Here is a 71,575-nt window from a genome sequence, read left to right as displayed (position 1 = left end):
ATGTGCCTGAGACCCAACTGATTTGGAATTGTCCAATGGGAGTTTCTAAGTATGACATAATCTAGTGACAAATGCACAGATAAGCATCAAAGATAGGAGTTCCACTCCAGACAATGGCTTTGATTAACCGAACTCAAGCAAATATCAACTTCCCTTAGTTTCTTCACCTATAAAATGAAGACATTGAGCTAAGTGGTCCTTAAAGTCTCTTCCAGAATTTTATTTTATTTTATTTTATTTTTTTAAAGATTTTTCTTTCTTTATTCTACAGAGAGAGATCACAAGTAGGCTGAGAGTCAGGCACAGAGAGAGAAAGAAGCAGGCTCCCCACTGTGCAGAGAGCCCGATGCAGGACTCGATCCCAGGACCCTGACATCATGACCAGAGCCGAAGGCAGCAGCTTAACCCACTGAGTCACCCAGGCACCCCAGAATTTTATTTTAAAAATCCGAGAGAGGGGCGCCTGGGTGGTTCAGTGGGTTAAAAAGCCTCTGCCTTCCACTCAGGTCATGATCCCAAGGTCCAGGGATCGAGCCCCACATCGGGCTCTCTGCTCAGCAGGGAGCCTGCTTCCCTTCCTCTCTCTCTCTGCCTGCCTCTTTGCCCACCTGTGATCTCTCTCTGTCAAATAAATAAATAAAATCTTTAAAAAAAAAACACGAATGATGTAAAAATCCGAGAGAAAAAGTGCTAAACACCAGGAAAGAGATATTTATAATTCCATCTTCCACTGAAGATATGACCCCTAGACTGTTCCGAATGTTCTGGAACAAGCAGTGCCTCTTCATATCTAACTGCTACTGTGCCCTGTGCCCCCCTTCCAGAAAAGTGACTATCCAGAGAGGACCCAGCAGCCCCTACAAGTTTCCAAGACTCAGGGTACCTGTCCGAGTGCAGTCCATACCACGCCAACTACCACAGCAGTTATTTGGAAAGAGAAAATTTAATGCAAAGAGTGGTTAGCTAGGTTTGGAAGAATTGAAAGGGCAAAAAGAAAAGTCTAAGCTATCACTGAGGTAACAGGTGCAGGAAGGAGTTCCCACGCCTAGGCCGGGGGAAACAAATGGAAGTGGTTGGAATTAGTAATATCTAGAAACTTGGGAGGAAAGACCTGATGGGACTGGGGTCCAGACTTCGGAGGAAGAGGCACTAGCCTCCTGGCGCTGTTGGCCCATGTCAGGCAGGGAAGAGTCGTGCCACGAGGCTGATTCTACAAATGTTGGGAAAACCGCCAGTTGGATTCACCTGCTGCTATTGGACGAACTTAGCCCCACCATGGTGAAGAAGCAACGTTGCTGGTGTCATGCTGGGAAGCGCCAGAAGCAAAAGGACAGGGTCTTGTCCATGTCCATTTTTCCTCTTCCAGCCTTCCTCTAGCACTACCTACTGGTGCTACCCGGGAAGAGCCAGCAAAGGAGAAAGGTGATTTAGTACAAGAGTGCCCCCTTGGGGCGCCTGGGTGGCTCAGTGGGTTAAAACCTCTGCCTTCGGCTCAGGTCATGATCCCAGAGTCCTGGGATCGAGCCCCACATCAGGCTCTCTGCTCAGCAGGGAGCCTGCTTCCTCCTCTCTCACTGCCTGCCTCTGCCTACTTGTGATCTCTGTCGAATAAGTAAATAAAATCTTTGAAAAAAAAAAAGATACTATATTACTTAACAAAAAGGACTTAAGAAATAAATCTCTTCATTTAAAAAAAAAAAAAAAAAAGAGTGCCCCCTTGTCCACGGGCCGTATGTTCCAAGACACCCCGTGGATGTCTGAAATGGCAGATACCAAACTCTATCTACTGTTTTTTCCCCCTATACATACATACCAATGACAAAATTTAATTTATAAATTAGACACAGTAAGAGACTAACAACAGCTCTTAATAAGATAGAACAATGATAACAATACAGTGTAACAAAAGTAACGTGAATGTTTTCTCGCTTTCTTTCTCAAAATATCATAGTGTATTATGCTCGCCTTTCTTCTTGGGGTGATGGGGGATGATAAAATGCCGACGTGAGGAGATGAGATGAGGCAAATGACAGAGGCCTTGTAGCCTAGCTTGCGACATCTACTGACCTTCTGCTTCCTGAACGTGGTTGACCTGGGGTAACTGAGACCGTGGAGATAAAACCACAGATGGCGGGGAGGGGGGGGTACTCCTGTAAAGAAGAGCACATTTGAAGCTGGGAGATAAGAGTTTAATTACTGACCCACACATTTATTTTGACATTACTAAGAACAACACTGGGTTTGTAATCTGTAAGATACAATGTAGTATTTTTAAGTTCTCTGTTGAGCAATCGAGAGCTTCCTGTGTTTATTTTTAATGGATCTGAGTTCCTACACTTCAAGGTATGTTTTTGAGCCCAGTAGAGTGCTCGCTTCGGCAGCACATATACTAAAATTGAGCCCAGTAGATAAATGCTCCCATGATACCCAGAAGGCATCTGCATATCACATTCCATTACACACTGTCAACTAATGTTTGAGCAGCTATCGTACATCACCTGTTATTCTAGGCACTGGTTTCTTACCCACTGGTGCCCTGGCATGTTGGTGAGTCCTCTAAACCTCTTTTACACGATCCACAAATCCCTTTCCCAACATCCTCTTGCCATTTACATTCATTATCCCGTTGATCCCCCAAACCACACGTGGAAACAGAGATGAATATACCCTCGTCACTGAGTGAACAAAGCACAATTTGGAAAGGCGGTCAGTTTACACACGTATTTGCAATTAGCTGAGCCATTATTTACACCCAAGTCTTCTGATTTAAAATCTGAGACTCTGCGCCCACAATAGGATGTCCTTCATGTGAATAGTTTATCAGGTTGGCTGGAGGCATGGACATTCTGGGGAAGATTCAGAAACGATTTCATAGTCTCCCCAAGCAGGCCAAGATCCCCTATAGCCCTATCCAACCTATCAGTACACCCAACCAGCCCAGCCACCCCACTCAACTGACCACACGTAGCATCTTATCTGAAATCCTACAAGGTGGAAATGCCGGGTGGCCTGACAACTCAGAGGCAAATTAAGGGCAATGGAGAGCTTCACCCTAGCATGCAAAAGAGGAAAAGATGAATGCTCCACTCCTCTCCCTTTTGCTACCCCCAGCCCTCCTACGTTCCCCACACAAATATTCATGGCACCTCACAACAACATCCCCAATTAATAGAAGAGGTTGATGAAGAAAACCAGCCAGTAAGGAAAGCCAGGTGAGCCCCGTGTTCATTAATGAAAACAGACATCATACCCAGGGCACGGAGGTGGTGAGGATGCAGGGTGCTGTAACATGGCTTTGATGTTCACAGATGATTTAATTGCCCTCTATCCCCAATAGCAGACAAACAGATCAATGAGAACCAGCAAAGCTCCTTGAAAAAATGGGGCATGACATTTTATCTCAGAAATTTCAAAGACCCTTTACAAACATTCATTAGGCCCAACCTCATTCCATTGGCAGTGAGTGGAAGACCCAATATTAGCCATTGATTGTACTCTACCTCTATCCCTTCCAGCCCAGCCCCACACAATCGCCTCTCTAGTCACACCTGATCAATGAGCCATTTTGCTTTACTTCTTTACTTTTATTCAGCCCTCAGCAAGATAGCCAGACGAAGTCTTGACAAGGAAGCAGCTATGTTGCTGTATGGTGGCCTTCTCCCTTTCCAGAGAGAGTAGGACGATCACTGGGAGAGCAGATACAGCAAGAAAGAGTGGCAGGGACCGAGGCGAGTCTCTGGTTTCTGTCCTCAGGGCGTTTGGTCATCCCCAAAACCTAAAGAATTGTTGATCTCACCATACCATATATTCTGTTTACCACAGTTAAGTGACTTATTTTGACCACAGCTACACTCTCAGTATCTCATTTTCTGACTAAGAGGTTACCTTTGGAATCAGAAAGATGTGGGTGTTAATCCACTTTTGTTACATAATAGCTAAGTGACCTTCAACAAGATGGATTACTCTTGGAGTCTCAGTTTTCCTCATCTGTAAAATGGGAATGACAATAATAGTATCAGTCTCACAAAGTTGTGAGAACTAAATGAGGAAACTCACCTGAAGCACTTAACATGTGCTCAGCGCAGATTAAATGCTCAATAACTATTAGCCAATATTAAAGTTCACCACAATCCCCTGAAGCAAATATTAGATATCATTAGTCCTTTTTTACAGATGAGGTAAAGGAGGGTTCAGAGAAAAAGTCATTTCCCAAGGTCACCAACAGGAAGTAACAGAACCCAGACTCAGTGGGAGTGTAACTGACCTGGATCCCACACTGGTAACCACCATCATGTATGGAATGGGTCACAGAATACAACTGGGGGGTTTATGGCCTCCATCCCAACCCGGCCATGCTCCAGTCATCCAGACAGAGTGCAAGGATCACTCAGGGCAGAGCAGACACAAGGAAGCAAAAGACTGGAAGATTTGGTTGGTCCATACATGAAGCTCAAACCATCAAATATAAGTATCAAAGCAATGACAAACAAAGAAATGCTTTGGTCTGAGATACTATTGATGCTTTTATTAAAATGGAGAAACTGAGGCTCAGAGGGGTTAGGCGACCTGCATTAAGCCACATAATGAGTAAGTAACAGAGCCAGAACTAAAATCCAGACTTTCTGGCTTTTACCTTCTACATGACATGGCTACAAGCCTATAGACACCAGTACCATTGGCTCTTTCTGGGGCTACATACAGAACATGACCTTGCTTCAACTGAAGGAGAAAAGGAAACATATCAACCTTTACTGAGCACCTCCCATAAAATACCCTGCCTGTATTCATTTAGTCATGACAACAACCCACAGGGGAAAGTTTAATTTTACAGAGAACAAAATAGAAGTTCAGTCTCTAATTCAAGTTAATCGACCAAGGTCACCACTTGGTAAGAAGCAGGGAACTCGAAACTTCACTTTGGCCCACCCCACTTCCCACATCACACTGCCCTTGGGAAAGGCTTGGGAGAGCCCATTTTCTCACGGGCATGGCAAGCTCTGGATATCCTTTAGGCATCTGGATTTTTTTTTCTTCGAGAACTGGGGCAGGATCAGCTCAGGCTGTTGAGGGGAGAACTGTCGTCAAAATCCACATTATTTAAAAAAAATATATATTATACCCACTGGGAAGCTGTGTTCAAAGCTCATCAGGAAGGTACATAAAGACCGGCCCCCTAAAACCAACCTCTTAGACGCTTCAAGAGGAGGGGAGGGGTACCAGGGCTGAGATGACAGCAAGGCCCATAAATTTCATGGAGGAAGATTTGTATCCTCATAGCTTCATCTGGCAAGTGACAATAATGCATAGTAATGGTGCTTACGGCAGAAAGCCATAAACTCAGAGGACTGAGCTTGATTTAATTTCCAAACTAAAGCTATTTTTCTTCTATGACTACAGCTCTTAGTTTGCTCCAAGATTATTGACTCTTTCCTTTCTGGAGGTAGGTTTTGGGCCAAAAACCTCATTGCAGGCTGCACTAAACATTATGCTCTCCAAGATGGGGCTGGAGGGCTTGGGTGGGAGCTACAAAGCAAGCCCCTTCTTGCAGGGGTCCCAAATCCCAGAAACCCCAAGACCCAACAGGATCTTAGTGCAGCCCCCCTCATAAGTCACTTTGGTTACCATCTTCGGAAATTGGTCTCTTGTTGGCGCACAGATGTCTGGGTTTTCTCTGCAGTCTGGGAAAAGTTGGAGCCCATGCTGGGTTAATCAGTGCCTATGAGCCACAATGAGCATTTTTCTCTCCTTCCTTTACACTTGGTGAAATGCTCTGGATTAAACAGGTTATTCACGATACATAAAACTGCCACTTTTCAAGTCAGGTCATGTTAAAGGAATGTCAAAAGAGGGTGGATAAGAGAAAGATTAAAATCACTTTTAGGATGTCTGTAGATTTCGAAAGGATTAAAGGTTTGCTGTGTGGCCAGCCCAGAGGGTGTGCTGTCTCTTATCTGAATGGGGAGCTGAGACGCGGCTCAAATTAAGAGGGCTGTCTCCCCGTGTGTTCGAAGAAGAAAAATACCATTAGTCATAATAATCATGTGTACTTATATAAGACCTTTCATCTCTGCCTCTCAAAGTATTCTAACCACCACTAATTATACCTCCCAACACACCTCTGAGGTAGGTAAAAACTATTATACCCATTTTACAGGTGAATAAAGGACTACCAAGGGAGGAGGAGTGAATTATCTGGGGCCACACATAAACCAGTGGCTGAGCAAGCAATTCCTGCCCTCCAGGTCAGGGTTAGAGCTGCCCGGTTCCTGTCGGCTCTTCTCCCTGAAGAACTGAACTCTGGGAGAGAGTCAACAATGCTATTGGGATGCCACCTCTAGGGGCCAATGGAATCAACCCCTCTTAGTCCAGGCTCTTAAAATAAGTAAAGCATGGGGCGCCTAGGTGGCACAGTGGGCTTCCTGCTCAGCGGGGAGCCTGCTTCCTTCACTCTCTCTCTGCCTGCCTCTCTGCCTGCTTGTGATCTCACTCTTTGTCAAATAAATAGATAAAATATTTTAAATAAATAAATAAATAAAGCAGGGGTGCCTGGGTGGCTCGGTGGGTAAAGTTTCTGCCTTCTGCTCAGGTCATGATCTCAGGGTCCTGAGATCGAGCCCCGAATCGGACTCTCTGCTCAACGGGGAGCCTGCTTCCCTTCCTCTCTCTGCCTGCCTCTCTGCCTACTCATGATCTCTCTCTGTCAAATAAATAAATAAAATCTTTAAAAAAAAAAAAAAGTAGGGGTGCCTGGGTGGCTCAGTGGGTTAACGCCTCTGCCTTCTGCTCAGGTCATGATCCCAGGGTCCTGGGATCAAGCCCCGCATCGGGCTCTCTGCTCAGCAGGGAGCCTGCTTCCTCCTCTCTCTGCCTGCCTCTCTGCCTACTTGTGATCTCTGTCTGTCAAATAAATAAATAAAATCTTTTTAAAAAAAAAGAAAAGCAGCCTATTTATGGAAAGTATAAAGGCAGAGTAGTCTCAGGCTTTGGTCATTGTCCCTTAGGATGGATATGGCTGGTGATCCAAGGGATGTTCAGGACTCAGCTTGGACCATGACTCAGCTGCCTTGGGCCCTGACCAAATTGTTCCTTTCCAGTAGTCACAGAATCGGGTCTCAAAGTCAATCTGAACCATAGACTTTCTGCACAGCGGCTCTTCCTGATGACCAGGGCTCTATCTTCTTGAGGTGCTGAATCCCCCATCGCCCCTCATCTTCCATTCCCCGTTGCCCACACCACAGGAACACATAGTGGGGATAGCTCACCAAGTCTGGGGGACTCGGGAGAGCCCAAAGGAAGGGCGAGAGAATGCCAGCAGAGGGATGGGGAAGGGAAGTATTCTAGTTAGAGGTAACAGCTGCATGAGGCTGAGAGGTGAGAGAAAGCCTAAGTGTGAGGAACACCAAGGCGTTCTTTATGGATGATATGCAGCGTGTGTGAAGGAGGAGTGAGTGGTAAGAGCCAAAATAAGGAATTTTACAGGAGAGCATCAGTAGAGAGTGGTGAGCTGTGGAAAAACCCACTCTTTCTATATTTTTGGAGTGGTTTGCCTTTGGGGAGCCCAAGAGGAGTCCCAAGTGTGGGTGGACGAATACTAGCTCAGCTGGGAAGTGCAAACTTCAAGGCCCCCATGGGGCACCCAAGTGCAGATCGTCAGAGCCTGGACTAGAGATGGCGATTTGGGGTACTCCGAGGCTCCATCTTTCACATTTCTAAGATCTCAACAAAAGGTTTAACAGTCATACTTGTCTTCAGGTTTCCCTGGCACCGCCCTTGATTTGGTCTTTGCTCGAAAGCCAGTTATTAGTTTTAGCACCGTTTGCCATCTGGACAGACTGAGAAAATTCAAAACAATCTAGTCCTGGCTTCCTTTTGCTTCACAGTTCTTCTACCAGGTTATCCCTCTCTTCTCATGTTGCACAACAAGTCACAGGGAGAAATCAGGAGGCATCTTCAACTCTTCACTTGGAAATCCCATCAAGTAGATCACCCACTGCATTCAATATATTGTCTACTGTCTACTTTCACTACAGGAGATGGTGCTACTTATCACTTCTGCCACTCCATAAGGATCGCCTGTCTTCAAGAGTCCAGTAAGATTTTCCTTACTCTTAAGCCCTCGCTTACAACCTCCTCAAAGTCCAAACTTCTGTGAGCCAAAAGCACCTAAAGCTTTCACTTAAGATTCTCTTCAAAACCCTATAGCCTGGAGCACCTCGGTGGTTCAGTGGATTAAAGCCTCTGCTTTTGGCTCAGGTTATGATCTCAGGGTCCTGGGATCAAGCCCCGTGTCAGGCTCTCTGCTTGGTGGGGAGCCTGCTTCCTCCTCTCTCTCTCTCTGCCTGTCTCTCTGCCTACTTGTTATCTCTCTCTCTGTGTCAAATAAAGAAATAAAATCTTAAAAGAAAAAAAGCCCTATAGCCTGCTTCCAAAGACACTCCCAGTTGAGGTTTTTGATATGGTAGTGCCCCACCTCCAAGAACCAAAATCTGTATTAGTTACCTGCTACTTTAGAACAAATTACTCCAGAACTTAGCAACCCAAAACAATGAACATTTATAAATTCATGGTTTCCCATTGTCAGGAATCTGGAAAGCAGTTGAGCTGGGTGGTTCTGTGTAGTACTCTCTAAGATGTTAGTCAAGTTAGTTGACAGCCAAGGCTGCTATCATCTCCAAGATTGTCTGGGGCTGAAAATTTTTCTTCCAAGACCAGTCTCATGGTTGTTGGCACACCTCAGGTCTTCACGAGCTGTTGACTGGCAGCTTCAGTTCCTTGCCTCACGCGTCTCTCCATCAGAAAGCTCACAACATGGCAGCTGGCTTTGCCCAGAGTGAGAGATTAAAGAGAGAGAGGGGAAAGACACCCAAAATAGAAGTCCAAGACTTTTCCAACTTAATCTTAGTGGTGACATTCCATCACTTTTGCCCTATACTGTTGGTCACACAGACCAACAAGTGTGCAGACCAGTAGGCAGGGATCACTGGAGCCATCTTGGAAGTGAACTACCATGGCTGGGAAAAATTAATTCCTCCAGTTTTGCCTCCTTTGTTAGTTCCTAGATTCACATCCCTTCTTCTGGAGCAAAGACTGTGCTAGGCACTGGATACAAGGACCACCAGACCCTGCCCTTCCACAGGTGTTTGTGACTAGACACTGACTTGTCTAGTCAGTGGAGATGAAATATGAACACAAGTAAGAAGAAAGAGAGAATTTACATCTACATTCACACCTCTTATGGACAGGCACTTTGCTAGACACATCAGTGCATTTCATGTCCATGATAATCTGACAAGGTAGACACACCGATGTCCAGTTTCATGGGTAAAGAAACTAAGACCCAGAAAATTTAGGAATTTTGCCCACATTCTCTTCACTAGTAAATACCAGGAATGGGATTTTAATTTAGGCGTTCAAGTTATGGAGGGAGGCATGAGGAAGGAGCCTGCGTAGAAACAGGAAATAGCTAAGCTATCAAGAAAGCACTCAGTCGTTCAAGCACACACTATAAACTATTGGATGAAATGTTGAGACAAGAGGAGAAGCAGCTAATGGTGGAGTTGCAGGTATGAGTGACAGTTACTAGGGAGCCATGAAGGAGATTCTGACCCTTCCGCTCAAGCCCTTGAACCTGGCCTTGCCTTGCCACCCTCTGCTGAAAACCTCCTCACACTTGAGTCCCCAAAGTCACTGACTAGCTTAGCTCCCACCTCAACTGTCATCCTCAGGTTGTCACACATGCCATTTAATAACCCTGGGCACGGACCCAGCCTGAAAACCCACTGGGCCTGCCTGCTTGTTCCCAGAATCCTTCACTCTGGTTGTAGCCATAAATACCACACACCTATTCTGCCCCCAGTGGGACACTCTCTCTCTGCACCCCACAACATACACAGCCCATGAGAAGAGCTGAACCACAAATACAGGGTGGTGTGACATAAGAAACACAGTCACCAGTTTTGGTGGGTCTTCCTGCCCCTGTGCCCAGCAAGGCCCTTCTTTTGGGGTCAAGCAGGGGCCTCCCCTAGCAGTGTAAGTAGTTCTGTCAGAGGAAGTTGCCTGCTTGGGTGTGTTTAATCGGATTCCTTAGTCTTGAGGTACCACAACTGGCTTATGATGTATCAGTCATAGGAAATGAAAAGCCATATTCCCTTCCCCCCCCCAAAAAGGTTTTGTTTTTTTTTAGGGGTCAGTGATTTATCAGTCTTGTATAACACCTAATGCTCATTACATCACGTGCCCTCCTTAATGCCCATCACCCAGTTACCCCTTTCCCCCCACCTTCGACCTTCTAGCAACCCTCAGTTTGTTGCCTATGATTTAGAGTCTCTTATGGTTTGTCTCCCTCTCTGATATCATCTTGTTTTATTTTTTCCTTTCTTCCCCTGTGATCCTCTGTTTTGTTTCTTAAAGTGCACATATGAGCAAGATCATATGATAATTGTCTTCCTCCGGTTGACTTATTTCGATTAGCATAATACCCTCTAGTTCCATCTATATCATTGCAAATGGCAAGATTTCATTTTTTAATGGCTGAGTAATATTCCACTGTATATAGATACCACATCTTCTTTATCCATTCATTTGTCAATGGACATCTGGTCTCTTCCCATAGTTTGGCAGTTGTGGACATTTCTGAAAAGCCATATTTTCTTAGCACATCTCAGTGTAGCAAGAAAATGTTGACCCCACTTCCATCTAGAGGGTTGGTTATTCAATTAACAGCTGTCTCTCCTACTAGACCTCGTCGGTTTGACTCACCACTGTATTCCCAGAACCTCACACACAGTAATAATTAATTACATTTTGAAGAATGGATAAATAAATGAAACCAAAGAATGAAAGAGTTGAGGTGGATAGAATTCACCTTGACCTAAATCTAAGACTAGCTTCACAGGGGAGAATAGTGGAAGACAGATGGGAATCTGAGGAAGTTCAACGGCAGAAGGTAGGAAGCTGAGGGAGTCTCTGCTAGATGTCTCTTACTTTTTCTGTGAGTTGGGAGGTGAGGGATTATCTCCTGAAAGGGAAGGGTGGCAAGAAAGAGGAGAGAGGGGTGAGGAGAGAACTGAAGTTTTGAAACGTATCTAGGGAACGGGACTGAGTGCCCACCAGAGAGTCATGGAGGGTTGGCTAGCAGCAAATGGCTCTAGGGATTCAACCATACACCAATGCCACCAGTGTTGGCATAAGAGGGCAACAGATGCCATCAACTAAGAAAGGGAATGGACAGGGAGGAAGCCTAACTTGGGGAAGAGTTACAGGGGGTCAGAGTTGTACATAGAGGTAGCCATCTCAGGTCAACAGAATTTACCAGACTACGTGCTGGACATTGTATCAAGTACAAAGAAAGATAGGAGAGCCCCTGGTTTGGAGGAGATAGAAAATGCATCAGATATGAGGGAGTCCATGAATGCCTAAATAAAAGCACAGGAGGTCTCATATAGTGGCTCAACTGTAAATGCAAAGAATGACAAGGTCAGAGATGTTTTTTCTTCTCTCTCTCCCTTCTCCTTTCAAACTAAACATCGCAGTTTAGCTCCTTGTCTCTGTCCCCAGCATTTTTTTTCAGCAAGTACAACCCACACTGGGCAGTCTTAGAACACCACCTCGTGGTTCTTCGAGGTATTAAACATTGAGCTTCCAAAGGAAAGTGTTCTAGATTGTTAAGACCAGGAGAAAAATGTATTTATTCTGCAGCATTCATTGCCCCCAAAACATTGCAACAAGCACCAGGAGTATGAACATATGCCCTCAATTTTCTTCCAGTATAATAATAAAAAATTTAACTGAACTGAAAGTCATTCTGAAAGCAAATTTAATGAAAACTACAATCTGTTGGCTGAACTATGGTTCTTTACAGAAGAGAACACAGCATCCACTGTTAAAAAGAAAATCCAAAATCCAGCCCATCCATGTAGACTCTTTTTCTCCTGGGCCTACTCTAACTTCTCTAGCTCTCCCAGTTTTGCTCTGAACAGACACTACAAAATACGACAAAACCCATGTCTTCATGGGGTGCCTGAGTGGCTCAGTCGCTAAGTGTCTGCCTTTGGCTCAGGTCATGGTCCCAGGGTCCTGGGATGGAACCTCGCACCCTCTCCCACTGCCCCTGCTTGTGTTCCCTCTCTCACTGTGCCTTTTTCTGTCAAGTAAATATATAAAATATTAAAAAAAAAAAACAAACCACACATCTTCAAAGTTGTGAACAGGGTAGGCAACTATGGGTGGGGAAAGAGAACCAGACTGAAGCCAACGGGTCCTGAACTTGAGCTGAAGAAAGCCAACCGAACTTGAGTAAAATCTCTTTCATGTCCCTGAGCTTCTATTTCCTCACTAGTTAACTGAAAATAATAATGCCTACTTTTCAGGGTAGTTATATGAATCAAATAAGATAAGAAAGTGGGAAATGCTTTTCAAAGTACTGGTCAAGTTTTGATTATTGCTATTCTTAGTCTGTAGAAGAGTACCTTTCTTAAAGGAAACATGCATCTCTTTGTCCTTGGTGAGCCATCACCAACCCAGGTACATGAGCGAAAGGTGAGGTGAATGCAGAATCCTTATCAAAGACACTTTTCCAGAGCAATTGGGTGGCTCAGTGGGTTAAGCAGCAGACTTGGTTTGGCTCAGGGCATGATCTTGGGGTCGTGGGATCAGGCCCCATGTGGGGCCTCAGTGTTCTGGGATGGAGTCCTGCTTCTAGTTCTGCATTGGGTGGGGAGTCGGCTTGATAGTCTCTCTCTCCATCTCCATCTGTCCCTCCCTTCACACTGTCTCACCAAAAAAAAAAAAAAAAAAAAAAAAATGCCTAGGAATAAATATGACAAAAATTGTGTCAGATATTAATGAGGAAAACTATAAAATTTATTGAGAAACATTAAAGATAACTTAATTAAGAGATATACAACCTTTGTGGATTCGAAGTCTCAATATTGTAAAAGAGTCAATTCTTCCAGATCAATTATAGAGTCAATGCAATTCCAGTCAAAATCCCAACAGATTTTTTAGTAGTATTTGACAAATTCATCCTCAAGGTTGTTTGAAGACACAGAGGGCAAAGAACAGCCAAGATACACTTGAAGAAGAATTATAAAAATGAAGGACTGGCACTATCAAAAAGCAAAAATTATGTCATATTATGTTATGAAGCTATATTTAAATAAGCTATATGAATCTATATTTAATATTTAAATATTAAATATTATATTTAATAATATGTTATTATAATACAATATTTATAATATATATTAATTATATCCATAATATATATTTTATATATAATATATGTAATATGTTAATATGGATTAATATATTACTATTAATACATTAATATAATATATTATTATATATTAATACAGATTAATATATTACATATATTATAGATATAGAAATATATCTAGATACAGATATATCTATATAATATCTATCTATATAACACCCACATATTGTTTTAAATATTATATTTAATACTAATATATTAATGTTATTAATATACTATTTACCATGTATTATAATATAATATATAATCTAATATAATATATATTATCTATAATATATATTAACTACATATCCACAATATATATTATAGATCTATAATCATTATATATTTTTATAATATAGATATTATCTATAATATATTTACATTATAATCTATAATATATTATAGATATTAATGTATAATTTAATATCTATAATATATTATATTAATATATTATGGATATATAATTGATATATATTATAGATAATATATTATATTATATATTATAATGCATGTCATAATACTATATTAATAACATTAATAATATTAATATTAAATATAATATTTAAAACAATACATGGGTCCAGACCAATAAATAGACAAATAAAATAGAGTCCAGAGAGAGAACTCTGTGTTGTATGAGCACTTGATAGAGGCAAGCAAAGAGTAGGGGTTTTTTTGTTTTATTTTGTTTTGTTTTTAAGATTTTATTTATTTATTTGACAGACAGAGATCACAAGTAGGCAGAAAGGCAGGCAGAGAGAGAGGAGGAAGCAGGCTCCCCACCGAGCAGAGAGCCCGATGTGGGGCTTGATCCCAGCACCCTGGGATCATGACCTGAGCCAAAGGCAGAGGCTTTTAACCCACTGAGCCACCAAGGCGCCCCGCAAAGGGTAGTTTTTTAATAAGTGCTGCTGATACAATTAACTACCCATATAAGTAAAACAGAAATCAATTCCAGATATATTCAAGTTTTTAATGTAAAAGGCAAAAAAAAAGAATATATATATACAATTTTTTTTGGCCAACATTTTGCCAAGAGAAAAATATATAAATATCCAATAAACTTTATTACAGGAAAGTACTAATTACAACAATGGTATAACACTACATACTCACCAATAGGCAAACATTTTAAAAGCTGATATTATTAAGCGTTGTTGAGGATATAGAACAAGTAGAATTCTCATCCACTGTTGTTGGGAATGTAAGTGGTACAACCAATTTGGAAAACTATTGGAGGTCATCTGCTCAATTTGAGTATATGTATATTTTTATTCCTAGTTACACGCCCTAGAGAAACACACACATGTATATGCATGAAAATATGTACAAGAAATCCCAGGGGCGCCTGGGTGGCTCAGTGGGTTAAAGTCTCTGCCTTCCGCTCGGGTCGTGATACCAGGGTCCAGGGATTGAGCCCCGCGTCAGGCTCTCTACTCAGCAGGGAGCCTGCTTCCACCTCTCTCTCTCTCTGCCTGCTTGTGATCTCTGCCTGTCAAATAAATAATAAATTAAATCTTTAAAAAAACGAAAAAAAAGGCAAGCCCAGAGGAGGGTTTTCAGGAGCCAAAAACCTGTAGAACATTCAAATACCCATCAAGAATGTAACAGAAAAGTAAATTACAGTAAATTCAAAGAAATCCAGGTCAGAAAACTTTACCCATGAAGGGCCAGAGAGCAAATATTTTAGGTTCTGCAGGTCTCTATCTCGTAATTTTGGTTTTGTTGTATTTTTTTCTTTTATAACTTTATAAATGTGACAAGCATCCTCAGCTCATGGGCCATACAGAAACTGCCACCAGCTGGATTTGGCCTGGGGGCCATAGTCTGTCAATCCCTGATACAGCAGAAAATCATGCAGCATTGAATGAATTACACTTTGAGACCCCATGGGTGAATCTTACAAACACAACACTGAGCTAAAGAAGTGACACAAATACATGCACAGAACACAAATAACTTACACAGACACGCCAGGTAAAATTCACAGAAATAGATTTCCATTTATATACAGGCACAGTGAAACTGTGGGGTTCAGCAATGTATAAATAGGCGTTAAAACCACAAAGAAGAGCACCTGGGTGGCTCAGTCGGTTAAGCATCTGCCTTCAGTTCAGGTCATGATCTCAGGGTCCTGGGATCGAGCCCCGCATCAGGCTCCCTGCTCAGTGGGGAGTCTGCTTCTCCCTCTCCTACTCCCCTCTCACTTCCCTCCCCCAGCTCGTGCTTGTGTTCTCTCTCTCTCAAATGAATAAATAAAATCTTAAAACACACACACACACAAAGAAATGCAAGAAAACAGCTACATACAAGTCAGTATCATGGCTAGCTCTGGATTGGGGAGGGGGTTGTGGCCCTAGAGGGACCCCTGGGGCTCTGGCAATATTCTATGTCTTGACCTGGATGATGGTAACACGTGTGGTTGCCCTATCATTATTTGTTAACCGCACATTTGTGTTTTTTATTTGACAAGCTGTGTGTTTGTTTTATGTCCTTTCTTGTGGGTATTGTGTTTAAATAGATCCTCAGCTGAAGTCAACAGAGACAATAGAGGAAAGAGTTGAAGAGACTCAGGTAGCATGGGAGAGGGTCTAAGGGAAGGTGACAATGCCCCTAAGAATGGGAGAGGTCCCTAAGGAAGGTCCAAACGTGTGGACCTCAAAGACAGAGTAGCTACTGAGCCAACCACTCTGGCTGGAAGCTGCCTTGGACAGTGGAAAGAAGGCTACCAGATGCTTCTGATTCTGCTGGGGGTTGGGACTGAAGAGTCATTGTCCCAGCTTCCACCAGAGCACAGTAGACAGGCTGGGAGGGCCACAAGCAGAAAAAGAAGTCAAGATGAGACAGGATAGGTCTTTACCCTTCAGATACTCCCTTGGGGACACGGGGAAGCAGGCAGGGGAGCCACGTACAAAGGGAAGAAAGCAGATTTTTTTACAAACATATTTTTTTTTAATCTCTATTTTACCGATCAAGAAATTGAGAATCAGGGGCGCCTGGGTGGCTCAGTGGGTTAAGCCTCTGCCTTCGGCTCAGGTCATGATCTCAGGGTCCTGGGATCGAGCCCCGCATCGGGCTCTCTGCTTGGCGGGGAGCCTGCTTCCTCCTCTCTCTCTCTCTGCTTGCCTCTCTGCCCACTTGTGATCTCTCTCTGTCAAATAAATAAATAAAATGTTTAAAAAAAATTGAGAATCAGGGAGGTCAAGAGATATGTCCAAGGTCACAGATTAGTACAGAGTGCAGATGAGATTGGGACCCAGTTGGTCAATGTGTTTGTCAGTGTTCTCCAGAAAAACAGAACAAAGAGGACCTCTGTAGAGGGAGCGTGTGTGATTGAGTTTACGGGAGAATCTCCCACGATGTAGAGACTATTAGGTATTCCGTGGGGCAGACTGTCCCCTGGAAACTGAAGCAGGGTCTCTTGATTCCCATCTGGAGGCAAACCTGCTTCCTTTTCAGAAAACCTCAGACTTTGCTCTTAAGGCCCTCAGCTTATTAGATAAGGCCCACCCCCACACATATTGGAGAGTGATCACCTTTACCTAAAGTCAACCGATTATAAAGGGTAAGCATGTTCCCAGTTATCTCCCCAGCAGCATTTCGATTCATGTCTGAGCCAACAAGTGGGCACCATAATCTAGTCAAGCTGACACAGAAAATTAAGCATCACAGTTGGACATAAGCACCCAGTATCAACTGATTCTAACCTGCATGCAGTGATTAAATGTAGGAAGTGGCTCGGTGGGAGGCATGGGCCACACATTAGTGTCCCCATGGTGCAATGAGGAAATTGGTATTAAATGACCTTCCAGGGACACCGGGGTGGCTCAGCCAGTTCAGTGGCTGCCTTCAGCTCAGGTCATGATCTCAGGGTCCTGGGATTGAGCCCCAGATTGGATCGAGCTCCCTGCTCAGTGGGGAGTCCGCTTTTCCCTCTCCCCCCAACCCCCGGCTCAGGCACATGCACTCTCTCTCTCTCTAATAAATAAATAAAATCTTAAATATATGTATAAATAAATAAATAAATAATGGGCTTTTCTGGTATGAAGGCTGGTCTGGATCCCATCCGCTGACCACAGATGCTCTGCTCTCTCCTCCCTGCTGTATCACTCCTTGAGGCTGCTCCCTCATTTTCTCTCTTCTGGGCTCAGGGGGGCAGCCCAGAAGCTAAGCTCAAGCCTGTCAGACTTGGGCCCTACAGGGCTGTCCTTTTATCCCCTCCTAATGAGAACACCGAACTACCCTTGGAAACTCATTTTTTTTTTAAGATTTTATTCATTTATTTGACAGAGAGAGAGATCACAAGTAGGCAGAGAGGCAGGCAGAGAGAGAGGAGGAAGCAGTCTCCCCGCAGAGCAGAGAGCCCGATGCGGGGCTCGATCCCAGGACCCTGAGATCATGACCCGAGCTGAAGGCAGCGGCTTAATCCACTGAGCCACCCAGGCGCCCCAAAACTCATATTTTTTTTCTAGATTCCTCAACAGAACTATGTTAGGGGTATTTAATGCTAAATAATGTGAATTCCTGTGAGCCATGGCCTCTCTTCTCTTTTGGCCCAACTAACCAGCAGCCATCTTGGGACTCAAAGGTCTAAAGAGAGAAGCCTTCTCTCTCCCTGTCTTTTCACACAACCTGGCGGCCTGCATTTCAAGAATAATCCCATCAGGTTGGAGACTCTCCCTGGACCACCTGGTGGGGCATAGTACTCACCCAATGAGGCTCACTGAGGAAAACAAGCTTCTGATTTTTAAAACTATGCTCAAACCAACTTCTTGTGAAAGTGAGTCCCTTGATTTGAAAAGCTAAGCCAAACCTACTTGTGGGCTTAGACCTAGCCAAGCGTGTTTGGGCAACTGTTGGCCAGGGGCCAATTTTATATCAGGAACAAGTACCATCTTAGGAAATCATTCATTCTAATAGCAAAGTCCCTCAAATTTGGGGAATCAGTGATGATGGAGGGGAGGTGTGAATCCAAATGCTGGGAGAGGTCTTCCTCTCAGAGTGTACGCTCAGAGGTGTAATAAGGGCGGTGTACCAGGAAGCCAATGAACGGTTTGCCTAATAGCTCTATAGGACATCTTCTCTGTGGCTTATGCAGGAAACCCAGAACAGCACCCATGGGACTGAAATGCAGTTTACTCTCTTGGAGTGAAGGCTGCAGCTCTTAAGGGTGTGCAAGAAAAATGGTGTGGGTAAAGCTTGCAGAGATAGGTGGCTAGAAAAGCTTAAGGGATCAGAGGTCACCTCAGATCAGTTCCATTCCCCTCCATGTGCCAGACCCTGAGAAGCACAAATGAACTAGACCTAGCCCTTGCCTTCCCAGAATAGACCGGCTGGTGGGGGAAACAGATAACATCAGCAAGATAGAGGTTGGTATTATGATAGAGACATACCCAGAATGTCACAGAAACATGGAGGGGCACCCCATCTTGCAGAGGGTTTAGGCTTCCTGAAGGAAATGACACATGAGCTGAGCCTTTTTTTTTTTTTTTTAAGGATTTTATTTATTTATTTGACACAGAAAGAGAGATCACAAGTAGGCAAAGAGGGGCAGGCAGAGAGAGAAGGGGAAGCAGGCTCCCTGCTCAGCAAAGAGCCCGATGCGGGACTTAATTACAGGGCCCTGAGATCATGACCTGAGTCCAAGGCAGAGGCTTAACCCACTGAGCCACGCAGGTGCCCCATGAGCTCAGCCTTTAAATACAAACAAGAATCTACTAGTGGAAGAAAGTGAGAAGAGCGTTCAATGTGAGTACAACAGTGTAAGCAAAGGCTCAGAGCATGTACAGGATGGGTCAGTTGGGAAATGACCTGAGAGTTCACAGGCCAGAAAGTAGAAAGACGGGCAGCAAGGAGCTAAGGCTGATGGTAAGGGAAGGGCCAGGCTCTCTATGCCAAATTATTCAATGTGATAGATTGTATCACATAAGCTACTAAGGATGCCCAAGGGGCATCCTGAGAACTTGACCTATTTATTGGTTCCAAATCAGAATAGGTATCGCTGATTTCTTCAAACTATCAGGTTCCAGAGCGAGCCTCCTAATGTGTGAATCCAATGTTATTGCATGAATGAATGAATGAGAGGAGTTATTCAAGGACAAATAGAAAGGTTATCCGGCAGCACCGAGGCTCCAGCTGGGATGACGAATCATGAACTTGTGGGGTTGCCAACCTGCACTGTTGCACCATTTTCTCCAGCAACAAACCAGGTACAGGAGCCAAAAGCCAGTGTAGGAGATGGATACAGAGTCAGAGTTTCACTGTATCAGACCAGAGAGTGAAGGTTGTCAGAGATGTCTGTAAAATTCTTACCTAATAAACAATTTAGGACAGTCAAAGAAGAAAAAAAAAAAAGCACCAGCAGAATTCCTTCTTTCTTTAAGCAAGTTTAACATGGGGTCCTATCACTTGCCACTGGAAAAGCCCCGACTAGTAATGTGCATGGCTCAGGACTCCAGTCTCTGGAGGTTTCTATAGCTTTCAAATGGCAGCAGGAAGGAGGCTATAAGAAAACCATTTAAGATGTCAGATGTCAAGTTGTTCCTGGGAGCAGCAGTAGCATGGGGTAGGTCATGGGAGTGGTCGCTGAAGCAGATGGAATGAAAGGAAGAAGATTGAGCTGAGAGGCTAGGCCATCCTACACATCCTGAAATGACCCAGGTCAGTGGCAGGCGTGAGGTAGAATTCTACCTCAGAGAATGAGGGCTAATTGTTTTCTTTCCCCTCAGAACCTCTCCCATACTCTGTCCCACCTAACCTTGACTGGTTGGTCTGTCCCTGAATTTGCTTGGAAGCCCAACCACTCAGCTAATGGGAACTTTTCACTCTTTGCATCTCTGGAAAAGAAGTCAGAGAAAATACAATGTGCTCACCCGACAGGGAAGAAATCTTGAAGTGCCCCCAAGGGAGGCCTGGAGATGAAGTCTCCAGCCTTCCACTCCCATCCTGCCCCAGAATTGTGTGGCTTGCCGGAAGAGTCTCAGAAACTTCATGTTATCACTTTGTTCTTCTCTCTCCAAAATCTCAAGTAACCATGAGGCACTCGGGAAAAAGATGTGAGCACTGAAGAGCAGTAGATCTGATTTGAATCCCAGCTCTGACCTTGGACAAGTTACTCGATATTTCTGAGCCTCGATTTCCTTCTCTCGAAAATGAGGATAATAATTTCCACCTTAGGGGCACCTGGGTGGCTCAGTGGGTTAAAGCCTCTGCCTTCGGCTCAGGTCATGATCCCAGAGTCCTGGGATGGAGCCCCACATCTGGCTCTCTGCTCCTCCGGGAGCCTGCTTCCTCCTCTCTGTCTGCCTCCCTGCCTACCTGTGATTTTTCTCTCTCTCTGTCAAATAAATAAATAAAATCTTTAAAAAAATAATAATAGGGGCGCCTGGGTGGCTCAGTGGGTTAAGCCACTGCCTTCGGCTCAGGTCATGATCTCCGCGTCCTGGGATCGAGTCCCGCATCGGGCTCTCTGCTCAGCAGGGAGCCTGCTCCCTCTCTCTCTCTCTCTCTCTGCCTGCCTCTCTGTCTACTTGTGATCTCTGTCAAACAAATAAATAAAATCTTTAAAAAAAAAAAAATAATAATAATAATAATTTCCACCTCATAAGGTCGTTGTCAGAGTTAAATGAAATAATTTATATCATGTTACTACGTTAGTGCCAGCACGTAGTTCCCACCTCCACCACCATCAGTCCCTGCCCCCAACCCCAACTGCCTCAGAGGCCCCCTCCATTAGCCATTATTGGCCATGAGGATGGCCACACGGGGCAATGGAATCAGAACTGGATTAGCTGTCAAGAGCCCGCATTCCAGATGTGGATTTAGTCGTTCAGTTGGACACAACACTCAGCCTTTTGGGCCCTCAGTTCTGGCCCTGCCCACCTCACAGAATGGAGGTAATGTGATTTACAAATATTAGCAAAAAAGGACATGAACAAGTTTGTGTTAAAGTACCAGCGAGAGGGGCGCCTGGGTGGCTCAGTGGGTTAAAGCCTCTGCCTTCGGCTCTGGTCATGATCCCAGGGTCCTGGGATCGAGCCCCATGTCCGGCTCTCTGCTCCGCAGGGAGCCTGCTTACTCCTCTCTCTCTGCCTGCCTCTCTGACTAGTTGTGATTTCTCTCTGTCAAATAAATAAAATATTTAAAAAAAAAAAAAAGTACCAGCGAGAACAACAGCACAGAGTGCCACTTTCCTGGAGAGTACTGCATTTTTCTCTGCAGTGAAATGTAATCAGCCATTCATTTAATAAAACTGAACTGGACATCTAGTCTACCATGCGTTCAATCCCTGTGCAAAGGATAATTTCACAAATAACCCTTCTTCCTCCCTAATACTAGATACGTGGGTTGAACATTCCTCATTCCCTCATTCTTTCATTCATTTAATAAATCTCTCTCCAGCCCTGAGATTTGAAATGAACTACAGTATTTATCTCTTATAGGAGATATTTCAGTCTTACTAGTAACTTCGTTGACTGTCATCTCCTGATGACTAGACTGTGAACTTTCTGAGGACCAGTGGGATCCAGGCAAGGGTCAGTGTCCATTGACTGACCAAATGAACCCAAAGGACTGACCATTTCCTAAATAACACAGCTGATATAAGCTGCTTCTCTGACCATGAGCTATACTCACAGGGGCTCCTTGTCACCCTGGTCTGGCCCAGGAGAGGGAACTGGACTCATCACATTTCCATCATCCCAAGCAAACAACTCTTGCCCTCCAGATGACTCAGCAGTCTCTAGTCCCTGGCCTGGCATCAGCCCCCAGGATTCTCTAGTCCCTGGCCTGGCATCAGCCCCCTGGATCGCCCCAGGCAACACCATCTCTATGATGAGCACAGCCTGGCATGTGCCCAACCCTCAATGTTAGCATGCCAATCCCTTTGCAGCCTACAGGCTCAGGGCCATTAGGGCTGTCTGGGGCCTCTGATATTAATGAGGGATGCTCTCAGCACAGCTCAGCTCTGCTTCCTGGGCATCAGTCCATCAGCAGGAGACAAATCTCACTGGCAAGTATACTTCCCTCCAGTCCTGGGCCACACCCAGGCTGCCTGCTAGATGGATGACATGGGAAGGATTTGGCTTCTCTCCCTCCCATTGGCCTCCTCCCTTCTGCCGTCACCCATCTCCATCCTCCCTTCCTTTCCTTGCTCCCTTCACTTTATTTTTGTCCCTTCCCCCACACATACATCTTCTTACTCTTTAGCACTTTTCTTGCTTTCTCATTGTCCCTCTCCTCCTTTGCCCTGTACCTACCTCCCTTCCTCTACTGTCACTTTTCTTCACCTTTGTTAATTTCCAGCTCTCTGCCAGTTTGCCTCTTTCTGTCCTTTTGCTGTCCAGTTTGCCTGTCTCTGTCTCCCTTTCTGGGTTGTCCTCTTGCTCCCCACCTTTCCCACCCCTAAGTCCTCACCTTCAATCTGCAACCATTATGGGATAGGAAAGCAAGGATGGTTCAGGGCACATGAGAAGTCCAGTTCTAAAGGAACATGAGACACATAGAGGGGGCTAATCAGAGGAATCTGGGCAAGTATTTGAATTATCTCTCAGACAAACTTGAAACCAGGATAAAAAGGTGTCATCCCAGCATCCTTCTCAGGTCCCCTCCCTCTTTGAGAGCTCTGTACTCTCACTCAGTAGACCTTGCTTTGTTGCCCACCACTTCGCCTGGTCTACCTCTTCATTCTTCAAAGTGCCATGACCAAGAACCACAGGCACCAAAGGAAAAAATCCTGTAACACTACTTACGTCTATTTAATTCACTTGTTCTCAACAATTATGTAGAAGTTACATATAAAAACTTCATCCTATCAAGTTTATATTGTTGTTAGAAAATTTTATAACAAATAATGAACTTATTTGACTAATAAACCCAGGTAGAGTAAAAGCTTTATGTCTGTGTTATATTCAATATTGATAACTTTATAAAGACATGTCCTCTTTGGGGCACCTGGATGGCTCAGTTGGTTAAGCATCTGCCTTTGGTTCAGGTCACGATCTCAAGGTCTTTAGATCAAGACTTGAGTTGGGTCCCCTGCCCAGCAGGGAATCTGCTTCTCCCTCTGCTCCTCTCCCTGCTCCTGCTCTCTCTCTCTCTCTCAAATAAATAAAATCTTAAAAAAAGGTGGGGGGGATGCCTGGGTGGCTCAGTTGGTTAAGCAGCTGCCTTCGGCTCAGGTCATGATCCCAACGTCCTGGGATCGAGTCCCACATCGGGCTCCTTGCTCTGCGGGGAGCCTGCTTCTTCCTCTGACTCTGCCTGCCACTCTGTCTGCCTGTGATCCCTCTCTCCCTCCCTCTCTCTCTCTCTCTCTGACAAATAAAAAATAAAGTCTTTTAAAAAAAAAGGGGGGGAGTCCTCCCAACCCCCAAAAATAAAATACAAGTTATCACTTTATACCCACAAGACAGATATAAATTTGACTGGATATAATTTGGCAAGGATGGAGAAGCAACCAGAACTTCCACACATTGCTGTTGGGAGTGTAAAATGTTACAACCACTTTGGAAAACTGTCTTTTACTTTTCTCATAAACTCAACATACATCTACTCCATGACCCAGCAATTCCATTCTTTGGTATATACCTGAGAGAAGTGAAACCTATTATCACATAAAAACAAAGCATGAATATCCACAGCAGTTTTATTCATAATAGCCAAGATCTAGAAAATACCCAAATGTCCATCAACAAGAAAATAATCATGGTATAGCCATACAATGGAATATTACTCAGCAGTGAAAAGGAACGTGCAACATAATGATTAATCTTTGACAGGTTATGTTGACTGAAAGAAGCCAAACACAGAAGAATATGATTCCATTGGTATGAAATTCAAAAACAGACAAACTGTTGCAGTTGACCTTGACTGCAGGCTGTGAGTCTCTGAAAACAGATGGCCGTTTTTCCATGCCATTAAAACTAATCTATGGTAGGGGCACCTGGGTAGCTCATTGGTTAAGCATCTGACTCTTGATTTTGGTTCAGGTCATGATCTCAGGGTCATAAGATTGAGCCCCACATCGGGCTCTGTCATCATAAAGATGTATCATGATGTACCTCACCATTTTCCGGTGGCTGGACAGGTACGTCATTTCCAGTTTTTCACTTGATAAGTGACCAATGTCATGACAAACATAAATGGAAAAGTGTAGCTACTGAAGATTTTTTATATTAAATACATAGTTTAAGAGCAGGGATCCTGGAGACCAGACCATCCAAAAGTTTGAATCTCAGTCCCACCACTTATTTTTCACAACCCAGGCAAGTTACTTAATCTTTCTCTGATTCAGGTCACCTAAGTAGCTCAGTTGCTTAAGCATCTCACTTTTGGGGCAACTGGGTGGCTCAGTGGATTAAAGCCTCTGCCTTTGGCTCAGGTCATGATTCCAGGGTCCTGGGATCAAGCCCCACATCAGGCTTTCTGCTCAGCAGGGAGCCTGCTTCCCCCTCTCTCTCTGCCTGCCTCTCTGCCTACTTGTGATCTCTCTCTGTCAAATAAATAAATAAAATCTTAAAAAAAAAAGGCATCTGACTCTTGATTTCAGCTCAAGTCATGATCTCAGGGTCATGAGATCGAGCCCCATGGTGGGCTCCGTGCTGGGTGTGGAGACTGCTTAAGATTCTCTCTCTCACCCTCTCCTTCTGCCCTTCCCCACCTTTCTCTTCTTTTCTAAAAAATAAATAAAAACCTTTCTCTGGGGTGCCTGGATGGCTCAGTGGTTTAAGCCTCTGCCTTCAGCTCAGGTCATGATCTCAGGATCCTGGGATCGAGCCCCATATTGGGCTCCCTGCTCAGCAGGGACCCTGCTCCCCCCCCAACCCCCCGCCTGCCTCTCTGCCTGCTTGTGATCTCTGTCTGTCAAATAAATAAATAAAATCTTTAAACAAACAAACAAACAAACCTTTCTCTGCTTAAATTTCCTCACTGGAAGTGACCGTATTAATCATAACTCCCCTCATTACATTGTTGTGAGTTAAATGGGGCCTTAGATATAAATCACTTAGAACAATTCCTGGCATTTAGTAAGCCCTCAAAACGTGTTAGCTATTACTCACAGTATTGTTTGAGGAAAGACCTACAACTTGGCTTAAACAAGTGAGGTTACAAACAAATGAGAAAAAAATAATTATTGTTGGAAGACTGGAGGAGACCGGAGAAGGTTACCAATTTACTCGAAAAGTCTATGTTTGGTTTGGCAGAGTCTAGACCAGGGATGGCATATTCCATACCTGCCTTATCCCTTGACCTTGGCAGACAGAACTCTTCAGTTACCACACTGTTCCCACAGAGCCAGATAGAACCTTGAAATCCCTTTCATCACTCCAGCTTCCCTTAGTGTTTCAACCGAGTTGAGATAAGGGAGGTCTTTTTGACGTCCGTGTTCTAGAGCCATGGTTCTCAACCCTGGTACACATTGGAGTCCACGAGGTGGTGGTGTAGGCAGACTGCCAAGACAGTCCCAGTGATCCCCACTTCCGGTAGGCAAGCCCTCGTGAATCCTCTGTCCCTGAGTGTGGGCTGGACCTAGTGGCTTGTTTCTAATGAACAGAACATGGCAAAAGTAATGAAATGTCATTTCCATGAATGGGTTATAAAAGACCGTGACTTCCATCTTGTTGGCTGATTCTCTCTCGTGCAGACTTTAATGAAGTAAGCTTCCATGTTGGAAAGTCCCAAATGGCAAAAAACTGAGAGCGACCTCCAGCCAACAGCCAAGAAGGAATAGAGACTCTCCGTGCTTGGGTCTGTAAGGAACCCAGTAAGCTTGGAAACAGATCCTACTATAGCTGGACCTGACAGCAGTCTTCTGAGAGACCCTGGACCAATACCTTGACTACACCAGTGTGGGAAACCTTGAAGCAGAGGATCTACTTAAGTGTCCCTGAGTACAGAAACTGTGAGTTAATAAATATGTGGCGTTTTTTTATTTTTTTTATTTTTTTAAGATTTTATTTATTTATTTGACAGACAGAGATCACAAGTAGGCAGAGAGGCAGGCAGAGAGAGAGGGAGGAAGCAGGCTCCCCGCTGAGCAGAGAGCCCGATGCGGGGCTCGATCCCAGGACCCTGAGATCATGCCTGGAGCCAAAGGCAGAGGCTTTAACCCACCACCCAGGTGACCCTGTGGGTTGTTTTTTTTTTTTTTTAAGATGTTATTTATTTATTTGTGTGTGTGAGAGAGAGAGAGAGAGAGAGAGCATGAGCAGGGGGAGAGGCAGAGAGAGAACCAGACTCTAGCCCGATGTAGCGCTTGATCCTGGGACTCCAGGATCATGACCTGAACTGAAAGCAGCCCAGCGTAGAGCTATGCGACTACAAGGAGCTCAGGCATTGTTCCCCTCCCTCCAGCCCTTCCCTGGATCCGAGGGCCTCTACCAGATTGTCCACTCAGACAACAGGCTATAAACAGGGTTACAAGCTGTAACTCTAAGAATATTCCTAAACACTTATATGATATGTTGGGTCCCCAATGTTGGGTCCCCCCGTAATGGGTCCGTGATTAAAAGAACGAGACTGATACAAAGCAAAGGTCAAGCAAAACTTTATTTTACCCCAAGCATCGAGAATCAAACAGACTGGTCGTGGCTGCCCCTTACAGAGAGGGCGACCCCTCTCTGCCTCACAGACTAACTTTTATAGAGCAAAGGCTATGAGGTTGAGCCTGGCCACACGCAGGTGGCCAATGAGATTGTAACACACAGAGAAAGCTGCACAGTCATGCTAGGTCACACATGGGTGGCGAATTGAACTACAATTCACCCATAGTAGCTATTTGAATTAGCCTATCACCTTAGTCAGAATGGGTGCCCAAAAGGCACCCCAAGGGCAGGGCCCAGCCTCCTTGGTAGCTAGGGAGACAGTATGCGCCGCTGTACTGATTGGATGTCTCCACCTGACCAGACTCATCCCTGCTTTTGGGCTGTTATCTCCACCTGACCTGACCCACCCTTGTATTTGGGCTTTGTTACCTGGGAGTGGTTTCCTGGACTTGCTTTTAAGTAAGTTCCCCGGGGGGGGGGGGGGGGGGGGGGGGGGGGGGGGGGGACACGGGACACGACGCCCAGGGTCAATTTAATGTTGTTTTCTGTATAAACAACAAAATGGCTGTTCAACCAAGGTGGGGCCGCTCTGGCTAAATAGGACCTTTCATTATTCTTTGTAAAGTGTTTTATGGTCCAAATTGGAAGATAGGTGTCCTATCCCTGGGGGATGGCACCTCCCTGACACTGATCATTTGACATTGATTGGTCCCCTGCGGTTGTTAACAGGTGGCTTATATGCTAACCTGGACACCCTCAAGAGCGGACCCCACTGTCCGGCCAGCCCTCACATTGTCTTCAAAGGGGCTTAGGTGTCTCCTGGGCCACACGTACAAACAAGGGTTCACAGTCAATTTATTGGGAAAATATAATAACACTGACTTGACCAATTTATCATTTGATAATGTAGAGAAACAGAATAATGGAGTGATGGGAAGAACAGTCTCATAAGCCAAACAGCCTGGGCATAAGTTGAAGCTCTGACACTTACTAACTCTATGTCTCAACTTTCCCATCTGTGAAATGGATAGAATGATATAACACTTTCTACATGGGATAGATTAATTGATTGAATGACTGAGTGAGTTACTACCTCTGACTTAGGACAGCCCTGACTTTCCATTGGTAGTAATCGACCTGTATCTTTACAACAACCTTGTGAGATAGTATGGTTAATGCTCCATTTACAGATGAAGAGGAGTGCTTGGGTGGTGTAGTCTGTTAAGCTTCCCACCCTTGGTTTCGGCTCAGTTTGTAAGATCAAGCCAGGTGTTCCGCTCCCTGCTCAGCAGGGCGTCTGCTTAAGAGTCTCTCTGTCCCTCTCCCTCTGCCCCTCCCCTTGTCTCTCTCTCTCTCAAATAAATTAATAAATCATTTTTAAAAATTTCACAGATGAAGTAACTGAAATTATTGCCCTCAGGAGCTCCTATCATGCATCCTCCCACGGCAGGTACAGTGAACAAAAAGAGACTAAGGTCTTTTTTGTTTTAGCTCAGGAGAAGAGAGGAGTCACAGAAACAACTAAATTAAAAAACAAAAACAAGATTTTTTTTTTTAAGATTTTATTTATTCATTTGACAGACAGAGATCACAAGTAGGCAGAGGCAGGCAGAGAGAGGAAAGGAAGCAGGATCCCTGCTGAGCAGAGAGCCAGATGCAGGGCTCGATCCCAGGACCCTGAGATCATGACCTGGGCTGAAGGCAGAGGCTTTAACCCACTGAGTCACCCAGGCGCCCCCAAGAACAAGATTTTTAAAGAATCTTTTAAAATATATAATAAAATAAAATAATAAAAAAAATAAATTTTAAAACCCTAAGATGATCAGATAATCATTGTGCAATGAAGACAATAAAACAGGCTGATGTCAATAAGCAAAAATGGAAAATAACCCAAAGGTTCATCAGCGGGTGAATGAATACACAAGCTGCAGATTAGCCATGTAGTGGAATAACAAGAAATGAAGCACTGGCACATACAACAGCAAGGGTGAAACTCAAAACACTGCTGGGTGAAAAAGAAACACTGCACGCTGTATGATTCTACTTACGTAACATCCGAGAGAACGCAAACACATCGGTCTTGACGAACCAGTGGTTGCCTGGGGCTGAGGGCAGAGAGAAGGACGGACGGGCTGTGCAGAGAACTTCTGAAGTGACGGAAATGTTCTGTATCTCGATCGTGGTCATTGTTTTATGGTTCATTGGTTCATAATGAAACTCATAATGAAACAATGGTTTCATTGTTCATAATGAAACTCATCAAATTGCACACTTTAAATGGATGCCATTTCCTGCACATTAATTAAACCTCAGTCAGGTTGGTTGTAAGACATGGGACCGTGACTATGAAGGTCAATAGGACAGGGCTCCTGGAAGTCTCCCAAAGAGAATGATGTTTGTGCTGAGATGAGAAGGATGTTCAGGTTGTAAGAAATCAAAGAGATTGAGCCCAAGGGCACAGGATTATGTTCAAACCCTGGCGAACTGGGGGCAGGGAGCGGTTGGCCCCAGAGGCAAGAGGAGTTTCAGTGTCTAAGAGAATTTCAAAATAAGAATAAGACCCACCTAAAAGTCTGTATTATCCCCAGGCTCTGGCCATTCTAAACAACATCAGCGAGAAAATGCTCTTCCGTGAAGACTGCTCCTATGCTGGTGTTTTCCACAATGGTCCACGGGATCAGAAAATTCTGTGTGGCGTGCAGTTCACTGTAATTTTTTGTTGAATACAGCGGTAAATTGTGATTGTAAGAATATGACTCGTAAACTATGTTACTCTGCCAGGACTCCTTCACCGTGCCCTGACTTTGTGACTTTTTTCATTGACTTTTATTGAAATTGGGCTGGGCCAGCTCAGTGCCTGCCTTGTACGGTGGGAAACCTAGCCCATGTAGGCGCGGGAAGGTAACGTCAGACCCTGTGGGCCAGCTAGCTCACAAACGCTGGCCAGTTCAGGAAACCGTTTTGTCTTTCTCACTTTTAGGTTTGTTTTGTTATGTTGGACTGAAGACCATAATCTGAGATTAAGCACATGGCATCTGCCCCAAGCCATGTACTCAATGCCTCATACCTCATTTTTATCAATGAAGAAATTGAGACCCAGTGATACAAAATCATTTCTGGAATGGAACAGCTAAGACCAGGATTCAAGTTAAACTTTTTGCCATCCACCACACTGCCCCCACTGCATGTTTACTGAATACCTTTAATATGCCCAGCCCTGTATAGGATCATCCATAGAAGATCTAGAAGAAATGGTCTCTGCCCTTTAGAAGTATCACCTTTGGGGCGCCTGGGTGGTTCAGTGGGTTAAAGCCTCTGCCTTTTGCTCGGGTCATGATCCCAGGGTCCTGGGATCAAGCCCCGCATCGGGCTCTCTGCTTGGCAGGGAGCCTGCTTCCTCCTCTCTCTCTCTCTCTCTCTCTCTCTCTCTCCTACTTGTGATCTCTATCTGTCAAATAAATAAATAATATCTTCAAAAAAAAAAAAAAAAAAGAAGAAGTATCACCTTTGAGCCCAAGACTAAAAAGCAAGAATGCCTCAGGGAAATTTATTCCATTACTGAGTACCCATTACACACCTATTATGAGCTGGACGTTGTGATAACAGACCCAGGGTTTTCCGTGGAATCATCCCTCTTCCCACCTGTGTCTTACCGACCTTCACAGCAGCACCAGTAAGTAGTAATAGCGGAATCTCATTTTACAGCTAGGGAGACTGCTGTAAAGACATGTTAAATTATGGGGCGCCTGGGTGGGTCAGTTGGTTAACCGTCTGCCTTCTGCTCAGGTCAGGATCCCAGGGTCCAGTGATCCAGCCGCATCGAGCCCCACATTGAGCTCCTGCTCCAGAAAGAATCTGCTTCTTACTCTCTCAGTCAGAGTCTCTCTCTCTCTATCTCTCTCTCCAGCGCACATGCGTCCTCTCTCTCAAATGAATAAATATTTTAAAACCTTAAAAAATTTGTTAAATCGCTTGCCTAAGGTCACACAGCTTGAGTAGAAGAACCGGGCTTTTCCTGGGTCTGCCTGACTCCAGACCCACAGTTCCCACTGTGTCCCTGGCCTCTCTGCTCTCCTGCCTACTACTACTACTACTACTACTGGCTGATAGGGGATAAGGCTTGCCTGTGTCAGTCACCACAACTTCTTCTTTTTTTTTTTTTAATAAGAGTTTCTTTCATTTTTTAAATTTTTAAAAAATATTTTATTTATTTGACAGAGAGAAATCACAACTAGGCAGAGAGGCAGGCAGAGAGAGAGGAGGAAGCAGGCTCCCCGCGGAGCAGAGAGCCCGATGTGGGGCTCGATCCCAGGACCCTGGGATCATGACCTGAGCCGAAGGGAGAGGCTTTAACCCACTGAGCCACCCAGGTGCCCCACAACTTCTGATCATAGAGGCTGCACACTCAGGCTGCATGGAGCAGGCAGTGTGGACCAAACCGGTTCGGTGTAAGAGCCTTACTTAGGACACTATAAGGCACCATAAAAACGCAGCTCCAAGGAACCAACTTTAACACAGTTTCTATAGGTCTTCCGTACAGTAATATTCCATCCCCTTCTGTCTCAGCCACCCGTCTCGCACCATAACAACGTCCATGCGCAATACACAATAAACATATTTTCTTTCTTTGTTAAAAAGATTTATTTATTTATTTGAGAGAGAGAGAGTCTCAGAGGGAGAGGGAGGGAGGATCCCAAGCAGACTCCACAGTGTGAGTGGAGTCCAACCTAGGACTCGATCTCACGACCCCCAGATCATGACCTAAGCCTAGACCAAAAGAAGTCAGATGCTTAACTGACTGAGCCACCCAGCTGCCCCAATAAGAAGCTTATTTTCAAGAAAGAAGCAAGAAGTTAATAGATCATCTGAAAGCAATGATCACTTTTCCAGAACAAAACACCAGAATATATAGTTTGACAAATTCATATATCCTTACAGGAACAATGGAATAGTATATTTAAAATCACAGCACAGAGTTTAAAAATCTCAAAAATGAGAACTCTATGGGGACCTATGGCTGTCATAAAGCTTGGACGATATAAACACACATCATTTATTTCTCTTGGAAGTAAAAAATGGCTCCAAAGTTTTTGAGAAAATAAGTACTGGTGGGTGTTGATTTTGTTTTTTCTTTCCCAGAATGGTTGGTTGGTGGAAAGAGTCACCAAATACCGAAAAGGGCCAGTGGCATATACTGTGGCAGAGAAGGAGCCAATATATCAGGTTAGGTGTGAATTATATCCTTCTGGCAAAAACAAGCACTCTCAGTATTGAATATATGGACCCCTTCAAGTCTTAGTCCCAACCTACTTTTCTAGTCTTCCTCCCGGCTCCTCCCTCTCTGCCTCAACCAGACTGAGGCCATGCCTGGGATCAAGCAGGCACTTACTTGATATTTGTGAGGGTGCCGGAGGGGCTCAGCTGGTTAAGCGGTTAAGCATCTGCCTTCAGTTCAGGTCATGATCCCAGGTCCTGGGATGGAGCTCCATATGGGGCTCCCTGCTCAGCAAGGAGCCTACTTCTCCCTCCTCCACCTCGTTTGTGCTGTAAATAAATAAATAAAATCTGTGAGTAAATAAATAAAAATTTTAAGACAAACCAAAACACAGGTATTTGTTGAAAGAAAGAGAGGAAGAAAGGAAAAAGAGAGGGGAAAGGAAATGGTCAATGTAATCAAGGCTTAAATGGACTCGTGCTATCTCCCTCTTCTAGGCAATCCTACTCCAAAGAAAGGATCTGACAATCTAAGATTTAAGTGTCATCGAACATGACCAGAAGAAGTTTTTAACTAATGCAGAGCAGTGGTTTTCCGCCCTGGCTGGCTATCAGAATCCCTCAGAGAGCTTTTTAAATACACTAATGCCGGGCCTCACCCCCAGAGCATCTGATTCCATTGAACTGGAGGGACACCCTGGTCCTGGTGCTTTACTCCCAGTGTGTGGACAGGATTGCCCGTCTCTGGCCCAGGCCAGTCCCCTCAGAGTTCCAGAGAGTTGATGTCACATCTCCATGGCCAGACTCAGCATCACTGGGTCACTCCAACCTTTATCAGCGCTCATTCTCATGAAATTCTTCATTTTCTCTTAACTTTCTCAGACTTCAGTTTTTCTCGTTTAACAAATAGTTATTAAGCACATGCTATGTGCCAGGTGTCAGGTGTACTCCAGTGAGCAGAACAGTCCATTTCCTCTCACCTTGACCCAGCAGGAAGAGCCCTCATGCCTGGACACCTTTCCCGATTGGGATCAGTCGGTCTCCACTAGTGAATTCCTCAGGACAAGGAGCCCTGCGTTAGTCATCTTTGGAGCTGCAGAGCCTAGCACATTGCCTGGTATGAAGGCAGATTTGATCCAAGTTGGATGAATGATTCCTAAATCCGCACACATGGAATAAAGAAAACAGAAAAGTGTCAAGAAGATTACTTTTACTCGCCTGGACTTTCTCAATTCTACATCATAGAAATCTAGTTTAAATTCTCCCAAAGAGGGTATTTACTTGCTTATAAGAGGTAAAGGCAAGTGTACAGAATCCCGGAGCTCAAATCATGTCATTAGGGCTCAATCTCTCTTGGCCACTTCCACCTGGCTCAGGCTGTGTCATTTTGGCGTCTTTCCTAATTCAGGGCCTCTTCACGAGACAGGCAAGACGATCCTCTAGGAGTCCCAGGTCTGTAACCTCTGATTTTAGCAATCCGGGCACGGACTCCGAGGGCCCCATGTGCACATTCCTGAACCAAATACTCTCTGGCTCAAACATCCCCCCAGTACTCTCTGAGTATCTATCATGTGCCAGACCCTGTGCAAACAAGCAGGCAGGTTGTCAGTGAACACTTGGATAGACGGAGGGATGGAGGGAAGGTTGGTTGATGGACGGGTGAATGGTTGATGGATGGGTGGATGGGTGGATGGGTAGATGGTGGGTGGTGGATGGATGTCACTAGTATCAGAGCCTGAGGCTCCCTTGTTGTCCCCCGTTCCCACGCCTCCACCCCAGGCTATCCCTTAATTTTCCTAAAAGCCTCCTTGCCCATGAAGCCATTATAATGATGGTCTCTCTTGGTCCTCAGGCAACAGCTGGTACTTTCCCTCCCTCCCGCCATTCAGCATCCAGCATCCAGCGTCCAGCATCCAGCCGAATCTGGAATCAATACCAGTGAACTGGGTGTGAACGGAAGGAGACTGGCTCATTATTTGCCATTGTTTACTTCTGAGTGTTGCATTCTCACCGCTTCCCATTCTGTCTCTCCTCTTTCCTTCCCACTTCTTGCCACTGGCTCAGCCACAATACAACCAGCTCATCTGCATTTGACCCTGGAGGACCTGCGGACTCAGGGGAGGAGGGCAGAGGCGGCGGGCGGGAGCAGCACGGCGGCGGTGACAGCGCACAGCCCGGCCGCGCCGCGCCGCTGGACTCCCATGCCCGGCCCGAGCCGCCCAGGGATTGCTCATGAGGCCTCTGGCGAGCGGGAGTAGGAAGAACCGCGGCGTATCCCTGGGGCTCCTGGCCCTCTTCCTGGCCGCAGCCGGGTGTCTGCAAAGTAAGCGCGGGGCTGCAGGGAGGCTCGGGGCGCAGCGGGGGCCGGCGGGGGCCGGCGGGGGTGGCGCTGGGGGCGGAGAAGTGGCTGTGGGGCTCAGCCCTCTCCCCCCGCGGGGCGCAGCAGGGAGCTGCGGAGCTCCGCGGGACTCCGGGAGGGGGACGGTGCGGACGGGCGGGGGCGGTGGAGCAGCCGCGGGGCTCCGGGCGGCGGGCGGTTCGGGGCGCAGCGGGGAATGGCGGGGTGACGCGGGGAGCCGCGGCGGAGCTCGGGGTGGGGGGCGGCGGGGAGGCTGGGGGCGCAGCGGAAGCCCGCGGGGCAGCGCGGGGGACAGCGGAGCTGGGGGGGCCGGCAGGGGGCGACCCGGAGGCTCGGCGCGCAGCGTGGCGAGGGTTGGGGGGCGGGGCGGTGCTGCCGGCTGGTCCCACGGGTCGCGGCCCCCCGGCCACAGGCCCTAGCCCACCTCGGAAGCCCCGGGTGTCAGGGGACGTGCTGCTTCCCCTGGGGCTGGGCGCGTCCTTTAGGGCACCGACCACAGGCGGAGGGACCCGGCCAAGTGGAGGCTCTCCCCGTCCGGCACCCAGGGCCACTTCTGGGTGCCCAGTCCGGCCCCGCCCGGTAGGGCGTTATCAGAGCCGGAAGCCGACGGGGAGATAACCGGCTCCCGGCCCAGTGGCCGCCTCCTCTGCAGTATTTTCTGTTTCTTTTTCCTGGAATAACCAGACTTGCAGCTGAGGTGTCCCCGACCCTAAGGGCACGCGGGGCCCCGCCCCCTACGGTGGGGATCCCTCGCCCTCCCGCGGGGTTCCCCAGTTCCCAGGACATTCTGTAGTCCTCTCCCCTTAGGCAGAGGAACCCACAGCCGACCCTCTTGAAGAAAGGGGTTCTGGGGAGGTTTGGGTTGGGTGTTGGGGCCTGAACTCAGGCCGGAGGTGGTCCTCGCTACTGCGCACCGAGTGGCGGGCGTTGGGTGGCTCGGCCCTAGAATCTCCCTAGTTTGATGAGCCTTAATGTAACTCACAGCGGCACAAACTCCTGCCGATACAAACCACAGATCCTAACACAGCTTTGTTTCTCATCTAATCATTAACATCATTGTCATTCCCATGTTACGGATGAGTCCACTGAGATTCAGGGTAAGGACTGCAGGGCCACGGGAGGTGGGAGCACCGACAGTAAGAGCTGGCGCTGACTAAGCACGGGTGAGTTCACCATCCCTGGGACTCGACAAGATTTTTATCCCGGAATCCACAAGGCAACCCTCTAAGTGCTACACGATCCCTGTTTCACAAGTGAGGAAACTGAGGCACATGGAGGTTGTTGCTTGCACGAAGTCCAAACCGGGGCAATCTAACACTGGACCCTTACCGTGCTCTGACCAGAGCCCAGCTTGGGAGACTCGCAGATTTCAGAAACCTAGAAGGACTGGGATGGGACACGGACCTCTGGCTGCCTATTGAGCTACAAATAACCCTGTTAGTCCTTCAGGTCGGTGGGTGTGTTTGGCGTCACTGTGGCCTTTCCGTTGTTTCTCAACCTTCCAAACCTCTTCCAGCCACCATTCTTACCCAACACCTACAGATGCTGCCGACCCTCGGGGACCAGCCATTTGCTGATCTCTCACTCATGGCACCATGTGCCTGTAGGAGGCAGGCCACTGCGGGGAAGCTAGTTCACAGCCATGCCCTCAGGCCAGCAAAGGAGTGCCAAATGCAGGATGCTGTCCTTGGTGTTCAGAAAACCTAGTGTTTACACATTTTCTTTTCAGCTCTCTCTGCATTGACAAGCAGCGATCTTGCTCTTTCCTCTTGATTGCTACCCCTACGTCATCATAGAAATACAGTTTGTACTTCGCCAGCCCTGTCCGGATGGACATTGAAATTTTCAGCCTTTAGCCCTCACGCAGGTGAAAGCAGCCCCCTCCCACAGAATGGCAGGTTCAGTGCTAGCGAGGGGAGCTGAGAGGAGTGTCAGGACAGGGAAGGCTGGGACCACCTCCAGGCTGACAGGGTAGCCCCAGGCCAAACACTTCCTTTCCACAGGGATAGTGCTGAGAAAAATGCTTGGAGGAGTAAATGAAGGATTGAGGGACAGGTAAGGACTTTCAACCAGAAAGTCATCCAGATTTCTCCATTTCTGATCTCCACGGGAGATCTGAGGACTCCGTGCTAGTCCGGGAGGAGGCCGCAGTCAGGAGACGCCCCCTTTCTCCATTACCACCAGGACCTGAGGACGCCTCTATATTTCATTACTTTAACAATTCTGTATTTGTCTAAGTATAATTGGAATACAGTGTTATAGTACCTTAAGGTGTACGCCATATTGATCTGATAATTCTATACATTACTCAGTGCTAATCACAGTAAGTGTAGTCATCATCTGTCACCATTATTAAAAAATGATTGACTGGGAACTCCTGGGGGGCTCCTTTGAATAAGCGTCCAACCCTTGATTTCCACTCAGTCCATAATCTCAGGGTCATGAGATTGAGCTACTTGGGTTGCTTCCATATCTTTGCTGTTGTAAATAATGCTGCAGTAAACATAAGGGTACATACATCTTTTCAAATTAGTATCTTTGTTTTCTTTGGGTAAATATCCAGCAGTGGAATTACTGGGTCATGTGGTATTTCTGTTTTTAATTTTTTTGAGGAACCGCCATATTGTTTTCCACAGTGGCTACACCAATTCACATTCCTACCAGTGGTGCATGAAGGCTCCCTTTCCTTCACATTCTCACCAACACTTGTTATTTCTTGTCTTTCTGATACTAGTCATTCTGACTTGTGCAAAGTGATATCTCATGTGGTTTTGATTTGCATTTCCCTAATGATTAGTGATGTTGAGCATCTTTCCATGTGTCTGTTGGCCATCTGGATGTCTTCTTTGGAAAAGTGGCTATTCAGATCGGTTCAGATCTGAACATATTTCAGGCTGTTTGGTTTTTTTGGCGTTGAATTGTGTAAGTTCTTTATATATTTTGGATATTAACTCCTTTATTGGTTATATCATTTGCAAATATCTTCAATAGGTTGCCTTTTTGTTTTGATGGTTTCCTTTGCTGTGCAAAAGCTTTTTATTTCAGTGTAGTCCCGCCCCTTTGTTTTCTGCTTTTGTTTCTGTTGTCTGAGGAGACATATCTAGAAAAATGTTGCTAAGGCTAATGTCAAAGAGATTAGTACCTCTGTTTTTGTTTTCTTTTCTTTTTAAAAAAGATTTTATTTATTCATTTGTCAGAGAGAGGGGGATCACAAGCAAGGGGAGCAACAGGCAGAGGGAGAAGCAAGGATCCCAAACTGGGACTCCATCCCAGGACTCTGGGATCATGACCTGAGCTGAAGGCAGATGCTTAATCGACTAAGCCACCCAGGTGTCCCCAGCCTCTATTTTCTTTGGTTTTATGGTTTCAGGTTTCACAGTTAGGTCTTTAATCCATTTCAGTTAATTTTTGTGTATGATTAAACAGGTGGTCCAGTTTTATTCTTTTGGGTATAGCTGTCCAGTTTTCCCAACACCATTTATTGAAAAGACTGTCTTTTTTTCATTGTACATTCTTTCCTCATTTATTTAATAATAAAAATATTATTTATTTATTTATTTAATTGACCATATAATCATGTATTGCTTTCTGGTCTTTGTGTTCTGTTCTAATGATCTGTGTGTCTGTTTCTGTTCTAGTACCTTACTGTTTTGTAGTATATCTTGAAATCCGGGATTGTGATACCTTCCACTTTGTTCTTTCTAGAGATCAAGTGGCTATTTGGGTTCTTTATGGTTCTGTACAAATTTTAGGAGCAATTGTTCTAGTTCTGTGAAAAATGTTCCTGGCATTTTGATAGGGATTGCATTGAATCTGTAGATTGTTTTGGGCAATATGGATATTTTAATGCTATGAATTCTTCACATGATGGTATATCTTTCCATTTGTTTGTGTTGTCCTCAATTTCTTTCATCAATGTCTGGTAGTTTTCAGGGTATATATAGGTCTTTCAGCTCCTTGGTTAAATTTATTCCTAGGTATTTTGTTCTTGTTGGTGCTGCTACAAATGGAACTGTTTTCATAATTTCTCTTTCTGCTGTTTCATTATTAACATATACAGATGCAACAGATTTTTGTATATTAATTTGTATTCTGCAACTTTACTGAGTTCATTTATCAGTTCAAATAGTTTTTTGGTGGAGTCTTTAGGGGTTTCTATATATAATATTATGTCATCTGCAAGAAGTGAGCATTTTAATTCTTCCTTACCAGTATGGAGCCATTTAATTCTTTGTCTTGTCTGCTTGCTGTAGTTAGGATTTCCAGTACGTTGAATCAGAGCAGTGAGAGTAGACATCCTTGTCTTGCTCTTGATCTTAGAGGAAACACTTTCAGTTTTTCACCATTGAGCATGATGTAAGCTGTGGATTTTAGGAATGGCCTTCATTATATTGAGGTATGTTCCTTCTAACCCCACTTTGTTGAGGTTTTCATCATAAACAGATATCACACTTTGTCTAGTGCCTTTTCTGCATCTATTGAGATAATCATGTGGTTTTTATCCTTCCTCTTGTTAATATGATGTATCACCTTGAACGACTCGCAGATATTAAACCACTCTTGCATCCTTGGCTTAATCCCACTTGATTGTGGTGACTGACTTTTTTACCATATAGTTGATTTTTTTTTTTTTTTTTTTAGATTTTATTATTTATTTGACAGAGTGAGAGAGCACAGGCAGGGGGAGCAGTAGAAGGAAAGGAATAAACAGGCTCCCCACTGAGCAGGGAGCCAGACACAGGACTCGATCCCAGGTCCCCAGGACCATGACCTGAGCCAAAGGCAGATGCTTAACGATCTGAGCCACCCAGGTGCCCCTGTATAGTTGAATTCTGTTTGCTAATATTTTGTTGAGGATTTTTACATCTATGCTCATCAGAGATACTGGCCTGTAGTTTCTCCCTCTCTCTTTTCTCTTTGTTTGTGTCTTTGCCTAATTTTGGTATCAGGATAATATCTCATGGCCTCATAGAAAGAATTTAGAAGTTTTCCTTCCTCTTCTATTTTTGGAAGAGTTTGAAAAGAATAGGCATTAAATCTTCTTTAAATGTATCATAAAATTCACCTGTGAAGCCATCTGGTCCTGGACTTTTGTTTATTGGGAGTTTTTTGATTATGGGTTCCATTTTGTTACTAGTAATTGGTCAGTTCAGATTTTCCATTTCTTCCTGATTCAGTTGTGAAAGCATGTATGTTTCTAGGAATGTATCCATTTCTTCTAGGTTGTACAGTTTGGTGGCATATACATTTTCATCATACTCTGTTATAATTCTCTGTATTTCAGTGGTGTTGGTTGTTTTTTTCCCCCTCCTTGATTTCTGATTTGATTAGTAGAGTCCTCTCTCTTTTTTTTTCTTGATGAGTCTGGCTGAAGGTTGATCAATTTTATCTTTTCAAAGAACCAGCTCCTGGTTTCATTAATTTTTTTTCTACTTTTTTTTTAAATATTTTATTTATTTATTTGACAGAGAGAGATCACAAGTAGATAGAGAGGCAGGCAGAGAGAGAGAGAGAGAGAGGGAAGCAGGCTCCCTGCTGAGCAGAGAGCCCGATGCGGGACTCGATCCCAGGACCCTGAGATCATGACCTGAGCCGAAGGCAGCGGCTCAACCCACTGAGCCACCCAGGCGCCCTCTACTTTTATTTCAGTCTTCTTCATTTATTTCTGCTGTAATCTTTATTAATTTCCTTCTTTCCACCAGCTTTGCGCTTGTTCTTCTTCTGACTCCTCTATCTGTATGGTTAGATTGTTTACTTGAGATTTTTCTTGTTTCTTGAGGTAGACCTGTTGCCATAAACTTCCCTCTAAGAACCGCCAGGACAGTGGTATTTTCGTTTGCATTTGTCTCCATGGATTTTTTTCCCCTTTCCTTTTTGATTTCTTTATTGAGTTCTTCAGTGGCATGTTGTTCAGCCTCTCGGCGTTTGTGTTTTTCCAGTGTTTTTCTTGTAATTGACTCCTACTTTCATATGGTTGTGGTGGAAAAGATGCTTGATATAATTTCAGTCTTCTCAAGTTTATTGAGACTTGTTTTGTGGCATACTATGTGATCTGCCCTGGAGAATGTTCCATGTGCCCTTGAAAGAATATGCAGTCTGTTGTTTTGGGGATGGAATGTTCTGTACATATTCGTTAGTCTATCCCGTCTAATGTGTAGTTCAGAGCCACTATTTCCTAGTTGATTTTCTGTCTGGATGATCTGTCCATTGATGTATGTAGTGTGTTAAAGTCCCCTACTATCCCTGTATTATGTTAATGTCTTCCTTTGTGTCTCTTAATAGTTGCTTTATGTATTTGGGAACTCTATGTTGGGTGCATTGATATTTACAATTATTCTATCCTCTTGTTGGATTGATAGCTTTATCATTATGTAGTGTCTTTTTATCTCTTGCTGTAGTCTTCATTTTAAAGCCCATGAATGTCTGATAGAATGTTGCTACCCTGGCTTTTTTCCCCCTCCCATTTGAATGGTTTTTGGTTTTGTTTTTTGTTTTGTTTTGTTTTTTAGAGAGATTGTGTGAGCTAGTATGGTGGAGGGAAATCTTTTGTATGACTTTGTAACTGATTAATCTACTACTTTGCCATATGTTTGCTTTTACTCATGAAATTTTTTCCCTTTCACAATTTTTTTTTACTTTTAGTGATGGCCTTTTCTTTCCACTCAAAGAATTCCCTTTAATATTTCTTTTTTTTTTTTTTTAAAGATTTTATTTATTTATTTGACAGAGAGAGAGATCACAAGTAGGCAGAGAGGCAGGCAGAGAGAGAGGAGGAAGCAGGCTCCCCGCGGAGCAGAGAGCCCGATGCGGGGCTCGATCCCAGGACCCTGAGATCATGACCTGAGCCGAAGGCAGCGGCTTAATCCACTGAGCCACCCAGGTGCCCCCCTTTAATATTTCTTGTAATACTGGTTTAGTGGTGATGAACTCCTTTAATTTTTCTTTGTCTAGGAAACTCTCTCCTTCTATTCTGAATGATTACCTTGCCAGGTAGGGTATTTTTGGTTGTACGTTTTTCCCTTTTAGCACTTTGAACATATCATGCCACTCTTTCTGGCCTGCAAAATTTCTGCTGAGAAATCAGCTGATAGCTATATGGAGTTACCCTTGTAGGTAACTGTTTTCTTTTTTCTTGCTGCTTTTTTTTTTTTTACTTTTATTCCCCCTTGTTTTGTTTTTTTTATAATTAAAAAATTTTTTTATAAACATATAATGTATTATTAGCCCCAGGGGTACAGGTCTGTGAATTGCCAGGTTTACACACTTCACAGCACTCACCATAGCACATACCCTCCCCCATGTCCATAACTGCACCACCCTTTCTTTACCCCCGTCCCGGCCCCCCTCAGTTTGTTTTGTGAGATTAAGAGTCTCTTATGGTTTGTCTCCCTCCTGATCCCATCTTGTTTCATTTATTCTTTTCCTACCCCCCAAATCCCCCACATTGCATGTCCACTTCCTCATATCAGGGAGATCATAGGATAGTTGTCTTTCTCCAGTTGACTTATTTCGCTAAGCATAATACCCTCTAGCTCCATCCACGTCGTCGCAAATGGCAAGATTTCATTTCTTTTGATGGCTGCATAGTATTCCATATATATATATCACATCTTCTTTATCCATTCATCTGTTGATGGACATCTAGGTTCTTTCCATAGTTTGGCTATTGTGGACATTGCTGCTATAAACATTCTGGTGTTTCTTGCTACTTTTAAAATTAAAAGTTCAATTACTTTTTTGTCATTTTGAGATTTTATTTCTTTATTTCAGAAAGAAAGAGAGTGTGTGTGTGAGAGAGAGAGAGAGAGAGAGGGTGTGTGTGTATGTGTGAGTGGGGGGAGGGACAGAAGGAGAGGAGGAGGGAAAGAATTCTAAGCAGACTCCACAGAGTGCAGAGCCCTACACAGGACTTGGTCCCACAACTGGAACCATGACCTGAGCCAAAACCAAGAGTTGGATGCTCAACTGACTGAACCATCTATGCACCCCTACTTTGGGTCATTTTAAGTATTATGTGTCTCAGTGTGAACCTCTGGGAGTTAGTCTTATTAGGGGCTCTCTTTGCTTCCTGGATCAGAATGTCTGTGTCCTTCCCCAGATTAGCTGTTATTTCTTCAAATAAGTCTTCTGCCCTCTTGTCCCTCTCCTCTCCTTCTGGGATCCCTATAATGCAAATGTTATTACACTTGATGATTTCACAGGGTTCCCTAAACATATTCTTATTTATTATTATTTTTTTCTGTTTTGCTGTGTATCTTGGTTGCTTTTCATTGCCCCATCTGCTGTAGGACTTTCTTTTTTATTTATTTATTTTAAAAGATTTTATTTATTTAGTTGACAGAGAGAGAGAGTGAGAAAGCACAAGCAGGGGGAGCAGCAGGCAGAGAGGCAGACTCTTCTGAGCAGGGATCCTGAAGAGGGGCTTGATCCCAGGATCCTGGGATCATGACCTGAGCCAAAGACAGACGCTTAACTGACTAATCCATTCAGGCATCCCTGCTGCAGGACTTTTTTAAAAAATATATTTTAAATTGTCTAAAGTCAGGATGCATCATGTTGGACTGGACTGAAGTCGGGCCCTTCCTGAGAGGATGTGTGTTGCTTCTGTCCATAACCGGAGGCAGCTTATCTGGGCAGTAGGAAGGACTTCTTGAAGAAGGTGAGGCTGAGTCTTGAAATAGGAGTACATGTATACAATAGGGCAAGATGGAGAAGAGAATTCTAGGTATACAGCAGGTACTCAAAAAATAGGTATACTGTTCCTTCTGGGGCCTGACAGGGTTTAGACATGCCCTTTTTTTTTTTAATTAAAAAAAAAAATATTTATTTATTTATTTATTTGACAGAGAGAGAGATCGCAAGTAGGCAGGGAGGAAGCAGGCTCCCTGCTGAGCAGAGAGCCCAATGTGGGGCTCGATCCCAGGACCCCGAGACCACAACCTGAGCCGAAGGCAAAGGCTTAACCCACTAAGCCACCCAGGCGCCCCCAGACATGCTTAAAAAAAAAACAAAAAACAGAAGAGGAAGTGGGCTTCTGCCTTAGCAAGCATCTACCAGGATCTTGGCAGAAACCCCACTCCATAATCCTGCCGATTCTAAGCCTCCCTGGTCCAGTCCATTCAGAACCCTGGTCTGCCCGCACCTGCGTTTTCCCTGGAAAATGGGCTTGTGGCAGGAATGTATTTACTTACCAAGAAGAAATGAGGGTAGGAGAGAGGCTAGACTGGCAAGTTCAGAGTTGGAAAATAATTTTCTCCTGTCACTGGTTTGCTGGGCGGGGGAGGCACCAGTCATCCCTGTGGGCAAAGGGGAATGACACAGTGGACCGTAAGGGGAGCACAGGACGTTCCTCCTTCACATGTGGTGCAGGAAGCACATTGGCCTTTCCCTGTGCTGTGGTGCACCCTGGGGGAGCTCAGGCCTGTGCCATGCTGACCCCACAGGAGACTTCCCCGGGAATCCCTAGGTCGGCAGAAGAGGAAGAGTCTGGGTGACGGGTCCCAGTCACAGTGCTGGCTGTAAACTCTGGATGCAGACAAGTCACCTGCCTCCTCCGGGTGCACACGGCAAGAAGGGCGGGCTGTCTTGGTGCTTCTCCAAGCCTTCTCCAAGGCTGCACATTAGAAGCATCTGGGGAGCTTGTGAGAAGTGAGGACGCTCACAACCTACTCTAGAGAGTGAAGTGGGTGTCTCCAAGGGCAGGACCCCATACTGCTTTGTTTTGATTTTAAGTTCCTTGGGTGAGTCTACTGTGTGGCCAGGCTGTGCCCCTGGACTAGGCTATTTCTGGGTCCCTTCCCTTAGTCTTGTTCTAGGGAAACAGCCTGTTAACCAAGTGTGCGTGTTTCTTCCACCTTCTGTTCTCAGGAGGCCCACCATTGTGGAGCTGAGTCTCACTGATATCTTTTTTTCTTTCAAGATTTATTGATTTACTTTTGAGAGAGAGAGAGAGAGAGAGAGAGCATGAGCGGGAGGAGGAGTGACAATCTGAGCCGACTCTGCACTGAGCATGGAGCCTGATGCGGGACTTGATCTCATGACCTGAGCTGCCATCCAGAAGAGTCTGTCAGTTAACGGACTGCACCACCCAGGCACCACCGACTCATCACTAATGTCTTATTCATGGTTTTTTCCTGACAAACCTAATAGATACTTGCCCACTCGGCTTAGGGTTGGAGACAAGGCTGCTTTGCTGGGGAGTTATGTTTGCTCAGTAAACAGTTCCTGAAGGGCGCCTGGATGGCTCAGTCAGTTAAGTGTCTGCCATTGGCTCTGGTCATGATCCCAGGGTTCTGGGATCGAGCCCTGCATCAGGTTCCTTGCTCAGCAGGAAGCCTGCTTCTCTCTCTCCCAGTCCCTTTGTTTGTGTTCCCTCTCTCTCGATGTGTCTCTCTCTGTCAAATGAATAAATAAAATCTTTAAGAAAAAAAAAAAAAAAAAGGAGCTCCTGCGTACCTACTGTCTGAGATGCCCTGTGCCCGGAGCCGAGAATATTCAGCTGTAGGGGATGACATGGCCCAGGGGCAAAGTCAGATTCCAGCCTGATGATTTGATGTTAGAGGCCCTGGGGGCACAGAGAAAGGATTTACTTCCATTGGTTGGAGTTGGAAAGAGTTCTAGAAGTTGAACAGTAAGCCTGGGAGGCCCAGTAGGAGGTTGCCAAGGAAGGAGAAAGTTCTGAGCAACGGGAAATCACAAACACAGACACAACTTTGCCATCTTTTCTCCCTTTGTGCCAGTAGCAGGGGGGGACTGTTCTTTAGTTAAACTTGGCTACATTTAATTAAATTTCTTCTTATTTCATCTTACAAGTTCCGTAGCAGGTAAAAATGGAGCTTGGGAAGACTTTGGATCTTAGGTGGAAGGTGCTGGAGCAGTTCCTCTGATAGGCCCTTACCCTGGTGCCAGAGACTCAGGAGGGAGGTGTGGGTCCCTTGGCACCAAGCAGTGACTAGGGGATCTCCGTGAGGCTCCCCTGATGATTTCCCCTTCTGCACCTGTATCAGATCCCTGCCCCAGACTCCCCAGGGGAATGGATCACATTCCCTTTGGGAGCCAGTGCCCAGAAACAGAATAGCAGTTGCCATCAACCTGTTGCCATCAACCACACCTACCACGCCCGGGATTTCAGAGGTTGTGGAACCAGAGCTTACTCCTCCAGGTCAAGGGGACTGTGACAGCCCCAGCCTGAACAAGCTGTCCACCCATCCTATCACACCCTGTGGGACGCTGGTGATCCAGACCTAAGTGCCAGCCGAGCGCTCACCTGCTCCTTCCAGCAGGGAGATAGGCGTCATTCCTCTAATGTGAATGCACAGCAGGCTGGGAACTGTGCCCCAGGAGCCGGGAGTGGGGGCGCTGGCGGAGGAGGGGCCTCAAGGGAGCACACACCTGAGACAGGCAGGCGCAGTCTCCCCACTGAGAAAGAGGAGACAGAGGCCCAGAGTGGGCCATTGTCTGGTGAACTGGAATTGGGTGGTGCATAGTCTTGAGATGGGGATGGAAAAGCGAGTTGAGAGCAGACCCAGGAGAGACACGGCCAGGTGTATGGTCTAGAAAGATCACTTAGAATAACCTCCAGCCGACTGAAGAGCAGAAAAGCCAGTCAGTCCTGAGTGTTTCTGATTGTTAATCACAGTCACAAGACAACACCGTGAGCTCATGTTTTGCAGCAAGCACTACAATAGCGGCTTTCGTTCACCCACGTCATCCTGCAAACATGTGCAATTCGTGCCCATTTTACAGGTAAAGAAACTGAGGCTCAGGGCGGTTGAAGAACTCGCCTAGAGATATTCATTCCATTAGGTGCTTATGGAAAACCCGCAGGGCGGCACTGACCTGGGCCCTGGGGATTCAACAGCCAACAGCAAACAAGACAGACCCACCCCTGGGTTCAGAGCTCACAGCTGATCTAGAAGGATAAGCCATTCATCAAGAGGAATTACAAGGGACTGGGGTAAGTGTGTTGCTAGGAACAGATGTTATGAGGACACAAGGCTGGGAACCTAACCTGGTGTTGAGAGATTAGGGAAGGCTTCCTAGAAGAAGTGATGTTTCAACTAAAATCTTCAGGATGAAGAGGAATTGGCCCTTTAGTCTCTCTGAAGGAGCAGGTTCATACCCTAACCGCAGTACCCCATCAGGAGTGTGCCTGAATCCTGGGATTGCTCTGTACCCCTCTGCCAGGGGTCTTTAGTCATCCTAGAAATTTCCAGAGAACTGTTGGGATGTCACCGCATCTTGTCTCTTCCTTAGTCCTCTGTGCCACACACATTACCTGCAGAGGTGCCTGAGAACCCCACTTTCCAGTTCCCCAGGCTGGGCACTGGTCCAGGCCGGACCATGAGTCATACAGCCCGTGGTTATTCAGAAGAGTTCAGCGTCCCAGCAAGGGTGGCTCTTGCTTCTGGTAGGAAGATTCCAGGAGGAACTCCACCAGGAGGAGTTTCAGGTCATCCAGCCTCTTAGCACACTTCCACAAGGAAATCACAGATTTACAAATGCCCATTCCAGTCTCTACCTGCTATGTGATTTGGGGCTAGAAGAACCAGGCTCCTCCACCAACATGCCATGTCCCGGTGTCAAATATACAGCTTCAGGGGCGCCTGGCTGGCTCAGTGGGTTAAAGCCTCTGCCTTCGGCTTAGGTCATGATCCCAGGGTCCTTTAAATCTTTAAAAAAAATATATACAGCTTCAATCCGTGGTCCGATTCCAGCTTCTGCTTACACACCCCTGGGGATGGGGAATTCACTTCCTCAGTGAGCAGCTCCATGGCTCTTCAAAGAATTTTCATTAATTTTAGCTGCTATTTATTGAGCGATCACCAAGTGTTAGACTGTGCTAAGCTCCCCACCTGTATGGTCTCACTGAAACCTCATTCTGCTGCAGGAGGTGAGCACAGCACTATTACAATATATTTATTTCATAAGTACAGTAACAGAGGGTGACAGAAACTAAGGAATTTACCCCCAGGTCAGGCTGTTACTGGCAGACCTAAATTTGGACCCCAGAGTCCATGAATGCATCCATTATACCCACACAGCCTCTATTCTGTTTATCAGAACCTGCCTCCTTTCAGTCTTTACCAGCCGATTGTCATTCTGGTAATGACCAGAGGGCCCACGTCTTCCCTTCTCCAGGATGAGAAGTTTGACAGCAGAGGCGGGTACCCTGCCTGGCGTAAGTGGTGTAAGCGAGGTTCAGAAGGAGAGGAGGGGCTGGGCTCCAGGGATGTTGGGAGCATCCTCAGTGTCCCCTGTGCCCGAAGGGCTTGCAGAATCATAACTGCCAAAGTTCTGATCGCGTGGTCCTGGGACCAGCAGAGTGTCACCTGGAAACTTGTTAGAAATACCAGCTCTGAGGCCTCACCCCTAACCTACTGAAGGAGAAATGGGAGGGGCCCCGCCACTTCATTTTCACAAGCCCTTGAGGGACTCTGATGCCCTCACATGTCGAGTACAACCGCATCATAGCTCTGGAGGACGCGGAGGGCAGTGGAATTCCTCCGAACCCCAAAGCATTGCTAGAAATTATAAAGTTTGAGGGGTGCCAGAAAAATTCTTTCCCCCCTCATAGCTCACTGCAAGGGCTGACACAGGTGCCTCAGAGGTTCCGCTCGCACCAGGCAGCCCTTCTTTGCTTTGACTTGAGGCTTGTCAGTGCCCCCTGTGAAGGGCTGGGAGCTCCGGCTGCTAACCCCACAGCGTGGATTCACTCAGTCGTTACTAGTCTTGGGTGCACACTGGGGACTTTTAAGAACCACAGGGGCCTCGAATCTTCTCCCACACCGCCCCCAAAGATTCTGAATTCAGTAGTCGGGGGTAGGAATTTTTTTTTTTTTTTAAGATTTTTTTTACTTATTTGAGAGAGGACACACAAACAAGGGGAGCTGCGGGCAGAGGTTGAGGGAGAAGCAGGCTCTCCACTGAGCGGGGAGCCTGACCCAGGGCTCCATCCCAGGACCCTGAGATCATGACCTGAGCCAGACACAGATGGTTAACCTACTGAGCCACCCAGGTGGTCCCAGGGTGGGATGCTCAAAAGCTTCCCCCAGGTGATCTAATGCTCAGTCGAGGATGTCAGGGTTCCATCAGGACCCTCAGCTGTGGTGGAATGAGTGGATGAGGTCCGGTGGCCCACATTGGTGCAGCGTGCTGTGGCCAGGAGCCCGGCTGAAAGGCCCTCTCTGGGGGTGAGTTGGGGGGGGGCTCTGAGAGCGCCTGCAGCACCTCAAGGACCATATTAACAATGGCCTTCCACACAGCGTGAGTGCCCCAAGCTGGTGCCCTATAAATGTTACTCCCTTCACTTCCCTGCCCGCGTGCTTGTAGAATGAAAGGAGAGTGGACTGAATTCTCCGGGCTTGGAATTCGGGCTTTGTCTGGGTGAGAAATCAGGGAAGGGAGGTCCTTCTGTGACCTTGGAATTGTTCCTGACTGTCAAGTTCTCACACCCACATGGTTTGGGGTTTGTTTGTTTGTTTTTAATTGGATCATTGACAACTGAATGGTGATGGTCCCTAACTATAAATGAGGAACTAGCAGGTCAGAGAGGGAAAGGGCTGTGTAGAGCGACGGAGCCCGGGAGTGGTGCCGTCCATAGGGCACCCAGGTCTGTTGGTTAGGTGGAGTGTGAGGGCACTGGGCTCCCCCAGCCCACACCCTGCCCTCCTCTGCTCCCACCGGCAGCTGTGCTCTTCCCAGCATCTGAGGAAAAGCCAAAGCTACCCTCTTAGGAAGCCAGCGACACTTCCACTGTTTGGGCCTAGAAGGAGCCAGGAGGGACGCGAGGATACCTGGTGAGTCTGGGGGCCCAGAAGGCACAAGTGTGTTTCAAGCCGGGGAGGTGGTCCGCAGTGCCCAGCTAGGCATGAAGAGGAATTTGGAGGTCTAAAGAGATTGGAGGGAATTGGTCAGAGTAATCACGGAAAAGGGAGTCAATTTACATGAAAAAAAGCCATTGTGAGATTGGCAGTAGGGAGGGCCATCTTGAACGTGATATTCTGACTATTCTGGAAACTGGGGGTTTTGTTGTGGGAGTGTCTGCTGTGGGTCGGTCTCCCACGGTGTTGCCTGCTCAGGTTTGAGCAGAGAGGAAGTAGAGCATTGTTGACCCAGTTCTGGGCAGATATGAAAACACAGAGGACAATGGTGTCTAAGGAACTGGCCAGAGTGCTTGGAACACTACGGGCCTTGGAAGCCAGGCTGACTGTGGAGGGGAGTGAGGATTACGAATTGGGAGAGTGGCAGGAGTCGGAGGAGAAGGATTGATTAGGCCAGTGGGAGCGGTTGACCAGTAAACAGAAATGAGAGAAGGCTGTGGTCAGAGTGGCTGTTTCCTCTGGAGGCTGAGGAGAATGTTCTGGTAGGCAAGGATGCTGGCTGGGGCATCCAGGGGGCTGCTGGAGGTACTTACAAAGATGCCATACCCCCCACCCCAGTAGAGTTGCTAACATGGTTGAAAACTGAAGAAGAAAGATGGGGGTGGGGGCATCTGGGTGGCTTAGTCTGTTAAGTGGCTGCCTTCGGGGCTTAGGTCATGATCTCAGGGTCCTGGGATCAAGCCCCATGTCGATTGGCAAGGAGTGTGCTTCTCCCTGTTCCTTTCCCTCTGTGATCTCTCTCCTTTCTAGTAAATCTTTAAAAAAAAAAAAAAAACTGGGGACTTCTAACGTTGTTAAAAAGAGAGTCACTTCAAGAGAACAGGATTTTGTTTTGCAAGGCGGTGAGAAGTAATCCTCTAAACCAGTGCTGCCCAATAGAAATAGAATGCAAGCCCCATTTAACAAGTAGAAAGAAACAAGTGTAATTTAATGATATGTTTTTAGCCCAGTATACCCAAGATATTATTTCAAAATGTAGTCAATGTGAAAAAAAAATTGCATTCTGTTTAACATACTAAGTACTGTCTCTGAAATCCAGTGTGCATTTTACACTTGAAGTACATCTCAGGGCGCCTTGGTGGCTCACTTGGTTAAGCTACTGCTTTCAGCTCAGGTCATGATCCTGGAGTCCCAGGATTGAGTCCTGCATCAGGCTCCCTGCTCAGCAGAGGGTCTGCTTCTCCCTCTGACCTTCCCCTTCTCATGTGCTCTCTCATTCTCTCTCTCAAAAACAAAACAAAACAAACCAGAAACACACATCTCCGTGTGCACTAGCAAATTCCAACTGTGCGGTAACATGTGGATGGGGGCGCCTGCATGGCTGAGTCAGTTACACTTCTGCCTTCAGCTCAGGTCATGATCTCAAGGTCTTGGGATCAAGTCCTGCATCGGGCTCTCTTCTGGGTGGGGAACTGTTTCTCCTTTCCCTATGCTGCTCCTCCTGCTTGTGCACACACACACACTCTCTCTCTCTCAAAATCTTAAAAAACAAAGGCCTGTGGCTAGCAGCTCCCATTCTGGCAAGCCCAGGTAAGGGGTACTGTTGCTTCCAGTGACTTGGGTCTTGCAAATCTCCACCGGCACTGAACCTTGTGCTATTTTGGGAAACCTAAAAGAGGGGTAAATCTCCACCTCTAAACTCGGTATTTTATTTTATTAGAGACAGCTGTGAGGCACTAAAAGCGCCTTGGGTTCCAGCCTAAGCTCATTTTCTACTTGGCAAGACCTTGGCCTCTGTGTTATGCCTTCGGGCCCCCGTGTCCTCATCCTGAAGTAATGGTCAAATAAGCAAGTGAAGCATAAAGCGTAGGGTTTTTTTTTTTTAATTGTATTACGTTAGTCACCATAAAATATGTTAGTTTTTGATGCAGTGTTCCAAGATTCATTGTTTATGCACTACACCCAGTGCTCCATGCAATACATACCCTCCTTAATACCCACCACCAGGCTCACCCATTCCCCCACACCCCTCCCCTCTTAAGAGGGAAAAAAAAAGCAAAAAGCGTAGTTCTTTTTTTTAATATTTTATTTATTTGACAGAGAGAAATCACAACTAGGTAGAGAAGCAGGCAGAGAGAGAGGAGGAAGCAGGCTCCCCACGGAGCAGAGAGCCCCATGTGGGGCTCGATCCCAGGACTCTGGGATTATGACCAGAGCCGAAGGTAGAGGCTTTAACCCACTGAGCCATCTAGGCACCCTGAAAAGTGTAGTTCTTGAACTCAAGTCTCTGACCAGCCTCCCAGAGGGAGACAGAGCTTGTGAAGCACTTTGCTAATTGTGCACAGGTGAATTACTAACGCTTTCAAGTGCGAAACACCTGTGGCTCAGACCCAGTCTTGGCATGCATTTTACTTATTTTTAGGATTGTGCTTTTTTTTTTTTAAGTAATTCCCAAACTTGCTAAAATGGTTCCAACTGTTCAGAAGGATATAGAGTGAAATGTAATCCTTTTTCCACCCACACATCCCGTCCTTCCGCAAAGACCACCACAGCCCTGGTGTTTAGAGAATTGTCCTGGAGATTTTCTGTGCATATACAGATGAGGGTGTGTGTGTGTACACATATCATTAAACAGAAGTATCTTCTATGTACTGTTCTGCCTTGTGCTTTTTCATGATTTTTGAGATAATCTAATATCCGTGCATATAAATATAGTGTATGTTTTGGGCGCCTGGGTGGCTCAGTGGGTTAAGCCGCTGCCTTCGGCTCGGGTCATGATCTCAGGGTCCTGGGATCGAGTCCCACGTTCGGCTCTCTGCTCGCAGAGAGCCTGCTTCCCTCTCTCTCTCTCTGCCTGCCTCTCTATCTACTTGTGATCTCTCTCTGTCAAATAAATAAATAAAATCTTTTAAAAAAATAAATAAATAAATATAGTGTATGTTTTAAAAATGCCTCTGTAGTATTAGAATGTGAATATTGATCATTTGTTTCACCAGGTTTGATGCAGTAAGAAATACTTATTTGGTCTCCTCTGCTTGGTTTCTGATGCAGAGTCCCTACAATCCTGATAATTTCCTGGGTGATAGGAGTGCTGGGAGCCTCTCCTGTTGGAATATTTGGTCTTACTCCCTGGTTCCTGATGCAAAAACTTCCTAAGACCCTTGGAATCTCTAGAGTGCTAAGTCTGTTTTTTTGTTTGCTAATAAGGTGGCTTTTGGGAGAGGAAGGCTGGTTGGCGGAGGAACTAACTGTGGGATGAGAGGGTCAGAACTTTCAGCCCTAACCTCCCTCCCTCCCCACTTTCAGCCTCTGGGGATGGGAGAGAGGCTAGAGATGGAGTCAGTCACCAACAGCCAGTGTGTCATCACTTCTTCCCAAGTAAGGAACCTCCCCCAAACCTGAACTGGGGAAGCTCAGAGAGCCCTGGGTTAGTGAACACAGCAGGGCTCGGAGGGAGCCCAGAGAGAGCACGAGACTCCGCACCCGGTCCCACATACCAGCTGCGCTTCTCTTCAACATCACTGCTCCTGAGCTGTGTCCTTTATATTAAAGATTTTCTTTATTTCAGAGGGCGAGCACGTGCATGTTCAAGTATGAGGGGTGGGGCAGAGGGAGAAGCAGGCTCCCCGATGAGCAGGGAACCCGCTGAGGGGCTTGATCCCAGGACCCTGGGATCATGACCCGAGTCCAAGACAGATGCTTAACCAACTGAGCCATCCAGGCGCCCCAGCTGTGTCCTTTATAATGAACGGGTAATAGTGAGTAAAGTGCTTCCTAAATTCCCTGAGCCATTCTAGTAAATTATTGAACCTGCGGAGGGGGTGGTGGAAACCTGTGATTTATAGCCAATTTATGGGGGGGCATGGACTTGTGGTCGGTGTCTAAAGCGGGGGCGTCTTGTAGACAGACCCTTAACCTGTGGCATGTGTGCTAACTCTAGGTAGCCAGTGTCCGACATGTCATGAGTAGCCTAAGAACCCATTTTCCTTTACTGGTCCCTCACCAGTGAGCATATAGGATGTCTCCTGTCTTTCACGGCTACAATCGACCACACTGTTCTTCAGTGATCAAACCTACATCTGTGTGCCCCCTTTTCGTTTGTGGGATCAGTTCATAAAAGTGGAGTTTCTGGATCAAGAGGCATGGGCTAATAATTTTTCCAGATTCTGCCGTATTGCCCTCCAGGAAGGTTACACCCATCTACAGTGCCCTGGGTCACGTTTGAATGTGACTTCTGTAGACGTCTGACGATACAACGTTATCAAACTTCATTTCTCCCAGCTGATACTGGCCCAGTCGTTCAACTTTCCCAGCCCGGGTTTTGCTAGGCTGTGATAGTGGCCCAGGACCCCTTGTTCTGATCAGGCGGTTACCGACTAAAACGGTGGCTAGCACTATCTTGCAGTGATAAATAGATCTCTTTTCTGGTTGGGGGACGATGACAGGAACCTGAATAAGGGGCGCAGCCTGCCAGCCTCTGCCTCAACCTGCCCCCTCTGTCCATGTTGTTTGGGTTTGGGTGGCATCTGGGTGTCGGCAGGAGCTCCACTGAGGACGAGATAAGCTTTGGTCCTGGAGTCATGGGGCACTGATGGGAGAATTACTACCTGAGCGAACAGGAGGGATAGAAAACCTGTAAACTGTGCGCAGAAGTCCGTCTTCCACACTTCATGGCATCTAAACCCAAAAGATCCAATGCGGGGGCGGGGGGCGCCTCGGTGGCTCAGTGGGTTAAAGCCTCTGCCTTCAGCTCGGGTCATGATCTCAGGGTCCTGGGATCGAGCCCCGCATCGGGTGCTCTGCTCAGCGGAGAGCCTGTTTCCCCCTCCCTCTCTGCCTGCCTCTCTGCGTACTTGTGATCTCTGTCAAATAAACAAATAAGAAACTAAAAAAAAAAAAAAAAAATTCCAATGTGGGGGCTTTTACACGGAACTATTTGCAATATTCCAGGCTTGCTTGTTTCAAGAACGACAGCAGTTAGCGGTGTGGATGTTCTGGTTGCAGCTTAAAGCTGCTGTTTTTCCTCTGAGCTTTTTGACCCTCAGCAGATCAGGGGCTAGGAAGGGGGTCTTGCCAGCACCCCTGTAAGCTCCACCCAGATCCCCACCATCCCTGATCTCTCCAAAGGGACAGCAGTTGGACAGGGAGAGCACACATGTCTTTATTTGTTCTTTCGTGCCGGGCTATTGTGAGTGCCCACAAAGTCCCAGGCACTGTGCTGGGCTCTGCGGCTGAACTGGGGGGTGGGAAAGGAGTTCCAGGGCAGACCTACTCTGCACACATGCCCTTCCTCATGCTCCCCGGCCACCCATCCACACACCCCACCCCCACCCCCAGCCATCCCAGTGCAGGGTCTCAGGCTCTCCCTCCACTGTTTGGCCTCTAGTCATGGGTTCTCAGGAAAGTGATCGGACTGGCACCCGTGGTGGGCTCCAGGCAGTGCAAGCATGTGTATAAAGAATAAATCCGGGGCGCTTGGGTGGCTCAGTGGGTTAAGCCTCTGCCTTCGGCTTGGGTCATGATCTCAGGGTCCTGGGATCAAGCCCTGCATTTGGGCCCCCTGCTCAGCAGGGAGCTTGCTTCCTCCTCTCTCTCTGCCTCTCTGCCTACTTGTGATCTCTGTCAAATAAATAAAATCTTTAAATAAATAGTCTTAAAAAAAAATAACTCTGCCGCCAGATGGCCCTTCCAGAAGCCAGTTCAGATGCTGCTGAGCCTCTGTGAACACCAGCCTGGGGCCGTCTGGAGGACTCACTCCCACACAGTCTCCCGCCTGTCACAGATCCCTCCGGCTATAACCTCCCTTCTTACTCAGCAGGTCTGGGCGCAGAGGATCCTGTCCTACTGCCCTGGGTGGGCTCACAGTTCTCCCAACCGCGCGTGCACCTACTCTCTTTCCCACGCTTTGAAAATCGTACTCTGGGGGTGCCTGGGTGGCTCAGTGGGTTAAAGCATCGGGCTCTTTGCTTCCTCCTCTCTCTCTCTCTGCCTGCCTCTCCGCCTACTTGTAATTTCTGTCTTTCAAATAAATAAATAAAATCTTTAAAAAAAAAAAAAAAGAAAAGAAAATCGTACTCTGCAAGCCTCGCAGCGAGGGTCCTCTCCCTCCCCTTTCTGAGCCTTCCGGGCTCATTAGCAGGACAGCAAAAAAGTAAACAGGGTTTCATTCTCTGCCACTTACCCTGATGCTGCGTGCATTCCCTAACCCCGGGGGAACTTGAGTTTGCTCCTCTGTAAAATGGGGATATTAATACTCTTCCCCAGGCCAGCACCTCTGAGAGTCAGTGCCCTGGGGCGGGGCACGGGATGGCAGGTGGGGTCAGCATTCAGTGACTGGAGGGGTGTGGTGGGATTGCTGAGGGTGGAGATGAGCTAGGGGATGAGCCCAACGGGTCAGGGAGGGGTAGCTTTGGTCCTCCCCCGCTCTGCCTCTGTACCCCACCCCTGGCAGCCTCAGAAATCTGCTCTTGTATTCCTTGGAGTTTTCTCTTTCCTCTTTGACATTTCTCAGGGGCTCCAGGTGACCAGCTGTCCTGGTTTGCTGTTAGCACTGAAACTCCCCAATCCTGGAAAAACTCTCAGAGCTTGGCACACCTGGAGGGTTGGTACCCCCAGACCCATGGCACAGACCTGAGCTAAGGAAGGCAAGCGTGGGGGCCTTCATGCTGTGCCCTGCTGGGCCTCACATGCTGGGCCTGTCCCCTCAGCCTCGTGGCCTTCCTCCGGAGGCTTTCCCACCCTCGGTTCTGGAATGTGAAGGTACTTCTCCACATCTCACAGTGAGGAGGCCCCAGGTGGAACCACGCAGATCCTGCCCACATCCTCCCGATGAAGGTGTCCCCTCCGTGACCGCGGAAACCCAGAGGCCATGTCAGCCACCTCTCACCATTAGCTGAGGCACTTGTTCATCGAAACTGTGGTCTGAATAGTACAGACTTTCTTGCAACTTCAGGAAGCCTATCCATCCTAAATCATCAATTTTTTTTAAAGCTGCCGAATACAACCTCCCTAATCTGTGTGTCTGAAAAGGCATAAGGAGCTGTTCGTTCAGAGAATTCTATTTCCACTCATTTCCATTTGTTTGCGTCCACCATTCCAGCCGACTTCACCTGCTGGCACATTCCCTCTGGGTGGTTGTGAGTGGGGCTCCCCGGCTCCAGGATGTCAGGCTTTCAGGAAGCCCCTGGGTTCCTGCTCCAGTGACTTCCCTGCTAAAATCTTTAGTTCTCTGACTCCTTCCTTAAAGGAGACATCTGCAACTATCCGGGAAATGGGTAAAATTGAGGACTTCTCTGCTTGTCACACAGAATGCAAGTGAAGATGTAAAGCGAGGTCAACTCTGAAACTTTCTTTAAACCACCAGATTGCTTGGTCTAATCAGGAGAACCTTAAAAAGTAAAAAAATATACTTCTTAAAATATGTTTTATTTTTTATTTCAATAAATACTTGAAATTCAGAAGCATGTAAATGTGTAATTTGGAAAATAAAATTCTGTGGCCATCCAATCTCTGAGGCAATCCCTTCCATTTTTCTATAGTTAACATGTACATATTTATACAAATATAAATAATCGTATGCTGCTCTATAAACTTTATTTTTTAACTTAGTACCACATTGTAGGTATTCTTCCTTGTCTATACAGAACTGGTGTTGCCTAGTGGATGCTGGCATCCATTTTACAAGTAAAATCTCATTGAACCCACCCCCTTGAACAGAACCTTTGAGCCAGGTCCGAGTACTGGTGTAGCTATTCGTGTTCTCTAACTTGTTCTGAATGATTTTAGCATGACGTGCGGAGGTAGTTACTCATTAATTCAACTTCTTAAATAGGTGACAAGCAGTTTGGCTTTAAGTTCTTGGAACTGTTAATTTTCCATCTTTGCTATAGACAATTTACTACTAATTATATGTGGCAGATAGGAGAAAGAACTCTATGTTCCAAAAACCTGGTTAAATGCGTGGTTAGTCTGATTAGTAGGAGGGTTTTTTTGTTTTATTTTATTTGTTTTCTTAAGATTTATTTATTTGAGAGAGTGCGGAGCAAAGAGAGAGGGAGACAAGCTTACTCTCCACGGAGCAGGGAGCTCACTGTGGCGCTCAATCTCAGAACCCTGAGATTGTGACCTGAGCTGGAACCAAGAGTCGGACACTTACTTATTGAGCCACCCAGGCAGCCCTGATTAGGGGGAGGTTCTTACGGTCAAGAGAAAATAAAGAAACCAACCATCTAGTTGGCCCATTTCCAGGTGTATCAGCACCTCAGAAACTTGGGTTTGTTATTTTTATTTGCTTTTCAGTTTAGTACCTAAAAGGCTTAAAATGAAGGTCTCTAAGGGTATTGAAAGGGCTGGTAGTATCCTAGGGAACTAGTCTTCAATAACCTTGACCAACATGTTTCACACAGACTATACAGGAGATACAGATTTGTCATGAGTGCAAATGTGGTTTTCAGAATCTTACAGTAACTACTATTTCAGCTGCTGATATCTGGGATCAGAGAAATCCAGAAACATAGATAAATAGATAATAGCTAAAAGTAAAGTGGAAAAAACAGTGGGTGTATTTTTTTTTATGGAAGTACAACTGACATACAATGTTACATTAGTTTCAGGTGTACAACATCCTGACTTGACAGGTCTTTATGTTATGCTGTACTCATCACAAGTGTAGCTACCATCTGTCACCATAGAACACTGGCCACACCATCGATTATACTCCCTGTGCCGTCCCTTTCATCCCACGCCTTCTTCCATAACTACAAGCTTGTGTCTCTCACTCCCCTTTACCCATTTTGCCCACCCCCCTACCCCAACCTCTCGGGCAGCCATCAGTTTCTTCTCTGTGTTTATGGGTTTGATTCTGCTTTTGTTTGTTCGTTTGTTTTTCAAATTTCACATATAGGTGAAAGCCTATGGTATTTGAATTTCTGGCTTATTTCACTTAGCATCATACTCTCTGGATCCATCCCTATTGTTGCAAATTGTTGCAAATGGCAAGATCTCATTCTTCATGACTGAGTAATATAGTCCAGTGTGAGTGTGTGTGTGTGTACCCTGCCACTTCTTTATCCATTCATTTATTGAACATGTGGCGTTCTTCCATATCTTGGCTGTTGTAAGGAAAAAAAAACAAAAAACGCTGCAATAAACAAAGCGGTGAAAATATCTTTTCAGGTTAGTGTTTTTGTCTTCTTTAGAATTCCAGCAATGGAATTACTGGATCCTATGGTATTTCTGTTCTAAGGGTTTGTTTGTTTGTTTTTGTTTTTGTTTGTTTGAGGAACCTCCATACTGGTTTCCACGGTGGTAACACCCATTTACATTCCCACCAACATTGCATGAGGGTTCCTTTTTCTCCATATCCTCACCAACACTTGTTATTTTTTTATCTTCTTTTATTGTGACCACTCTGACAGGTGTGAGGTGATATCTCACTGTGGTTTTGATTTGTATTTCCCTGATGATGAGTGGTGTTGAGCATCTTGTCATGTGTCCGTCGGCCATCTGGTTGTCTTCCTTGGAAAAATAGCAACTCCCATCTGCTATCCATCTTTTAATTGTTTTGGTATTGAGTTCTGTAAGTTCCTTATGTATTTTTGGATATCAACCTCTTAATGGATATGTCATTTACAGATATTTCCAATAGTTGCCTTTTTGTCTTAATAGTTTCCTTCGTTGATGGTTTCCCTTGTCTGTTGGTGTAATCTCAATTCCTTATTTTTGCTTTTGTTTCCCTTGCCTGAGGAGACCTATCTGGAAAAATGTTGCTAAAGCTAATGTCAAAGAGATTACTACCTGTTTTCCTTTAGGAATATTATGGTTTCGGGTCTTACAGGTTTTTAATTCATTTCAGCTGAATTTTGTGTATGGCCTAAGAAAGTGGTCCAGTTTCATTCTTTTGCGTGAGGGTGCCCAGTTTTCCCAACACCATTTATTGAAGAGACTGTCTTTTCCACATTGTATAATTTTGCCTCCTTTATCATAGGTTAATTGACCGTATAATCATGGGTTTACTTCTGGTCTTTGTATTCTGTTCCACTGATCTGTGTCTGTTTTTGTGTCAGTGTCATACTATGGTTTTGTTTGTTTTCTTTCTTTCTTTCTTTTTTAAGGTTGATTTGTCAGAGAGCGCACACCCACAAGCAGAGGGAGAAGCAGGCTCCCCACTGAGCAAGGAGCTTGATGAAAGACTCGATCTCAGGACCTGGGATGGTGACCCTATCTGAAGGCAGTTCCTTAACCAACTGAGCCACCCAGGGGCCCCAATATCATACTGTGTTAATTACTATAGTTTTGTAGTATATCTTGAAATTTGGGATTGTGACACCTTCCGCTTTGTTTTATTTCTAGACAGTGCTTTGGCTATTTAGAGTCTTTTGCAGTTACATATAAATCTTAGGATTATTCTAGTTCTGTGAAAAGTGCTGTTGGGGCACCTGGGTGGCTCAGTGGTTTAAGCCTCTGCCTTTGGCTCAGGTCATGATCTGAGGGTCCTGGGATCAAGCCCCACACTGGGCTCTCTGCTCAGCGGGGAGCCTGCTTCCCCCCTCTGCCCCACTCTGCCTGCCTCTCTGCCTACTTGTGATCTCTATCTGTCAAATAAATGAATAAAATCTTGGGGAAAAAAAAGAAAAATGCTGTTTGCATTTTGATAGGAATTGCATTGAATATGTAGATGGCTTTGCGTAATATGAACATTTTAATGCTACTAATTCTTCCCATCCATGGTATAACTTTCCTTTTGTTTGTGTCATCTTCATTTTCTTTCATCAATGTTTGATAGCTTTCAAAGTCTGGGCCTTTCACCTCCTTGGTTGAATTTATTCATAGGTATTTTGTTCTTTTTTGGTCCTGTTGGAAATGGAACTGTTTTCATAATTTCTCTTTCTGCTACTTTATTAGTGTATAGAAATGCAACAGATTTTTGTATATTTTGTATTCGGCAACTTCACTGAATTCAGTTATCAGTTCAAATAGTTTTTTGGTAGCATCTTTAGGATTTTCTATATATCGTATCATGTCATCTGCCAACAGTGACCATTTTCTTCTTCCTTACCAGTATGGACCCTTTTAATTCTTTATCTGCTTGCTATCGCTAGAATTTCCAGTACTATGTTGAATCAGAGCAGTCAGAGTGGACATCCTTGTCTTGTTCCTGATCTTAGAGGAAACACTTTCAGGTTTTCACCATTGAGCATGATGTAAGCTGTGGGATTTATGAATGGTCTTTATTATGCTGAGGTATGTTCCCTCTAACCCCGCTTTGTTGAGGTTTTCATCGTGAATGGATGTTGTACTTCATCCCATGCTTTTTCTGCTTCTATTGAGATAATTATGTGGTTTTTATCCTTCCTCTTGTTAATGTGATGTATCATGTTGAATGAGTTACAGATATTGAACCATCCTTGCATCCTTGGCTTAATCCCACTTGATTGTGATGAATGATGTTTTTCCCATATAGTTGATTTCTGTTAATATTTTGTTAAGGATTTTTGCATCTATGTTCATCAGAGATACTGGCCTATAGTTCTCTTTCTCTCCCTCTTTTTCTTTTTTTTTTTTTTTTTGGTGGTGTCTTTGATTTTGTCAGGGTAATTCTGGCTTCATAGAATGAGTTTAGAAGTTTTCCTTCCTCTTCTACTTTTGGAATAATTTGAAAAGGATAGGTATTAAGTCTTTTTTTTTTTTTTTAATGTTTATTTATTTGTGAGGGAGGGAGAGTACAAACAGGGGGAGTGGCAGGCAGAGGGAGAAGCAGGCGCCCCTGGAGGAAGGAGCCTGATGTGGGACTGGATCCCAGGACACTGGGATCATGACCTGTGCTGAAGGCAGATGCTTAACCAGCTGAGCCACCCAGACAAGATATCCCAAGTCTTCTTTAAATGTGTTGTAGCATTCACCTGTGAAGCCATCTGGTCCTGGACTTTGGTTTGTTGGGAGTTTTTTGATTACCAATTCAATTTTATTACTAGTAATTCTTCAGTTCAGATTTTCCATTTCTTTCTGATTCATTTGTAGAAGAGTGTATGTTTCTAGGAACTTATCCATTTCTCTATGTTGTCCAATTTGTTGGCATATAAATTTTCATAATCTCTTATAATTCCTTGTATTTCTATGGTATAGGTAGTTATTGCTACTTCATTTTTTATTTGATTCCTTTTTTTTTGTTTTGTTTTTTGGTTTTGTTTCTGGTTTTGGTTTGCTTTGGTTTTCATTTTTTCTTAAGTCTAGCTAATACGAATTTGGTTTAACTTTTCAAAGTATCAGCTCTTGGTTTCATTTATCTTTTCCACTGTTTTTTTTTCAGTCTCTATTTTACTTATTTCTGCTCTAATCCTTATTTTCTTCCTTCTACTAGCTTTGGGCTTTGTTCTTTTTCTAACTCCTTTATATGTATTGTTACATTGTTTATTTGAGATTTTTCTTGTTTCTTGAGGTAGGCCTATATTGCTATAAACTTCACACCTAGATCTGCTTTGGCTTCATCCCAAATTTTGAATTGTTGTGTTTTCATTTTCATTTGTCTCTATGTATTTTTTATTTCCTCTTTGATTTTTTCATTGGGGTCTTTCACCTCCCTGATTAAGTTTATTCCTAGGCATTTTATTCTTTTTGGTGCAATTGTAAATGGAGTATATTCTTAACATGTTTGTGCTACTTCATTATAGTATATAGGAATACAACAGATTTCTATATATTATGTATTCTGCAACTTTTTTTTAAAAGATTTTTTTATTTATTTATTCGACAGGCAGAGATGACAAGCAGGCAGAGAGGCAGGCGGCGGGGGGGGGGAAGCAGGCTCCCCACTGAGCAGAGAGCCTGATGCGGGGCTCGATCCCAGGACCCTGGGATCATGAACAGAGCCAAAGGCAGAGGCTTTAACCCACTGAGCCACCCAGGCACCCCTATTCTGCAACTTTTTAAAAAAGACTTTATTTAGCATCATGATCAGACTATAACACTTAGCAATCAATAACATGGTTGCCCAAAAAAAAAAAAAAAAAAAAAAAAAACTACATTAAAACTCTTTGCTGGAATGCTTTACACTTTCCACAGAACAGAAATTGAAATCACCTGTTATACAATTAGTCGCAAATACAGTTCTTTTTTTTTTTAATTTTTTTTTTTTTTTAGATTTTTATTTATTTATTTGACAGAGAGAGATCACAAGTAGACAGAGAGGCAGGCAGAGAGAGAAGCAGGCTCCCTGCTGAGCAGAGAGCCCAATGCGGGACTCGATCCCAGGACCCTGGGATCATGACCTGAGCCGAAGGCAGCGGCTTAACCCACTGAGCCACCCAGGCGCCCCACAAATACAGTTCTTAAGTCTTTTCCCCAGACACATGAATATTGTCTAAAACATGTCTTCTTTGTAGCAGCTAGGCCCTGCCACCACTGTGCTTGCTGAGTTCACAAATCTTTTGTGACCTGTAGCTTCCCTGTCACTTCTCTGGCTCTCCTCTCCTGCTAAGCTGTGTTTCCTGGCAGGAATTAAAACCTCCTGCTACCACCATAGCTATTGCTGCTGCTGGAACCAGCATAACCATCTTGGTTTTGTGGTTTGGCAAAGTACTGGCCTCCACCACCACAGGGCCAGAGTTTCTGCCTCCAAAATGTCCTCCTTTCATAGGCTCAAAATTTGAGGATGGATTGTTGTAATTGCCAAAATCATTATAGCTTCCGCCAACTCCAAAGTTGTTTCCATCATTACCAAATCCATTATCGTCATTACCATTGCCCCATATGCACCGCCACCTGGACCGCCACCAAAGCCATCTCCCCCACTGAGTTTCCTCTACAACCAAAGCTGTCATGGCCACCAAAACCTTTCCAATGTCCTCCTCCAAAGTTTCCAGAACCACTTCACCCTCTCTGGCTGGGTGAAGCACTACCCATCTCTTGCTCTCCTTACTTCCCAGTCGTGGCCATTCATAGTATGGTATTTTTGAATGACAGTCTCGTCTACAGAGTCATGGTCATCAAATGTTACAAAAGCAAAACCCCTTTTTGCCACTGCCTTGGTCAGTCATGATCTCAATCAATTTGATTTTCCCATACTGTTCAAAATAATCTCTTTAGATGATGTTCTTCAGTGTCTTTTTTAATGCCGCCAACAAAAATCTTTTTCACAGTTGAGTGGGTACCAGGTCTTTAAGAATCTTCTCTAGAGACAGCCCTCATTGGTTCTACAACTCTTCCATCCACCTCATGCAGCCTTGCGTTCATGGCTGCATCCATTTCTTCCACAGTAGCCTATGGGACAAGCCCAAAGCCTCTGGAGTATTTGGTGTTTGGATCTCTCATTACCACATAGTCCATAAGTGTTCCCCATACTCAAAATGGCTCCTCAGACTCTCTTTGGTTTCAAAGCTCAGACCTCCAATGAAGAGCTTCTACAGCTATTCAGGCTCTTTGGGAGACTGACTTAGATATGATGGTGGTGGGAGGGAGACTTTAATGGTGCTTACTCAGCGGCGACCCAGGCAGAAAAGCTGCATTCAGCAACTTTACTGAATTCATTTATTATTATTTTTTAACATAATATATTATTTGTTTCAGGAGTATCGGGTACAGGTCTGTGAATCATCAGTCTTACACAATTCACAGCGCTCACCATAGCACATACGTTCATAGCATAGCATAGCACATATGCTCCCAATGTCCATTGTCCCCAATGTCCCTCCCCTCCAGCAACCTGAAGTTTGTTTCCTGAGATTGAGAGTCCCTTATGGTTTATTTCCCTCCCTGGTCCCGTCTTGTTTCATTTTTTTCCCTCCCATACCCGCCCCCCCCCCCCCCCCGCGACACTCTGACCTGCCTCTCAAATTCCTCATAACAGAGAGATAATTGTCTTTCTCTGATTTACCTTATTTGGCTTAGCATAATACCCTATAGTTCCATCCACATCATTGCAAATGGCAAGATTTCAGGTTTTTTGATGGCTACCTAGTATTCCATTGTGTGTGTGTATGTGTGTGTGTGTGTGTGTGTGCACGTATACACACACATGTATACCACATCTTTATCCATTCATCTGCTGATCGACATCTAGGCTCTTTCCATAGTTTGGCTATTGTGGACATTGCTGCTATAAACATTCGGGTGCACATGCCCCTTCAGATCACTACATTTGTATCTTTAGGGTAAATACCCAGTAGTGTGATTGCTGGGTTGTAGGGTATCTCTATTTTCAACTTTTTGAGGAACCTCCATGCTGTTTTCTAGAGTGGCTACACCAGCTTGCATTCCCACCAACAGTGTAGGAGGGTTCCCCTTTCTCCGCATCCTGACAACACCTGTTGTTTCCTGACTGGTTAATTGTAGCCATTCTGACTGGTGTGCGGTGGTATCTCACTATGGTTTTGATTTGTATTTCCCTGATGCCGAGTGATGTGGAGCACTTTTTCATGTGTCTGTTGGCCATCTGGATGTCTTCTTTGCAGACATGTCTGTTCATGTCTTCTGCCCATTTCTTGATTGGATTGTTTGTTCTTTGGGTGTTGAGTTTGATAAGTTCCTTATAGATTTTGGATACTAGCCCTTTATCTGATACCTTGTTTGCAAGTATCTTCTCCCATTCTGTCGCTTGTCTTTTGATTTTGTTGACTGTTTCCTTTGCTGTGCAAAAGCTTTTGATCTTGATGAAGTCACAATAATCAATTTTTGCCCTTGCTTCCCTTGGCATTTATTTCTAATATCTTGGTGGTGTCTTTAGGGAAAAACATAGGGCTTTGATCTAAGATCAAATGCAGACAGAACTGCATTTAAGTCCCATCTTTTCCATTTCCTAGCTACATGGGCATATTGCTGACTTATGTAAAACATTAGGGAAGGATTGCTAAGTACAACAAGTATATATTCTAGTAACTGGCACATAAAATCTTGACTAAATTATAGTTCTCTTATTTGTGTGTTACCTTTTAAATGTGCTAATTTTGGGGGGACCTGGGTGGCTCAGTGGATTAAGTCGCTGCCTTCGGCTCGGGTCATGATCTCAGGGTCCTGGGATCAAGCCCTGCGTTGGGCTCTCTGCTCCGCAGGGAGCCTGCTTCCTCCTCTCTCTCTGCCTGCCTCTCTGCCTACTTGTGATCTCTCTCTGTTAAATAAATAAAATAAAATAAAATAAAATGTGCTAATTTTTCATACCACTTCAGCAGCAACAATTCTATCAGGAAATCTTACCCTTCTTACTAAGTATTTTGTCATTCACTTATTCTTTCAGTCAACAAATACCTGTTGACCTATCACTATGCATCAGGGACTGTGTTAGGGGACACAGAGATGAAGAAGGGCTGACCTGGAATTTGACCTGTTCTTTTCCTGAGAGAAAAGAGTAAATGTGCCAAAATGTTCATAACTAGTAAACTGAGAGGATACATATTAATTGTACTTGCCTTTCAAAACTTTTCTCTGAATTTAACATGTTTTAAAATAGAGTTGGGAGAAAATGTATTTGTTACTTGGCAGTTGTCATTCTTGAAAACCATTACCATGTCTCAATTTGTCATTCTTGAAAACCATTACCATGTCTCAGTTTTTCAGCACTTTTATCAGACTATTCATAGTCGCCTCGCCAAGAGCCTTAGGAGAGGACCACTAAGGGAATGTGCTGGGGATGAGAAGGGACAGTGTGACATACCTGGAAAAGGAACCGGTCTGGTTACCTGGAGCCACACGGCAGGGGCTTGGGGCAGCTGGGCTCTCAAAGACAGAGTGGGAAATGGAGGTGAAAACCAAGGGCAGGGCTCCAAGTTTCAGTCCTGCCCTGTTCATTATCCAGTCCAGCCAACTCTGTCCAGTCGTCTCAGGGTGTGGGCCATTTGTCACATTCTGTGCTCGACACCACTAATCACTAACTGCTGATCCGAGCTTAGAGGTTAAACATGTGAGCTTTGGACCCAGCAGCCCTTGTGTGACTCTCTGATTTGCAGAGTGAACTTTGCGAAGCTCGTTTGCCCTGTGGACAGTGAGGCTTGCTCTGTGCTTGATGGCATTGCAGTAGATTGTGGGTGAGACCTTGATGAGATGATGTGTGGAATGTGGTTGTCGCGGGGCTTGTGCATGGTACCTATGCAGTACATGTACAAAGGTGTACACACCTAACCTTATTCAATGGCATAACGACACATCTGCATGCTCGCACAGAAACCTCTGATGCCTCTGCCTCCCCCATACCCACATCTAGTTTGTCGGCATGTTTTGTCCTCCCTGCTTCCAAATATGTAGCCTAAATCAGACCACATTCATGCTCTGCGAGGCGGTACCTCCATCTCTTGTCCGACCCCTGTAGCAGCCCTCTCATGGCTCGTCCTGCTTTGGCTCTTGTCCCCTCACCCCCCAGAATGTTCTGCACAGCAAACATTGTCAAGCTTAATGGAGAATATCACCTTCCACCTAAGCCCCCCTATGGCTTGCATCAGCCTTGAGTAAAACCCCACCCCCACCCCTCACAGCATGGCCCATGTCCTGCTCGCTCTGCAGCCTCGCTCTGTCTCTCCGCATTGCTCACTGCATTCTAGCATGCTGGCCTTTCTGTCCCTGAGACACACCAGTACTTACCCTCCCCTCAGTCTTTGTGCTTGCTCCCTCTGCCTAAGATGTTCCTGCTGTGAGTGTCCACACGCTGCCTGCCTGCCCTTCTGGTCTCCATTCAAATGTCATTTCCTCCATGAAGCCTTCCCTGACCATTCTCTAATTCTCTGTGCCATCTCCACCCACACCGGTCAGTAGTGCTTGTCATGATCTAAAATGATCTTGTTTATTTCACCCTTTTATGTCTCCCTTATAGAATGGCGCCTCCCGGGAAGTTCACTGCCCATTGAGCACACAAGAACCTTGTGTCTTATTCCGTTTTAGTCCATAACAAAATAACACACACTGAGGGGCTTAAGCACCAGAAATTATTTTCTTGCAGTGCCAGAGGCTGGAAAGCCCTAGATCAAGGTTCTAGCATGGCAGAGTTTCTGGAGAGTGCTCTCTTCCTAGCTTGTAGACAGGCGCCTTCTCCCTTCTTGCTGCGAACTCTGAGTATTTTCTCTCATTTCCCTCTTGCATCCCTGTGGAGAGAAGGAGAGAGAGAGCACTCAGGTGTCTCTTCTTCTTCTTTTTTTTTTTTTTTAAAGATTTTATTTATTTATTTTATTTTATTTATTTATTTGACAGAGAGAGATCACAAGTAGATAGAGAGGCAGGTAGAGAGAGGGGGGGGGGGGAAGCAGGCTCCCTGCTGAGCAGAGAGCCCGATGCGGGACTCCATTCCAGGACCCCGAGATCATGACCTGAGCCGAAGGCAGCAGCTTAACCCACTGAGCCACCCAGGTGCCCTCAGGTGTCTCTTCTTATAAAGACACTAATCCTGCTGGATCAGGGCCCCATCCTTATGATCTCATTTAACCTCCATTACCTCCTTGGAGGCTTCGTCTTCAATTACAGTCCTGCTGGAGGTTGGGGCTTCAACATAGGAATTTCAGGATTGGGCGGGAGAGGGGGTTGGGGACACAAATATTGGGCCAGCAGCAGAACCTAGACAACAGCTTGGCACGGAACAGGCACTTAGTAAGTATTCGCTCAAGAAATGACGACTCCCGGCAGGCCCCTCCCCTGTCAGCTCCTATATAAGTTGCCCCCGTTTGGGCACCCGGTCCCGCAGGTCAGGGCGTGTCACTCTACATCCCCCAGTCCGCCATCAATGCCACGGTGGAGGAGGACATCCTGCTCTCCGTTGAGTACTCCTGCCATGGCATCCCCACCATCGAGTGGAAGTATACGTCCAACTGGGGAGCGCAGAAGATCGTGGAGTGGAAGCCAGGGACTCAGGCCAACATCTCCCAGAGTCACAAGGACCGACTCTGCACCTTCGACAACGGCTCCATCCAGCTCTTCAGCGTGGGCGTGAGGGATTCCGGCTACTACGTCATCACGGTGACGGAGCGCCTGGGGAGCAGCCAGTTTGGCACCATCGTGCTGCACGTGTCAGGCAAGAGGGGCGGCGGGTGCCAGCCTTGCTGGGGGGGAGTGCTTTCATGATACTGAAAGAGACCTTGTCTCCCCGTTCCTCTCCCCGCCCCATAGAGATCCTCTACGAAGACCTCCATTTTGTTGCCGTCTTCCTCGCTTTTCTCGCGGCTGTGGCTGCGCTGTTAATCAGCCTCATGTGGGTGTGTAATAAGTGTGCATACAAATTCCAGAGGAAGAGAAGACACAAACTCAAAGGTACTTCTCTGGGCCCTGTGATCATCCATTCACGCTTTCCTGGCTGGGGCGTGGGGCTGCATGTTAGGCCTGCTCTCCCCGAGAAACCCCCCACCCCCCGGGCTGATGGGCACCTGCCTGGGCTTGTCTCTTGTTTTGCAGAGAGCACCACTGAGGAGATCGAGCTGCAGGATGTGGAGTGTTAGCCAAGGCTGCGCCCAGTTACATTCCTACCTCAGAGGGAAAGTGTTATTTTTCCAACAAAAGGAGCCAACATGGCAGAACCACCCTCTCATCCTCCTGTTGGCCAGCCTTGACCAGCCATTCCTGAAGTCCCTACAGCCGTGAACAAAATCAACTGTGTGGAGTTGAGGACTTGGATTGGACAAAGTCAGTTTTAGCACTTGCAAGTAGTTCAGGGAAGCCTGGCTGCTTGCTCGCTGCGCTCTGGGACCGAGGCCAGGGCGCATCCAGACTGAGCGTGCAGCCAGCCCTGGACAAGCTCTCTGTGTTCTTTCCGCCCAGCCTGTCCCTCCCACCTCTGCCGTGGGAGCTTCTGTGAGAAGTTCTACCAGGAGTCTACAGCCATACCACACTGAACGCGCCCGATCTCGTCTGATCTCAGAAGCTAAGCAGGGTCGGGCCTGGTTAGTACTTGGATGGGAGTTCTGCCACAATCTGCCTGCCGGGCAGAGGTGGAAGCTGAGAGGCTGCTGTTGGGCCCTAGTGAGGTGCTCAGAGCAGGCCCAGGCCCTGGGCGGGAAGCTTTAAGGCAAAGAGCTTCGCTTGTGCCTGAGGGACGAGCACAGGAAACAGGAATTAGGGAGAAGATTACCTTTCTCTTCCTCTCTTATTCTGACATTAATTGGATTTTCCCCTCCTATGGCCTCAATTTAGACCATTGGGAGAAACCTGGATCTTCTTAGCCACTGTGGGCAGCAGCTGGTGTCCAAAGGGCTTCCTGACAAGCTGGGTCAAGGTACTTGTATGAAAGCGAAGCGTGGGGGCTGGTATGACTGGAACGTTACCTGGGGCTTCAGATCTCTGCCCCTCAGTCACCAACTCTTTGTCTCCAGTCAGGCCCTCGTGCTCTCCCAAGAGGGCTTAGGGATGCTTGCCACTCACCTACCTCCAGGGTATCACAGGAAGCCCACAGTATGCATGGAGCTCCTGGGTAGTTGGAGAAAAAGCATGAGGATTCTTCAAGGATCTGGAAAGTAATAAGCCTTCTACTGAACGCTGCCAAGTGAGAAAACGCTCTGGGGTTCTGGGGCTCCAGGTGAAATGAGGGACTGGCTCACAGCTGGCCTTGGCTCTCATTCTCTCAGCTTGTTAGTCACTGTTTACGTGAAAATGTCTCCATCCCGCCTTCCATTTGGCAAGCTCTAAAGTAGGCATGGATTTGTTGTCCATTCTCCTTTCTCTCTCCAACATTCTTAGCTACAGACCAAAGGAAGCACCCCAGTTATGGTGGAGGCCAAGGTCCGGAGCTAAGTCCCCAGCCTCCAACGGCAAATTCACCCATGCAGACATGAAGGAGAGCTAAAACATTCCCTCCTCTTTTCCTTAAGTCCCCAATGTCCCATCTCTTCTGCTTGCCATGTGGCAAGCAAGAAGTTGCCTGGGGAAGTTGGTAAGAAGCCTGTCTCTAAATAATCCAAGGTGACAAGAAGAGCTCTTCCTGGAGCAGTCAGACAGGAGCTTTGTGATCTCCCAGAAGGACTGTAAAGGCACTGTTCATTCAAAAAGCAAAGAGTGCCATTGGTCCACACGCCTCATTTGTAGCTGGAGTGCTGGTCACGGAAGGTTCTCACCTTCGGGCCACCTTCTGTACACAATTGCCTCCTTTCCCCAGGCAGCAGTCGGAGGAGCCAGGCCCCAGGGCCTGGAGGAAGCTGGGTGGAGTACCTAAACAAAGAGGGTCAAGGGTCATCTGATTCCTTCTTTTCTCCTCTTACACACAGAAGGCCCATCTGCAGGAAACCTGTTTGGATCTGGGCAGCGGCTGCTGGAGTTCTGTGTCCTCTTTGACACTCCCTGCTTTCCAGAACTGAACTTCTTGGTGGGTCAGAAGTCAGACGTGGCCATCTTCAGAATACAAGGAGGTGTGGAGAGATGCCTGGCTGGCTCGGGGGGGGGGGGGGGGGGGGGGGGGGGGGGTAAGAGCACATGACTCTTGATCTCAGAGAGTTTTGACTTCAGGCCCCATGTGAGGTAGAGAGATTACTTAAAAATAAGATCTTGAAAAAGAATTGGCAAAGCATACTGAGGGAGAGGCAGGCCTCTGTGGGCACACCCAAATGTAAAATACCCCCCCTCCCAACTCATGAAAAGTTAGCCCCTGGATGTTTATTTTGCACTTTTTTTTTTTAAATTTTTATTTCTATTTGACAGAGAGAAAGATCGCAAGCAGGCAGAGAGAGAGAGAGGAGGAAGCAGGCTCAGGGAGCCCGATGCGGGGCTCGATCCCAGAACCCTGGGATCATGACCTGAGCTGAAGGCAGAGGCTTTAACCCACTGAGCCACCCAGGCGCCCCTTATTTTGCACTTTTAAAGCTCCCTCCATCCAGAACATTCTTGTGGAAAGTGTTTGAGGCCAGAGCCTGAAGGTTTTTTGTCTATTTTTTCAAAAAAAGTATTATGTCCTAGAGGGTGGCTACTGGAAATGTTAAGCTATAAGTTATGTTTTAAGCTGTGAAAATTTAAAGAATGAAATAAAGCCTGGAAATAAAAGCCCTGTCCTTTGTGTATGACCCCACTCCTGCCAAGTACTCTGAGGCCCTGGGGGAGGTTTCCATCAGCTGTGGGCACAAGCAAACCCCTCAGCCTCGGCCACGGGTACGAACACTGATTCTAACTAAGCATTCTTTTTTTTTTTTTTTTAAAGATTTTATTTATTTATTTGACTGATAGAGATTACAAGCAGGCAGAGAGGCAGGCATAGAGAGAGAGAGAGGAGGAAACAGGCTTCCCGCTGAGCAGAGAGCCTGATGTGGGGCTCAATCCCAGGACCCTGAGATCATGACCTGAGCTGAAGGCCGAGGCTTTAACCCACTGAGCCACCCAGGTGCCCCCTAACTGTAAGCATTCTTTAGCAGTCCTGGAAAACAACCCCTCATCAGCCCACCATTCAGCCCTGCATCTTCCCAAATTAATTTGAAGTTTTTGCTTCCAGAATATATTT

At 45.8% G+C, this 71,575-nt stretch overlaps 1 protein-coding gene across 9 annotated transcripts; it reads left to right on the top strand.

Moving 5' to 3' along the window:
- The first annotated feature begins 34,161 nt into the window (after nucleotides 1–34,161).
- On the top strand, nucleotides 34,162–71,285 carry VSTM5 (V-set and transmembrane domain containing 5). Of its 9 annotated transcripts, none has more exons than XR_006819899.1 (5): nucleotides 34,162–34,339; nucleotides 67,850–68,176; nucleotides 68,272–68,412; nucleotides 68,554–69,038; nucleotides 70,356–71,285. XR_006819899.1 is itself a non-coding variant. In XM_046014304.1 (4 exons), the coding sequence occupies exons 1-4, from the start codon at nucleotides 34,249–34,251 to the stop codon at nucleotides 68,595–68,597; spliced, it is 603 nt and encodes a 200-aa protein (XP_045870260.1). In that variant the 5' UTR covers nucleotides 34,162–34,248; the 3' UTR covers nucleotides 68,598–71,285. The 9 variants fall into 9 exon arrangements, 1 of the variants encoding a protein (XP_045870260.1); XR_006819894.1 differs by having other exon boundaries at nucleotides 69,289–71,285; XR_006819898.1 differs by having other exon boundaries at nucleotides 68,554–69,370.
- Nucleotides 71,286–71,575: the final 290 nt, after the last annotated feature.

Source organism: Meles meles, chromosome 8 (assembly GCF_922984935.1).
Source record: "Meles meles chromosome 8, mMelMel3.1 paternal haplotype, whole genome shotgun sequence".
In the NCBI taxonomy this organism is placed as follows: domain Eukaryota; kingdom Metazoa; phylum Chordata; class Mammalia; order Carnivora; family Mustelidae; genus Meles; species Meles meles.
Note: the sequence above shows the minus strand (reverse complement) of the source record. Positions and strands in the feature narration are given on the sequence as shown.

Bases quoted from the DNA above. Each gene is read 5' to 3' on its own strand.
- VSTM5 (XM_046014304.1), top strand. From the start codon at position 34,249: ATGAGGCCTCTGGCGAGCGGGAGTAGGAAGAACCGCGGCGTATCCCTG. The intron at 68,177-68,271 runs GCAAGAGGGGCG...CCCGCCCCATAG, and splicing joins CATCGTGCTGCACGTGTCAG to AGATCCTCTACGAAGACCTC. The intron at 68,413-68,553 runs GTACTTCTCTGG...CTTGTTTTGCAG, and splicing joins GAGAAGACACAAACTCAAAG to AGAGCACCACTGAGGAGATC.